The sequence below is a fragment of the Lissotriton vulgaris genome, chromosome 1_1 (assembly GCF_964263255.1).
Source record: "Lissotriton vulgaris chromosome 1_1, aLisVul1.2, whole genome shotgun sequence".
Lineage (NCBI taxonomy): Eukaryota > Metazoa > Chordata > Amphibia > Caudata > Salamandridae > Lissotriton > Lissotriton vulgaris.
The window spans coordinates 1,215,729,520-1,215,801,608 of record NC_141685.1 but is presented as its reverse complement, the minus strand read 5'-3'; positions in this window follow the sequence as shown (position 1 = coordinate 1,215,801,608).

Below are 72,089 nucleotides of genomic sequence, written 5' to 3'. Positions count from 1 at the left end.
TCAAAGGAAGTGGCCCAGAGAATCAATGTAATTCTCGATTCCTGGGGGAATCAAGTGGAGAATGAAGCTGGGATATTAGAGATATTTAAAGATTTTTATGAAGTATTGTACGCCGGAGATAAGTATGATTGTCAAAAGGGTGAGCTTTTGATACAGTGCTTCTGTGAAAAGGGCCTGGGTGAATCAGAGGCAGAGATCCTGGATGCCCCTATAACTTTGGGGGAGTTAGAGAGAGCTATAAATGAGTTGGCATCCGGAAAAGCAGCAGGGTCGGATAAACTCCCGCTTGAGATTTATAATACCTTTTTTGGAGTCCGGCAGGAGGATATGTTGGTCACATTCAGAAATGCTCAGATTGGTACCTCTCCTCCAGCTTGGGAAGAGGCCAGTATTGTAGTGTTTAAAAAAAAAGATAAGCCTGCTGATCATACGGTCTCATATCGCCCGATATCTCTTTTAAATGCAGATGGGAAAATATACTCAAAAATCCTGGCAACTAGGTTGACAGAAGTCATAACACCACTTGTATTGATTAGACAGCATGGATTTATTTCTAAACCGGGAACGACGAATCACGTCAATCGAGTAATAACGCTTCTTGAGTTTGCTAACTGTAGTGGGGAGCCGCTTAGCCTTATTTTATTAGATGCCGAGAAGGCTTTCCACCGCGTTACATGGGGGTTTTTGTGGGCGGTGATGCAAAAATATGGGTTTAGGCAAAAGTTTATAACTGCCATACAGACGTTATACCGCCACCCAGTTGCCAAGATTAGTATAATGGGGCTCGAATCTAAACCTGTGTCAATCACATGGGGAACTAGCCAGGGGAGCCCCTGCTCCCCATTATTGTTTTCTTTATACATAGATCCATATTTTAAAATGCTGGAAAATAGCTCTCGGATTGAGTCAGTAATTGTACAGCAAGATCAATATCGTGTTTTTGCATATGCAGATGATGTGGCCGTAGTAACAACTAAGCCAGTAACAGCGATGCCTGAGATAGAGCGATTGGCAGTACAGAATGGGGAAGTATCTGGCTATAAGTTGAACACATCAAAAACCCAAACCTAATGTGTTAACACAGGGGCATATGCGGATCCAAGAGTCGTCCGGTAGGTGATATATCTGGGGATTAGTATTCGGGCCTCTCTGAGCGCTTTGGTTGAGTCTAACTGGGGCGGCTAGTGGTGGGTGCTCGTAAACAATTGGATTGATGTGAATGTCTAAATCTTTCTATGGTGGGAAGACGCAACGTTCTTAAGATGCTGATCCTGCCGAAATGTTTATACTTTTTTAGATCTGTGCCTCTGGAGATACCACAAGCTAACCTTGCTACACTACAGTCTGTGTGTGCCAGATTTATATGGGCTCAGGGTAAAGCACGGAGAGCGATGCGATTTATGGTTTTGCCGAGGGATCAAGGGGGCTGGGCCGTCCCGGACTTCACATTATATTAATACGCGTGTATGTTGCAACACATGAATATACTGTTGACTGGGGTAGGACCAACTGATATGACTGAGATTCCCTCTATCTATCAGATGCTACTGGGTAGCGATGCAAAAAATTGTCTGTTCCTCAATGTGGAGTGGAGTTACTACAAGTGCAAGAGGTTCAAAGTCCTTATTTCTGCCTATAAAGTATGGAAAGCAGTTAAAAAGAAATTTGCGGTCGAAAGGGTGTCTTGCTATACTCCATTAACAGCTACCACCCTTCTTCCGGCAATATTCTGGGATCGGGTGGTAGATAATTGGCGGGCTAAAGGGGTGTGTACTGTTGGAGATCTATACGCGGATGGGGGTCTGAAGTCCTTTGATCAGCTAAGGGATCAATTCTACCTATCTCGGGCGGATTTCTTCAAATATCTACAAATTTGTGATTATTTGATGAAAGTCGGATGGAAAGTCCAAGATAATCCCCTTATTGAGGCAGTGAGGAAAGATGCCCGGATAGGAAATCTTTATAGCTTAATGCTTAGCACAATAAATAACGATCTAGAAGACCAGAGTCGCAAATGGGATAACAGATTACGATGTCAGGGTATACAGCTTGAGACTTCCTTAGATCTGGAAGGACGACTGTTCATGTCTGCTAATCTCTACACCCAACATTATAAAACTATATTTAATTGTTATTACACACCAGACAAAATATCTAATTGGGGGGGAGACAAGGAGGGAAAGTGCTTCCGTTGTGGGACTGAAGCTGCTGATGTGGTGCATGTCTTTTATTCCTGCGGGCATTTAAGTACGTGGTTTGGGCATATGGAAAAGTTCTTAGCTGAAATCCTGAGGGAGCCTATACAATTGTCTGCCACTCAGATTTTGCTGGGGGTAGAGATGGGATTAGCATCGGATAAGCTAGCTAGCAAATTTATATATGTGATCTTTCTGGCTACAGCTGTAACTCAGCTTTGTATTGCATCAATGTGGTTACAAAAAGATGCCCCATCGTTTGAGGCATGGAGGGCAAGGTTTTTAGCAATGTTCAATGTGGAGTATAGTTTGGATGCTTTGAAAGGCAGACGGAAAATGAAACTTGGACGTCAAATTTGGGGGGCAGTCGAGACCTATTTGGATCTATAAAGCTATTAGCAGGGCCTGGTTTACTGCTTTGTCAGTATTTCCCTTCTTTATTTTGTTTCCTCTATTATTATGATTTGAATATCTGTATCAATTCTTAATCCATTTGGATTTGTGATTTTTTTCTACATTGTAATAAGTGTGCTCATTTTTGTACTCATGGACTATCAATATTTTTTTTAAAAAAACACGCATATATAAGTTGATGAGTACATTGACTGACTTTGCATTTACAAGAAGGAGACTCAATACTAAATTACCAGGCACACCATACCCCACCTTTTAAAGCTGGTAGAAGCTAAATATATTTCCTGTCTTTTTTCATTTTATTGAGCTCATTGAATCAAAAAAATGTATTGTCTTCTATATGGTGTCTTTGGTGTTACCCTGAAAACATAGTATGATTCTGCCCTCTGTTTTTGTTTCATAGCAAGCTTCTATCTGCCCAACTCTTGCACTAATTCACAAGACTAGAATTTGTCTTGCTTCGGCAATCATTTTCTATTTATGCTGCATACTTAAAATAAATATTTAAATTATGTTGGGCAAACAGATTGCCAACTAAAATCCTTATCTGGGAAGTAATAGACTCAAAGGAAGTTCAAGCAGTGAATGTATGGAATATTTATTTAAGCAATGCAATGAATAATTTGAATTTAAGTCACATGTGGATGTCAGAAATACAATGTCCAAATTTGAAGGTAATGGTAAAGTAACGCATAGAAGAAAGGTTCCAAATTCAATAATGTATACTATAAAATTAGCTTAAATTAAACCTAAACATGTATTGGACACTCTCTGACCACTTATTTGACTACCGCATCTGGTTAACTTCCAGGAGTGCCATTAGGACAAACATATATTAAGATTAGGATTTTACTAGTGCCAGAATAAATCTAAAAAGGAACAAATATAGTGGTGTCTACCAAAATGCACATTTGTCAAAGAACTACACTCAACGTACTTGATTTACCCCAAAAAGCACAGATTCCAACTTTCAGGGTTGGTTAATGCAGTAGAGCTTGCAGGCAAAGGAAGAGTGATGATTTCCATCCAAAATGATCAAGGACAAGACAAAACACAAGGGGAAGGCTTCAGGACAGGAAGAGGAACTTGATACAATTTGCACAGTAAACGCACTTTCTATGGCAATTCCTCTGTGTAGCCCAAAATGAAGAGAGAAAACAATATTAATTTTGTGCTCAAAGTTAGCCCAAAGGGTCTGCTTGTGTAAAAAAGTTGATGAAAAATGGTTTTAAGTTGTTTTGTCAGTGCCTGCTTTTAAGCATTGCTGCTCGCATTCAGGTTGCTCACACTGATTCAGCGCATTGATTGTTTCTGTGCTCCTGGGAGAAATCTTTTGCCCGAATGGAGATTTTGCTTATACAAGGCAGCATAATGGCACAATCTCTGGCATTACGTACAATATATCTGACATGAAATTTATGAAATGATGTTAAATTACTCCAGCGTGATGAAAATTACACCCAGGCCTAGTTCCCAAATTACAAAGAGATTTAGTCATTGAATTGATGCATTGCAATAATAAAAATCTGTTACACAAATTGGGGTTTAGGCATTCATTGTACTGTTTATGCAATATTTTACAGAATGGCTTGATGAAAGAAAGCAGTGAACGTTTGTGTTTTGCAAAGACATGGATGTATTTCCACAATTACTTTTACACACATGCTATCAATAGCCTGCTATGTCATTAATAAAAAATCATGCCATTTTTCCAATATAAGAAGTTACCTTTCAAAAACATTTGCATGTATATAGTTTTATATATCTTTTAGAAATTTGGGGAGGTCAAGAATGAATCTGGCCGCTGAATTCTCTATGGTTTGTAGTCTCTTTAGCAGGTGAGTAATGATTTCTGCATAGAGTGTGTTGCCATAGTCCAGCCGGCTGGTGATCAGAGCTTGAGTGACAGTACATCTGGTTTTGACAGGGAGTCATTTGAAGATGTTACAGAGCATGCAAAGTGTGAGCAAGCAGGTGGGGATACTGCGTTGTCTGGTTTTTCATGGTAAGCTTGCTGTCCAAGATGATGCCAAGGTGCATACGTGGACTGTAAGAGTAGGTGCTGGTCCTAGTTCAGAAGGCCACCAAGTCATCCCACAGGGAGTTGTTGTTCCCGAAGATAAGTACTTCCATTTTGTCTGTTTTGAGTTTTAAGCAGTTGTCTTTCATCCAGTTGGAGATGCTATTCATGCAATTGTGGAAGTTGGCCTTCATGGAGAAGGGGTTAAGTGAGTAATTCTAATGTAATACAAACCATAACACAACGTTCACATTTTAAACATTCCCACGAGGCACAATAAATCTCTCCATGAGGCAAGACAAAACAAATCAAACTGACAACTTCAAAAATACATAATGTGTTTTGATAGTTGTACAAATATTGATTAATCTACCTACTCAATATATTCTTGTACACGTAATCCGTTTGGCCACAAATCCATCCATCATTCTAAGTATTCATGTATTCATTGATCTGTTTGTGTATGTGTGTTTATTTGGATATTAGCAGTGACTTTATGTCACCTGCTTAAAAAGATATGCACCTCTGTGTGTCTTATGTGTGCTTTGGGGCCTCTATGTGTACTGCAAACTGGTGCAGATATGGCTTTACATGTACAAAGTAAAAGTCAAACACAGTCACAGTGTAAACACTGAGGGGCATATTACCAACAACTAGCGATAATTATCGCTATGTTGGTTTAGCGGCGATATTTTTATCGCTGAGCTGAGGCGATTTTTATTGCTTAGGAACCTTGCTATTATCAAGGTTTATCTCCTAAGCGATAAAAATCGGCCGAAATGCATGAATATCGCTGAAAAGTCAGCGATATTCATGCATTACCAAGCTAATGCTCTTAGCCATGTTATCCACCTACCATTGGATAACATGGCTAAGAACTGCTCAGGGACAGGTGTTAGCTTTTGGAGATATTCGCGCTTAGCGCGAATATCTCCAAAAGTTGGTAATAGGGGATAGCGATGTTAGCGACTGTTTCCAGTCGCTAACATCTTGGCACGCCCACTTTGCATGTCATTAGTTATAAATATCACTGACATGCAAAGCGGGGCCCAAAATGGTCGCTTTCTCCTACTAGCTGTCGCTAACTGGTGTTAGCGACAGCTAGGTAATAGGGAGATAATTTTATCTCCGCTTTCTTGGCTTTTAAAGCCAAAAAAGCGGAGGTAAACCCCCTTGATAATATGCCCCTGAGTTTTATATACCATAATACTTCTAATATCACACGGGAGATTGTAGTGGCACCTAGTAATAGCACAAAGAATTTTAGGGCACGTTTTAATGTCATGTGATTTTTACTGCAAGGTTCACATTTGGTTTCCTTCTGAATGTTGATTGTGGGAGGCCATCTAGAGTTTTTGAAGCGGATAGCAGCCATAAATTTTCAGTTCACCCACTTCATGTTAATTATTTTTCCCCAGCTCATATTGAGTTGTGTATCTGCCGCACCAATAAATACTAATATCACATGGAGAAGTATTTATTGTAGGAAGTAATAACTTTGCATTCTGAGTTTGACACTTCAGAATTAGGCATAACTTCCAGATTCTCTAAATACCGCAAATAGGCAGACAACCTTAAAAAATAATCGACAGGAAGGTGGCACAGGGTAATATAGTGGCTCAGATGAATTTAGGCTTCCCGACATTGACTTTTTAAGATTAATTTATTTTTCATTTTACAAGACCTAAAAGTGTTGGCCATAGGTAACTGTTCTAGTTCACGTTTGAAAGTGTTGGTCCAGGATTTGAGACTTTACGTCTCCCTGCACTTTTTAGTAACAGACCTGACACCATGACGTTTGCTACATCCAACACATCAAATCATGATTTCCTGAAACCTATACACAAAACATATTTTTGAGAATATGTACCTTGGTGAGCCATTGGAGCTTTTATAGGCTGCAATGGCCACATTTTTCAATTGTCAAAATTATGATGTGGCTCAGAATCAACCACTAAAACCTATGCATTTCACTGGAATTGTAAAAGATTTGAATAGTAGGTTTTTAAGACTCTGTATTGGCGGGGCTTTGGTAGTTTTAGCGTTAATCTCTGTGTGTACCCTTTTGGAAAATGTTCATTTCCCAGTTTACCTATTTCTCCAGGAGAAAATACTTCCCCATGTTCAGAAAAACATTCTCCTACATCTAATACAAATGTAAGCTTTTTGTGCGGTTGTTAATGTACAGTTCACATAGTTACACAAACAATTTTTGTACTGAATTTATCAGAAGAAGTTGGGCATGAGAACAATTGGTAATGTCTCTAAATGTCCACAAAGTTAAAACTTTGTGAGTTGTCAGCTCATTTCCACTAGACTCTTCCTTGACATTGCTAAACTTTATGCTTACGACTAAAGAGAATCTGCTATACAAGCGGTAATACAAATGAATTTTCAGTCAGATGAATCTGGAAAGCCTGCTTTTGTGAATCTGTATTTGTGAAGTCTCATATCAAATCAACATTTTGAAGACACAATTTTTTTTTTCCAAATCAGTCCTTGTAAAGGACTTCTCTTAAACCTCCGTGCCTTCTTAGGGTGAAGTATGATGCACTTTCTTTGAGTTGAAGTATCTTGTAAAATAAGATATAAAATTATGGTAATTGTGTGTGCTACTGTAGAAAAGAAGTAGAGACTTTTGAACCAAGCATTTTGAGATTTTCAATCCTAGAAAAAACCTGGAAAATATCAGCAGAGACTTCATTATTTGAGATTCAAGATAGATGTACATCCTAAATATCTCTGTTCCATGCTCAATTGCTCAATTAAAGAAGGTAAACTCCCTAAAGAATTGAAAGCTGCTCAGATTATACCCATCCGGAAAAACCTCAAACTGTCATAACCAACTACCGACCCATTTCACTGCTCCCCCTATATAGTAAATTGTTGGAAAAACACACACATCAACACACATCTTTCTGCTTTTATCGAATTTTCTAACTGTCTGCACCATTCTCAGTAAGGATCTCATCCCAGGCACAGCACCGAATTGGCCCTGGTTAATGTAACAGATGACATTTGAATGCTGGCGGACGCTGGCCAAACAACAATTATCATACTGCTTGACCTGTCCGCCGCATTCGATACCATCTCACACCAGATCCTGCTGGATAGACTGCACTCTATAGGCATTCAGAACACAGCTTTAGACTGGTTGCGGGACTTCCTCAAAGGCAGAACTCAAACGGTGAACCTCGGACACTTCAAATCCAAGACCACCTCAGTAACTAAAGGGGTACCACAGGGCTCCTGTCTAAGCCCCTCCCTATTTAATGTGTACATCGCCCCTTTTGCAGCACTCCTTAGGAATATCGTGTTCACCCCAATTTCCTATGCCGACGACACACAACTCCTTCTTTCCAACAACAAAGACACCCCTAACATCAAAAATATATTCGCGGAAGGCATGAAGCTATAACATCTTGGATGCGCAGTAATTTCCTGCAGTTAAACTCAGGAAAAACAGAAATAATGCTCTTCAAGGATGCAGTCACCAGCTGGTCCCCTAGCTGGTGGCCAGAGGAACTAGGCCCGGTACCATCTCCTAAGCCAGTAGTAAAAAATCTAGGGGTCCTAATAGACAACGACTTGAATTTGGATGAACACATAGCAGTAACCAAAAGAGCTTGCTTTCATGCCCTCAGCCTGCTCCGTAAGGTCTTCCATTTCCTCCCTTCTTCAACACGCGAAACCCTGATTCCTGCCCTAGTACTCAGCCGTCTGGATTTCAGCACTGCTTTGCTGATATCTGCTAAGGAATCTGCCTTGCATAGTCTTCATGTGGTACAGAACACAGCTGCCCGCTTGGTAACAAGTGCACCCTACTGTGTCTCCGCACTTCCCCTACTACACAAACTCCACTGGCTACCTTTACCAACAGAATTAATTTTTAAATTTTCTGCATAGTGTTCAAAGGCCTAAACCAGATGGGTCCTGCTTATCTGGCCAACAAACGTGTTAAATACACACCGTCACACACCCTTCGCTGTGAAGGGAAAGGCCTTCTTGTCATCCCCTGTATCAAGCAAACCAGACTGGGAGGAAAATCGTTTTCTTACCTGGCCCCTAAACTATGGAACCAACTACCCCTGGATATCCACCTCACCACTAACTATCTAGGCTTTAGGAAAAAACTTAAAACCTTGCTTTTCTAACACTGCATCCCTTACCTCTATATGTCCTCAGCGCAGAGATACCCCATTTGGGGTGATTCAGGTCCTTTACAAATTATAAAAATAAAAATAAAAAAAATAAAAATGTTGATCAAGAATGCAAGGTAAATAGAGGTGCTTTAAACAAAGAAATATTGTGAAAGTCTAGGCCACAAGAATTGGGCAGTCAAGCAATCTCTAAAAATAGAAACAGCCACTTAGCAGGTAAACTGAGGAGAGTCAAGTAGGCGGCTAGATGGTGGCTGTGTGATCACTGAGGGAGCCACTCACTCACCCCAGTCGATGTTATAGTATCATGGCGTAAATCCTGGCAAGCAATTGTGTGCCTTGATGAAATTCTACCAAAGAATCGGATGACTCTGGGCAGCTAGTACGAGGCAGATACTGTGAGGGTCCATTAGAGCCAGGCAACTTACTTTCTTGCTGATCCGCACTGTGCTTAAGGTGCTTGGTGGTTGTGGACAAGGCTGGCAACAGCTTCAGTGGTTCAGGATGCCTCCCAAACAGACCAAGCCTCCCAAGTGTGGATGGGATATAAGTAAAAACTAAAATGAGCATGTTATCCAAGTTCAGAAATGGAAGATTGGTCTAACTGTGAATGCCCAGAAGGTAGTCCATACAGTAAACCCAGTTCCCATAAGTACAATATTGACTCACCTCTGCACACTTGTTCTGGGAGCCAAGGCAATCTTGTGCGAAAGTAAATGTAATTGCTTTATTTAATTATACAACCCCTAAAACAATGCAATACAAAATAAAGAACTTTAATTGCTACACCCAAATTAAGTATAAATCACAATTTTATTAGAAAGCAAACATGAAGACAAATGTATAAGGCAACTAAGGATATTGAAATGGGAACAAACCACCACTAAAATCAATGGAAAGATTGGTCAATTTAAAAAGCAGTGTACAACGGATCGTGTAAAAAGAATTTCATCCAGAGAGACGACTCCTAATAGGGGTGTGTCCAACTGAAGGATTCTATCTTTCGCCAAGACAAAGTGCAGATGCTAAATTGTCACTAACCATGATACTGCATCTGATCTGACTTCCAGGATGTTGCACACCTTAAGTATTAAGCATTTATTAAAACCAGAGTGTGTGTCATAAGGCTCAGAGGAGAAAAGTTTACAAATGAGCGCAGTCATTTCGGAATGCACTTTACCCTTTTATTCTTTGATCATCTCATTCGGTTCGTTTATGTGGATGCATTTTACAGAGCTCTAAATCCTTCACACAGACCAACCTGATGGTGACAAACAATGTGGGCTCAGATTTGCATGCATAATATATTGAGCTCCGTGAGATATAAAGATTTTTGACAACTGCCACCTAAAGTGGCGCTGCTAGCCTAGATGCTGTGATGAATGCTGGTTTCAAATTATGGCTTTTGGTTAGAAATTTGCAATTAGGTGCGAACAGTTCACACCAATGGTTTACTGAGTTGTGGATGATGCAAAACACAGAGTGAGCAAACTGTTTTTCTTCAGTGCAACATTCAATTTTTAAATTTCACAAAGTCTCACAGCATGAGTTTGTTAGTGGAGTAGAAATAAAAGAAACAACCCTGAGATCTTAAGCGTTTTTCTTCATAGACTGTTTTCTCTGTACTAGACCATCATACTTTACATGGTGGTCTTGAGTGGGCAACCCAAGTAGCTGTAGCCCCATTCTTAATGGTAGGGTGAAGATACCTTCAAGGGATTTTAGTAAAACAAGAATTTTAGAAACACTTAAGGAATGAAATTGTGTGGGCTTAGTGATTTGAGCCCACTGGTGCTGGTTATGCAACAGCAGAGATTTACATATATTCCAAACTGTCACTTATGAGTGATCAGAAAAAGAAGAGAGCAAAAAGGGATTGAAAGACGGGTGTATATTTAAAAAAAGTATTTAATCTTTTGTCAAATCAAGTTAAAATGTTGGGTACAAGATGAAAAACAATGACGCAGAAGGGAAAATACATTAATCAACACAGCCCTTGCTACATCAATTGCTCAAGCTTTTCTACCTATCACAAAATTAATTAAACATTCAATGGTAGATAAAGCCACAGTCGACGTTTCGGTCTCTATTCTTTCGTGTGAGAGACCATCCTCAGGACATGGATTTCATATCTTGAGTACCCTAGAAACGATAACAGATTAACCCTTTCGATGCTCATGACGAGCTGAGCTCGTCATGATGCACAGTTGAGCTGTGCTGATGACGAGCTGAGCTCGTCATGACACCAGCAAAATGGCAATTTCCAGCACAGGAGGGGGAAAACACCTAGCAGCCAAGGTGTTAATAATTAAAATACTTTCTCTATCCATTGACGGGATAGTCTACATAGTATATATAACACCCAAAGAAGCTCTCAATTATTGAAAGTGAACATTATATTTGAAAAAACCTATTAATGGAGACACAATCATAGCTGTTGTGAAATAACAGATTCAATCCATTTTATGAGCTTTCAAATTTAAGCTAATATTGACACCATATATGGCATTCAAAGGATACATTCTACAAATAGAATCATCATGTTTATTGAATGCTTCAATCTCGCGCAATGCATATCCTAGTCACTCTTAAGTTATCCATACAATTTATGAGCTTTCAGATTTCAGTAAATATTTACACGATGACTGACATTTGAAGGATACATTCTGTAAATCAAATAGAGCAGAGAATCCTCATATTAAAAAAAATGCTTCAATCTTGTGCCCTGCATATCCTAGTCAGTGAAAATTCAATTTCATCACAGTATCTTACGTATCACATCTATCGTCATTTGTTTTGACATAAAGAAGTATGTTTTCACACAGGTAATCTGTTAGGCTGACACCAAGTGTTAACCCACTATGCTTGATTAAAATTGTATCATGCAGCGATCGGCAAAATAGAACAAGGGAATATTTCTCGAGTTGTTTCAAAATTAAACTAATCCCAAGATAGTCAGGGCTAGTTGAAAAAACTACCCCTATTTGTAACATATTTTTATACCTTGTTCATATAAGTGCACGGATCAGAGACTCAATTTGTCTAGCGCTGCTGTCGGCTGAATGATTAGTGTTTTGCAGTGAAGTACCCTGTGTTAAAATGATCAAACAGAGCAGAGGTGCTCTGAATTTATAATTGAATGTGTACGAATATCGTTATGTGAAAATGTCTTTCTCTATGAGACCAACTTCTACCAACAACTCAATGGAGTTGCTATGGGGGCAGTGTATGCCCCAGATATAGCTAATATATATGTCTCCCATTTCGAAAATCTATTTGTTCACGATGTATCCAACCCTTTCTTGAGTAACATCCGAAAGTGGTTGCGATACATCGATGATGTATTCCTGGTTTGGCATGGTTCAGACACAGAACTACAAAACTTTCATGTTTGGTTAAATAACCAAAAGCCCAATTTAAAATTCACCATGGAATACAATTCATTTGAAATGAATTTCTTGGATATATATATATATTAAGAGTGATATGACCAATCATTTGTATACAAGTTTATACACTAAGCCAACATCTCGCAACACGCTTCTGAAATATCAAAGTCATCATCCCCAAGCCCTTAAAGATGGGCTACCATTTGGGCAATTTCTGCGCTTGCGCAGAAATTGTACCCTAAGATCGGATTACTTTACTGAAGCAAAAATTCTAAAGGAGAAATTGAAGACGAGGGGTTATCCCTCCAAGCTCCTAAAAAGATCTCTCAAAAGAGCTTGGTATAACCCAAGAGATGAGCTTTTGAAAATCAAAGACCGCCCTAAGAAGGATAATCTTGTATGTGTATCCACCTTTGGCACTCATGCCAATGCTATTAAGAAAATCATACTAAAACATTCGACTTTGTTAATGTCAATCCCCGTGCTGATCCAAAAGCCGCTTTTTGCCTTTAAAAGGGGAACTAATCGTCAGGACCGGCTAGTCCATGCTTAAGACAATGACAAGGAGCAGCATGTAGTTAATAACATGAGACAATTGGCACCTATTATTGGTCACTTCAAGTGTTGTAGTTGCCAAGCATGTCACACAACACAAACAGTTAAAACCTGCAACATCAATGGCATTAATCTGACTATGAAGTCCTTTTCTAACTGCAATACTGCTAACGTAGTATATTGCATTAAATACCCGTGTGAACTACATTATATCTGCAAGACTATTCAACCTGTTAAGAAGCGGATACTCCAGCATCAGTCTCGAATCCGATGCAAGGTAGAATCTGCTCCAATTGTTGAGCACTGTCTTCGATCAAGCCACACTTTTGACCAAATGACTTGGTGGGTCATTAAGGTAGTCAAACCGACGAAACGGCAGCAAAATGTTGACCGTATTCTAACACTCAGGAAAGGTAAAAACATTTGCAATGCCAACAATGTTGAGAAAGGGCTTAACAGCGCCACTGAATGGCATTCACTTGCGTGTCTGTAAATTCCCATGTTCAATCTGTATCTTTGTTCAACATTTTAGGTGTAAACTGGTTGTGAGCTAGGAGGGACTCCCTTTAGACATTTAGGCTAGTTGTAAACTGGCTCACAACTAGGAGGGCCCCTTAAGAATATCCACTACATATGAAATCATTGATATATCGATAAATGAAAACAAAAAATAATATAACTTTATTAAATGTGTTACACTTATCCTTTTCTAGATGTTAACTCAATGTGTATGAGCTTTAATGCAGATTGTTTCTATACTTTCAACATTATTTCCCAAATTTCTTGACTGATAGGCTCCCAGAATGTATGTCTCTAACTACTTTATCTTTGATACTTATCTTAGTATTGGCATATATGAATGCACACTTGGTCATGAATCGAATTATGACACCTCTCCTTCACTTTCGTAGCTGCATGTATCAGAAATCATGCATATGTATTAGATCCACTAAAGACCTCAGTCTTACTCCTTTTGATTGATGGTCGTAACGACCGCGCAAACAAGCATCATAAATCCAATAAGTTGGTTTCGTAAAAAATCTATTGGTCAGTAAGGAACATATATCTATGTTCTACACTGCAAATTCATTGAATCTGGATTAATGTTTAAAATGACAGTGACATACGGCTACCAAGTACTTTTTCCGGTAGATAGATCCGTTACTTATTGAACAATGTGCCACTACAAAATGGCCGCCTACTTGCTGATTAAATATTTAGACTTACTAGCCTCTCAGTCCTCTGTCGAAATCCAAACGACAGCAGTATAAATTTGTGTGATCCGATGGTCACACTCCTTGAATCTACTGCTGAAGCAATTACAGAGTGAGGACGGACTCTGACTCATTTAATCCAGGTATTTATTCTATGAGAGCCAGGACACATTTTGCCACTTATTAAACTATATAGATTGACTCCTATACATTAATACTAAATCGGGTGGTGGCCTCTTTTATATTTTTTTAGAGTATACTCCCTTACTGAGAAATTCTGGCAGGAAGACACTATTATACCTTCTAATGTGTAAGGTATGTATTGACCCGTTTAGTTTAACTAGACACTAACATATTTGAACTTTATGTTAACCACGGTAGACCTCCTATGGGTCTAATCCAACGTCTGTTCTTCTTTTGTACCGTAACTAGGGAACCTTTTAAAATTATTGAGGATTCCATTTCGTTCCAAATCTGTGGCTTCTGGAAGTGACTGACTAGACAGGTATTTAGCGATTATTAAGCTATTATTCACCTTTGCCTTATAATTCTGACACCCTCTGTCAGCTGAATTTGTGTTATAAAGAATATATAGTTGAACTTGATATCACTATATCAGCTTTATACATATTGGTACCAACAATCTATCCTTTGGTACCGGCCAATTAGTTTGTTTACCAGCTGCACAAATAATAGAGTGTTTAGATATTTAGGCTGGTTTCTGGCCGAAGAATATATAGGCGAAAGATCAGATAAAGGGCAAACCTTAAGTTTAAAGTTTGAAATTATAGTTGTGAATGTTGGATACCATCAGCCTTACTGCAACGTTTATCGCCTTTATAATCACCCGCAAATACAGGCTTCCTTACGGCAATTCTTAGCCTTCGCGGTGCAAATCACCCTGCCTGCCCAGGACACCTGCTGGCTCCCATAAGGTAAAAAGCAAGGATTTACTGATTTGAAAGAAACCCAATTTAATATAAGGATTTGTAATGTGACCAAAATCTGTTCGGTTTGATCATTTTAACACAGGGTACTTCACCGCAAAACACTAATCATTCAACCGACAGCAGCGCTAGACAAATTGAGTCTCTGATCCGTGCACTTATATGAACAAGGTATAAAAATATGTTACAAATAGGGGTAGTTTTTTCAACTAGCCCTGACTATCTGGGGATTAGTTCAATTTTGAAACAACTCGAGAAATATACCCTTGTTCTATTTTGCCGATCGCTGCATGATACGATTTTAATCAAGCATAGTGGGTTAACACTTGGTGTTAGCCTAACAGATTACCTGTGTGAAAACATACTTCTTTATGTCAAAACAAATGACGATAGATGTGATACATAAGATACTGTGATGAAATTGAATTTTCACTGACTAGGATATGCAGTGCACAAGATTGAAGCATTTTTTTTAAATATGAGGATTCTCTGCTCTATTTGATTTACAGAATGTATCCTTCAAATATCAGTCATAGTGCAAATATTGTCTGAAATCTGAAAGCTCATAAATTGTATCGATAACTTTGTATTCCACAACTGCTATGTCTGTGTCTCCATTAAGAGTGACTAGGATATGCATTGCGCGAGAGTGAAGCATTCCTTAAACACAATGATTCTATTTGTGGAATGTATCCTTTGAATGCCATATATGGTATAAATATTAGCTGAAATTTGAAAGCTCATAAAATGGATTGAATCTGTTATCTCACATTTGCTATGATTGTGTCTCCATTAATAGGTAATGTAATATAATATTTCACTTTCAATAATTGAGAGCTTCTTTGGGTGTTATATATACTATGTAGACTATCCCGTCAATGGATAGAGACAGTATTTTAATTATTAATCTGTTACGTTTCTAGGGTACTCAAGATATGAAATCCATGTCCTGAGGATGGTCTCTCACACGAAAGAATAGAGACCGAAACGTCGACTGTGGCTTTATCTACCATTGAATGTTTAATTATATTTGTGATAGGTAGAAAAGCTTGAGCAATTGATGTAGCAAGGGCTGTGTTGATTAATGTATTTTCCCTTCTGCGTCATTGTTTTTCATCTTGTACCCACCATTTTAACTTGATTTGACAAAAGATGAAATACTTTTTTTAAATATACACCCGTCTTTCAATCCCTTTTTGCTCTCTTCTTTTTCTGATCACTCATAAGTGACAGTTTTGAATATATGTAAATCTCTGTTGTTGCATAACCAGCACCAGTGGGCTCAAATCACTAAGCCCACACAATTTAATTCCTTAAGTGATTCTAAAATTCTTGTTTTACTAAAATCCCTTGAAAGTATCTTCACCCTATCATACTTTTGCCCAAACCCTCAAGGGTAAACTGGGTTGACCACTTTCAATTTCCATTCTTAATGGAGCATGGCTAGTGTCCCTCTTGTCCAGCAGTTTTATGACAGACACACCACTTGGTCAATGGTTTCTACCAGTGGTCCTTGGGTTCCTTCAATTCTAGTAGGGAGGAGGAGTTCCAAAGCTGGCAGATGGGTTGTCCAATGTTTTTCGTTAGATGCCCAGTATCAGCTACTCTCTGTTCGGAATTTACTGGATGTGATAATTTTCATATTTTTCGAGTTTTTGTGGGATAACATGAAGATTTGGTTGCCTACCCCTGAAAATCCATGTAATGGTAAATATCAGGCACTTGTTCCCTTTTACATTATGTCATGATTGGCCTGCCAAAATTAAGGAAGGTTGAGGTCTTTATTGCACCAGTAAAGAAAAGGTATGTTCAATACTGCACAAGTTGGCATTCAGAGCCCTATTCAAACAGAGGTTTGCATGGGATTGGAAAACTGGCCCACTCATAATCAGCGCCTTACTCTTTTGGACTGTGTTTTAGTTATTGTGCTATGAGTACTGCATGATTTGATTTTTCCATAGACCATACCTAAAATTATCAAAACCATTACATATACAAATTATTGTATCTAAAACAACACATAGCTTAAAGTTAAATAAATGCAAGTTATGTTAATCAGCAGAAAATGCCTGGCTGTACTTAATGGAACCTCACTTAGTTAATGCACTGCAGAGGTGTGCTTGTAACCAGACAGCCACAACATTGAATCCTGATTGGAGCAGTGGAGAATAGTTAGGGACTAACACAAGCCTCTGCAGCCCCTGTGGTGCAGGAACCTGTGTTACACCCCTCACAAAAGAACACACTTCACAGCTTGGCTGGTAACTCCTTTCCAATACCACTCAAAGGAATAAAAATGTCATCAGGAAGCATCTAGTGATTCCATTAATCAAAGCCAATTCCGGTTTCCAGGCACTCTTTATGTTTGCAGATTAACCAGCTGTGCACATTTAAGGTTGGTTTAGCTGTCTGCCCCTCCATTGTTCTCACAGCACAGGAAAACCGCTGTCTTACACTGCCGCTGAAGCCTTTCAGCTCTTGGAATTAACTTTCTCAGGAGGGTTATCTTTTCACAGAAAGTAAGGGAACTGTTTCCCTTAAATTAAAAAAGTACAGGTGCATTGTGCCCCTACAATCCCAGTCACTTTAATCACTGGTCTCTAGTATATAATAGGGCAGGAAAGTTGAGAGGCTCAGTAGAATTTGAGTACACGTAATTGTGGTGCCTGCTGTTCTTTTAAAAACTAGCCTTGTCCTGCATTTGAAATTATTTTCAAATTCAACTTTGCATTTAAGGGTAATTCTGAAGTCTAAAGCTACCTTATTTTTACATATAAGTCACCCCTAAGGTCTCCCATGAATGCCACTGGGGTAGGGTGCAAGTACAAGCAGGGACATTATAAAATATGCTTTATAAGCCCTGGTGTGTGAAAAACTTCCAATAGCTCCATAGGCTAATATTGTAATAATGTATTGAAATATAAATAATGTTAGGAGGCATCTAACAATATACTTCATGGTATCAAAGTAGCATTTAGATACACCCAGCTGCTTGCCACTGTTAGATTTATAACAACTGTTACAGAAAACAAGTTAATAAATGTTCTTTTCTGTGAGCCAGAATCCAGCTCTCTGGTGCCCTCCCCTGCTTGGCCAGCCTTTCCTAGACTGAGCCAGTGCTGCTTGATGAGGTGGGAGGTATCCTGTCAGAGGACACAATAGGCATTGAGTGGGCGGAGAAGTACAGGCTGCATAGAAGATCGCAGGAAGTGGGTGAAGGGTAGCCAAACTGGTCTTCATAGGGAGACTGTCACTTTAGGACAGCACAGGCCCACACCCACATCCTGATTTTTCAGGCACACACGAGGCTTGGCAATTAGATTAGGGAGAAGGTGGAAAGGGAGTTTAACTAGTGGTAAGTCACTACTTAAAACTACTAATAATCAATTTTTAGACATATTGAGTTTTGGTGCTTTGTGAGTGTTTGCATGATCGGGCCCTCGCTCTTTTCAAGCTTAACAGCAATGTGCTGATGTGTAAAAAGTGATTAAGAAGTGCAAGCAAAGTGGCTAATAATATATTTAAAGCACTTCAGAGCGGTACACCATAGTGTGCGCACATCGGGACATTCCCTCCTCCTAAAATGTCCTCACCTTACTGCCCGCTGCGCCCAAGACCTCTCGGAATCAGGATATGTTGTCCACGGCGTAGCCTTTTTTGATCACATCAATCCAATTGAATCATCAAAGACCATTACCAAGGAAAAGTAACCTTCTTGGATATATAAGAACTATTCGGCCATCACACTTTATCTGCATCAACATTTCAACAGCAGTAAGGGAATTAGGTACGACATTACATTTTAACATTTAACTTGGCCGTACACTAGAACAACTTGGCTCTACATTTCGAACTTACACTTTAACTTTTAACTCGGCCTTACACAGGAACTTGGCCATACATTTGAACTTGACTGTCTAGGTCACCAATTTCCCACTGTGCTGCGCACATGCTGCCGCAAGGCCCCAACGCACTACAGCCAACAGTTGCATTACTTGACATCAAGGGCTTCGCATATCGCACCAGCCCTCCGAGGTACCTGAACACAGGCATCCTCCCCAAGATTGTACTCAGTCCGTACGTGGTGGGTTAGGGCAGTAGACTCCGGGAATACCGTCAGGTCAGTACCTCCTCCCCACCCATCTACTGCACTCGTGGAATCTGCCCCTTCCAGAGGCCTCTCGAATGGCTGCACCTCCATTGTTGTGCATCCCCCTTGTTGTAAACTGTCAGCTCTCTGCCTTCATTAAGCCTTGGCATTCTACCGGGTGGGTGGGTGGTCAACGACTCGCCTGTAGCCAGGCTATGGTCCAAGGGGACAAACAGAACGAAACCCCTAGAGCACAGCCTTAAATACCTCTGGTAAGTTTCTTTCTGATAAGTTTGTTTTTCCACACCGCCAGCCTTTCATTATCCGGCCAACCCCACCTCCGTCTCTGGTCCCTGGAGGAGGCTCAGCCCTGTGGCGGAACTAAAGGCGCCCCTCCCCTAGTTGTGGGGGGGCGCCTGTTCATTCTGCACATTCTGGCAAGCTCTAAAACTCACTCCAAAAGTGCCACCTTGCTTAAAGTAGTGTTTGCTGCTCTAATGTCTGCACAAATAAGAATCTCCATATCTTCAGGTGTGCTATAGGCCCCACACCTTATTCCCTCCCATCAGTTAAGGTATGGTGGGACTGGAACTTTTCTGTAAGAGTATTATGCGGAAGGTAAAATTTTTACCTAATTGCATTTTCAAAGCGTACGTGCTGCACTAGATTAAAAGTTGTGCAGTAATTGTGCAGGCTATTTACCCTACAGTGATATTTACCACATACAATAACTACACCATCCGTTAAGTTTTCCCCTTATAGATTACACCCGAAAAAAAACACATTTCGAACCTAATAGGGGGAAAAGCCAGAAAAAAGGCAAAATATGTGTACCTTGTACAGTAAATAACAATTGCACATGCTCTAGTAATTACCCATTTGCAATTCTTTGAATAGGTTGTATTTCCTGCAAGTAGAAAATGTCCCACCCAGGGGTAATGCTATGTACGAATTGCGATAAATGCTACCTGTCACTTCAACCGATTCCTATTCAGTGCCTATGAAGCGTATGTAGTTGTGAAACTGAGCTAAGTATGTGCAGTTCCTTCTGTTTATCATTTTTCAGGGTCTCTACAACCTAAAAAAATTGATTACTTCCTAAACAGTTTGAAACTAAAGTGCTCCTCCTTGTTGAAATCTTTCCCAAACTGCCCTCACATAGCAAGTTGAGTTGCCCAGTGAGCGCAAATGAGGGATACATAAAAGAGGATTTCCAGGTGAAAGACGGAAATGGTGCAGAACCTTGATCAACTGTGTGGAAAATAAAGGATCATTCATTTGAACCGAATGTTTGGAAACAAAATGGTGGAAATTAATAACCCCCCTCAAGCACTTCATTTAGTCATCAAATACACAGAGCGACTTTGTTAAGGAGGCAAACATTATGATTATTTTCTTTCTTACTATGCCCTGTGAAAAAGTATCAGAGTAATTATTGATGCAGGGTGAACTGTACCCTCCTGCTGGAAAGTTTCCATGATTCTTCTTGCAAATCATATCACCATGGGGCATATTATCAAGAAAGGGCGTTCCATTATTGCCGCTTTTATCGGCAGGAAACTGCCGATAAAGCAGCAATAATGGGCTTGATAATATGCTCTATGAATTCGAATTGAAGCCCATGTTAGATGTGAAGACATCTAACATGGGCTTCGATTGGAATTCCACAGAGCATATTATCAAGCCCATTATCAGCACTTTATCTGCAGTTTCCTGCTGATAAAAGCGGCGATAATGGAACGCCCTTTCTTGATAATATGCCCCCATATTTCTTAGAAAAGAGGGGTGTTCGATTTCTAGAGTTTCTTACTTTTGAGTAGTGTTTAATACTCTCATGCTAAGTCTACTTTCTCAATTTGTGCCGTATTGACAGAAAGCCCAGCACTTTGCTGTGAATCGGCAGAGTTTAACCAAACTATGAGTAACTTTAGCATGTAGAACACCCATCCATAATTTTTAATTTTCAACAGGACATTTAAGATTTCACCTGGTATCTAGACTGTCTATGCTCTACATGCTCTCAATGACAGACCCTCACTCTGCCAGTGGGCCAATTATGGCTCATCTGTATCTCTTCCAACCAATTTTTTCTTAGTTCTTTTTGCCATCTAAAAGGCAACCTTTTCATTTGTAGGTGTCCAGAAATCCCACCGGCACACAGTATCATTAGACAATGCTCTACTCGCAAACTTTTTGTCTGGTGCGTCTTATGTTCCTGCATAGCCACTGCAGATATGCTTTCCATCTCACTGGGTCCTTGGGTCTTTCAACTCTTTGTCTGCCTTCACATCCTTCTCTAGTGCTTGACCCTGTGCTTCCACCATCAAACAACTTCCACACATACACCATCACCCTCTATGATAGGGCCCCAATCTGTGAGCTGACCTCCTGGTCCCACGTCTATGACAACGAGACACGCAAGGTTATGAACTCCATCCACTCAGGATCTCCGTCAGACCCCTGCCCACACCACGTGTTCAACAAAGCAGACGCAACCATCGCACCCCAACTGCGGAAGGTCATCAACATCTCCTTCGACACAGCTACATTCCCGGAAAGCTGGAAGCACGCCAAAATCAACGCCCTCCTCAAAAAGCCCAAGGATCTCCCTGCTCCCCTTGCCAACATACAGCTGACCCGCCACCTCGAGGACAACAAAATCCTAGACCATTCTCAGTATGGATTCAGACAAAACCACAGCACCAAAACAGCCCTCATCGCCGCCACAGACGACATCAGACACCAACTAGACAACAGCGAAACTTCAGCCCTCATCCTCCTGGACCTGTCAACCGCCTTCGACATGGTCAGCCACTGCACACTAAGAACACCCCTCCAAGAAGCCGGAATCCAGAAGAAGGCCCTGGGCTGGACCACGTCCTTCCTCTCCAGCAGAACCCAACGAGTCCGCCTCCCACCCTTCCGCTCCGCAGCCACGGACATCATCTGCGGCGTGCCCCAGGGCTCATCTCTCAGCCCGACCCTGTTCAACGTCTACATGGCCCCCCTCGCACAAGTAGCCCACCAACACGACCTGAACATCATCTCCTATGCCGACAACACCCAGCTCATCCTCTCCCTCACCAACGACCCACACACTGCCAAAACCAACCTCCAAGAGGAAATGAAGGCCGTCGCCGAATGGATGAGGAAAAGCTGCCTAAAGCTGAACTCAGACAAGACGGAAGTCCTCATCCTCGGCCCCACCCCCTCTAGGTAGGACGACTCCAGGTGGCCAACCACACTGGAACAGCTGCGACACCCACGGACCACGCACGCAACCTAGGATTCATCACCATCTCCTCATCCTGCTAAAACACCCTCTGCATGCTTCGCAGGATCTACAAGTGGATCCCGACCGAAACCAGAAGAACGGTGACCCAAGCCCTCGTCAGCAGCAGGCTGGACTACGGCAACGCATTCTATGCAGGAATCCCAGCCAAACACCTGCAACGACTACAACGCATTCAAAACGCCTCCGCCCGACTGATCCTCAACTTCCCCCGCCGCAGCCACATCACCTCCCACCTATGAGACCTGCACTGGCTTCCTGTCAACAAGAGGATCACCTTCAAGCTCCTCACCCCCACACACAAAGCACCCCACAACACCGGACCAACTTACCTGAACAACAGACTCAACATCTACACCCCCGCCTGCCAGCTCCGCTCTACCAACCTCGCCCTTGCCGCCGTCCCTCACATCCAACGAACAACCTCCGGTGGCAGATCTTTCTCCTACCTTGCCGCCAAAACCTGGAACACCCTCCCCACCCATCTGAGGCAGACCCAAGACCTGCTCACCTTCAGACGGTTCCTCAAGACCTGCCCCCCCATCAGCGCTTTGAGACCCTCAGGGGTAAGTAGTGCGCTTTACAAGTTCACTGATTGATTGATTGATTGATTGATTGATTGATTGATTGATTGATTGAGGGAATTTCCCTTAGTAATAGTAGCATGCCTTTCCTACACATGAAGAAGGACACACCACCTGTCTTTAAGAAGACCTGTTCTTGACACTACCCGCCAAGAGGAATGACCACATGTGTCCCCTCTTACAGTTGTTGCACCTGGGTATTGAGAATATTGTTTCACCCAAAACTGCAATATTCCCAGTAGACGCCACTTACCTCCTCAGCCTTTCCACTTACACACCCATGTTACAACCTATATAACACTGTACTTACTAAGAATGAAAAACACCACATTAGCCAAATGTCTACAGTCTTAGGTGAGAGTTAAGGAAAAAATAAATTGGAAACCCTGCTTTTGAAAATTGAAATTGAAGAATGGTAACCCTAAATCCGATATTTGTTGTCTTAAGTGTGACTTGTGAAGTAAGAAATGTGTGAATCCTTGTGTATAAATAACAAGAGTAGACGGTTCTTGCATACAAGGCATTCAGTTTATACAATTCTTTTCTATGTAAAGAAGCCCTTAGACCAGTCGCCATGTTATAGCTCGAAGTGCCTTGTGCCCTTAGTGTGGTTGTGAAGGGCACCATGCGTAACCCGACATTTATGATGGATATGGTGTACACCGTGAGCAAATTGGGATATTAGATTTGCAGTGCCTTCAACATCACCTTTCCCAAACCCATACATTCAAAGCAAATTACCGTGTGAAAGCAATTCTGAAAATCTACTGAGGTCATTATAAATTCGCTTTAAATTGAAGCTTGCGATCTCACGAGTAAAGATTATCTCTTGGGCATGCATTATTCTGCGCATTCATCAAAGCATATTTTGCCAATAATTGGCCACTGCTCAGCAACATGTATTGATTTGCGATCATAAATAATGCATGTTGTGCTATGTTTAACTACTTTGTTAATGTGCACATGTGTGGGCATATTTTATTTTAATTAAAAAGAGAACGCTGTCAATAGAAGCGCTAGTGCTAGAACATTTTGAAAAATAACATGGCTGTGAATCTTTTTGCTTATATTAATATAGGGCGGCTCTGTAAACCCCAGGACGTTGGAACAAACACCATAATTATAGAAAGTTAGACAAGTAGAGTTTTAAATGACCATGAATCAACAATTAAAATACATTTAATAAACAATCCTGTGGAATCAACTTTCTATAGTTGTGTTTTTTTACACCAACGAAACCACCCCGATTTCAAATATATTTTAAATATAATGAAACGAATATGCTTATGCTAATGTTGATTTACCTGCATTCACTTATATGTTACTAGAGTGCAAAATCCAAATTTACTGTTATTGGTATTGTACGACCTAAGCAAAACTATCTTCAGATAATATTTGTTTCCATACTCACAAGACCTATTTAATTACATTTTAGATAATCACTGTTCTTCCTGCTTTGGTTCTGTTTATTTGCATTTTGATAAATTCCATCATTGAAACGACATGATAGCATAAATAATGTATACAGATGCGCCATGAATATTATGCTATTTATTACTGTGACTCAAGAGTGTTCATTGTGCACCTGTTCTCCCTCAACACTGGTTCTAAATAGGGAATTTATCACGTTAGTTATGCTATACTATCGTACTAAAGTGGAAAAGCATTTAATAAATAAACGTGCTTGCGCACGTTTGTTAGTACAGTTGTTCCACATCAAGTGTTTTTTGGGAGCCTGGTTTTAAGGGTGGGCATGCTTGTGTATGCACACACACTAAGCAAAATGCATCCGTTTTGCACTGTGAACGAGGAACATATCAATAAGTGTAGTAGAAGGAAAGGTGGCAGCGTGTCCAAACACGTAAGACTATCGAGGCAAAAGCATGTTCCTTTAAATGTGAATTTCTTAGGGCATAAGATACCCCCTCCTGCCCATTATTCAAGGGCACTTATCCTTGCCTAACGCCTCTCAATATCTCGCGCGTCGCCTTACCAAGTGTTCGATGTCGGTAGCTCAGCAGTTATACCGCGTTAGGTGGGACATTTCAAAGGCCCTACACACCACCTTGATCCGGGGTCTCTATTATTGTTCACTATGACTTTACCCGGATCTGCATAATTGTTTCCGATGTGTTTCACTGATCAAATTGCCAATACACAGCAGAGTCCTTCTGTTTTTGAGTCAATCAATCAATCAATCGATCAATCATGATCACTTTATTTCGCCAATAGTAAAATGGCATAAAAAGTATACTATTTACGAAGAATGAAAAATCGATCATGCAGCTACATAAAAAGGTATTCAAAGTTTAAAAAAAGCATCAGTTTACAGTATCGCATAAAAGAACATATACATTGAAATATGGCATTTTGACATAGAAGAGGAACTGTAATCTTGCTCACACTGACACACATTATGGTTTCGGTGTTCTCTTTACTGAAGCATGCTGAAAAAAGGAAGCCAGACAATAGAAAATAAAAGGATCGGTTAGGGACTTTAAAAAAATATAGGGTTGGGCGGTATTGTTGAATTTAAAAGTGCGCATTAGCGGAATGATGTGAGACCTCATTTTCTCATTATACAAACTACAGAAAAATAGGATGTGAAGATCACATTGAGGGGACCGAGAATCACGTGGGCATGGCGTAAGGGCTTCCAAAGAATATGTATAAAATGGGTAACCCAGCATAAGGGGGATATATTTCAACCAAAATCTTGTTAGTAAAAGTCTGTGCTTAGGATGCGTTACAATTGTTAGGCACGAAAAAGCCATATAATCGAGTCTAGATGTTTAACAAGTATATCTTAACACTCGGCTTAATATGACTTTACTCCCATCTATCTCTCCTCAGCTTTTCTAACAGTAATGCTTTTAGTTCTGACCTTGAGATGGACTTACATGAGGTTCGATCATCAAATAATTTGGCCTGACCGATGCTTTGGAGGCTTTTCTTAACAAATTGAAGCCACTTTACTTTAAAAATGCCATCAACATTTAGCATATCTCTAACTTGGCAGCATGTCTAAAATGTGTGAGAATTTCTAGGCAAAAGGATGTGACTTTAAATTTGAAATTCCCCCTCCTGCCAACTATTAAAGGGCACTTATCCTTGCCTAACGCCTCTGAATATCTAGTGCATCACCTTACCAAGTGTTCGATGTAGGTAGCTCAGTAATTATACCACAGAAGGTGTGAAATGTCAGAGCCCTACACACCACCTTGTGCAGTAGAATCCATTCTTGTTCACTATGAGGTATATTCACAAGAACGTGTGCTAAACATCACCAAAAAAAAACTAAGGCACTTTTACACATCGCAGCCAATCGTGGGAAAATAACCCCATGCTAACGTGGAATTCACAAGGCGGTAGCATGAGATAGTCTGCCAAAATCACCTCAACAGAGATAAAAACACAAACCTGAACGCAAAAAAATGTGATGTGCCAAAGCGCGATGAGGAAATCAGCGATAAGCAGCGCCATGCCTGCAATACACACATGGCAGGTGGGAAAAATCACTATTAAAGTAGGAAAAAACACCCAAACACAAACTGACCAACACCTAAGCACAATGGAGGTAGCCGGAGCCGGAGCAGGTGCAGAGGACGAGCGTAACCCCAAAAGCACCACGGACGCCCAGCCTGGGACCTCGGGACAGGGAAGGGCAAGGACAAGAAGAAGAGGAAGACGAAGTTCAGTCCGCAGGAAAACAGGATCCTGATTACGGAGGTGATGGAACACCATCAATGACTGTTCATCACCTCCAACGTGACATTGGGAACCAAAAATGGGATATGGCGGAACATCGTAGACAAGGTGAATGCCGTCAGAGAGCCCAGGAGGTCAATGGACAAGGCCAAGAGGTGATGGATTGACATCAAGTGAAAGACCAAGGAGAAACTTGCTGCCGACCAGAAGGCTGCAATGCAGACTGGAGGTGGGAGCCCAGTGCCATAGCTCGTGCTGGATGACATGGAGGAGCTGGTGTCAAAAGTCATCAGTGTGGAGACTGTGGCCGGAGTTGGGTGACCAGATACTGCTCTACAGGACAAAACACAACCACAACAAGGTGAGTGCCTACCAGGTACTGGGGGGATGGGTAGAGAGGGTGACAATCGCACACATGCACAATCAAGCAAAGCACAGTGCACACCCACAATGACTCTGGGTCATGGCCCTGATCCACAAACTGTTACCATGTACAATGCCATGCTGTCTAAATGTCAACATGTACCATGTGGCTTCATACATGTGGACACATTAAAATACATCATTTCACCTTCACATTGCAGGGGCACCGTCAGCACCCCCTGCAGAGCAGTCCCAGCCACTCTTCACTTATGACAAGGAGGACACCACCAGCATTGATACCCAAACCCTGCAAAACATCATGGACATCATCCGCAACTCACCTCCATGATCAGGGCAGCCCAGCTACATCGAGGAGACCCCACCCACTACCCAAAGCACTTGCCAGGAGGTACTCACAGCCCTGGCACTCTCCCAAGACCCCCAAGAACAAACCATGGCCTTCCAACGCCTTGTGCTGGAGGGCCAGAGGGAGACCACTGAGCAGGTGCGGGTAAGGTTCGGCATCATGGCAGCCAAAATGGATGCCATCCATGGGTGTCTAGGTCCCATCAGGGACCAGCTCCAGGCCCTAACGGACACCCACGGCCTGCTCCATGGTCTCTAAGGAGCCTTGACTGACATCGCTGGAGTCATGACGCAGAGGGAAGAACATCTGTCCACTCAGACTGGCTCCAGCAATTCGGAGGCTCATGGAGGACATGGTGTGGATGGAGGCGGAAAGGATGGCAGCCACCGCTGCACATCAGCAAAATATAGCTGGGATCTACCATGCCCTGCAGATCCTCATCAAGGCATTGCTGCCACAAGGCATGGCGCTCATGAATGCTGCTGCACCCACACCGTCCATATTGCCGCGCCCTGGTGTGTCAGTGCCTCATACTGCGTCAGGCTTATCCACTCCGGCACTGATGTGCCACTGCCACACAGTGCGGCCGACAATCCACCTCCGGGCCTTGATGTGTCAGTGGCACTCAGTGCCGCAGCCAGTACTGCAAGACCCACAGTTGGGGGGGAGCACACATATGGGGACAAGGATGTAGATGGGATTATTGTCCGAGGGAGGCAGTAGCATAAATCTCCGCCACCTGGCCTGTTTCTGCTTGGTGTCGCACATGGCCTCATGACCTCCCACTGACCCCCGATACACTCCACTGTACTCACCTTGGACCTCGACATGGACTGCCATATCCTGTTTGATGACCAATGACACAGTGACCAGACTGCGGACTGTTCCCTTTCTCTTCCACAGTACCTGTCATCCCCGGATGAACTCTGGTTGGCCCTCTATTGGACCATATTGTGTGGTGTGCTTGGCAGGGCCCTGTACCCCTCCAGCTGCACTCCACTGGATGTGCAATAAACATCCAGTAACGCACTGCTGTGTCAAGTCTTTCATCATTCCTAAATGAATGTGTGGATTGAAGTAGGGACAGTGATTTGCCTTACGTCAATGATGCTCATGTAGTGGGATGCCTGTCACCATGTGCTACATTGTCTAATGTGTGACGGGTGCCGTGGATACTACAACAGGGACACATTAGTCACTTCCTTTTCCAGACATGGACTGAACCATGCCCAGAGCCCCTGAGTCATTGTTGCAAGCCCTGTGCTGGTCCGGTGTATGCCAGGCCAGACCACTCCGCTGATGCTCTGAGGGGGGAACCCACACCTGTTGCAGGCGTACTCGCAGGTGCTGTGCAGGTCAGTGGTCTAGTTGTCAGCATGTCACGGCCACTCCCTGAGTGCAGGTCTGCACACACACCACACCCATCGGGCACAGGCGTCACAGGCCATGTGACCCTGCAAATATAAGGGGCCAACAACATCACATTTCCCTCTGCCGGTGGTGACTGCATGACGGAAGCTCCACGGTGCTCAGTCATAAAGGCCCCATGATTTGCTGCGCACAGGTTTGGTGGCACCCGAGGCCTTACGGCCGACACGACCTACCACCACGTGGCGCTGACTGGCATAGCACAGGGTTAGCACAGGGTTAGTTTCATGCTGCAGGTAGTCGTCCTGCTTAACACCAGCAAAAGGTAGGTGTTAATACCCTGCTGCTTCCGCAGCTTATCGCTTGTTTTTGTTTCACTTCACAGATCTGCCAGTTTGTTGTGAATGTGGTGTTGTGGTTTTTTCGTGCGTTTTTGCACAGTAACGCCCACTCTGCATCTCATTAGGGTTAGTTGGTGGTGTCCACCATGGAGATAAATTTGGGAGCAGTTGTCGCAGGAATACTGGTGATGTCTGCAGTTAGTACCAGCTTGCGAATGGGATGTCAAATCTATCTCTGCATTTGTTGGGTTACAGTAGGGATAATTCAAAGTCGTGTCCTTGTGAATATCCCCCTATGACTTTACACAGATCTGCATGATTGTTTCTGATGGTTTTCACTGAACAAATTGCCAAATTCAGAGCAGTGAGTCCTTGTGCATTTGAGTCACGTTAAGGGTTTTTAGTAAAGATTTTTACTTATGTCCCTATCGAGATAAGACACAAGACTTCATCGGAATGCTAGAAGCAACATGAGTTTGATAACAAAGTTGAGCTGCACCTAAATGGTCAAAGTAAGCTGGATCTGCGGGACATGATGTGACTCTGACTTTTTAAATTTACTCTACACTTTACTCTACTTTATTCTACTTTTTCTGAAAAGACAACCTTCCAGGGGCAGTTAATTCTGACATTTGAAATACTGCAGATGAATTGTAAGGCAGTGCTGTCAAACCACAGGAGGGGGCATACAGCAAACAAGCCTTGTTGCCAGGGTGCCTGCTCTTCTGAAAGAAATGTAAATGTTCGCAACTGGTTAATCTTTATATGTAAAGGCTGCTTGGAAGATAGTTTTGGCTTTTATTGATGGAATCACTTGAAGCTTCCTGATGCCACAGATGTATTCTTTTTGAGTATTTCTGGAAGGGAGTTACCAGCTGAGCTGTGAGGTTTGTGCTTTTATAGGACAGTTATAAAATAAATTGCACTACATACAGTTTGAGTATCCTATCTTATACTGTTTATAATGCAAGTTTAAATAATGACTTAAATATTCACAATGCTTTCTGTTACAGAATGGGATCTCGTAGCACTAAAAATCACAAGTAACTATTCTCCACTGAACGGAGCAAGATACACTTTTGTGATTCTCTAGTTGCACACAGAAACCTCTGCAGTGTAATTATTAATGGAGGTGTCATATGTACGATTTTCCCACTGATTAACTTAACTTGCATTTATTTTTCATTTAAGCTGCACATTATTTTATATCTATTTACTTGAAGGTAAAAGACTGAAAACAGTTACAGAATATTTTGGGTTTTTTAGCCACACCTTGGACCCCGTCCTCACATTCACTTCTCCTGTCCCCATTATGCACAGCATCTCAGTTCCCATATTTATTTTTTGAATGCACTTTGATGGCTGCCACACCCAAGCCAAAGTGCTGTTAAAATGCAAAGCAGTTAATTAGTCCCTTTTTACCAGTTTGCCAGATCACCATCCTCAAAGGAGGATGCCCTGGTCAATTCAGAGTGCCCCAATGTTGCCACAGCTGAGTGCTTCAGGTGCATCAATACCAGGCCTGGGACAGCTGGTTTCTAAAAGCATAGCTGTTAAAATCGAGGCAATCCCGGCCATGAAGAGTAAAGACTCTGGTCAGCATTCACCCAACACTCTCCCACCCACAGCACAAGAGTTCATTCAACACTCCCAGGGGCATATTCACAAGGAGCGAATTAACGGCACTTTATCGCAGCCAAAGTTGTGATAAATGTACCCCTAACAACCCACAGCACCCTTTTTCCCTCAATAGCAGCCGCAAAAAACATCACCACAGAAGACCCCTGCAACTATCGCTAATGAGATGCAGACTAGGCGTTTAAGTGACAAAACCCACAACAACACCACACCTCAACATTCACAATGACCAGCCAGACCGGCGATAAGAACACAAAACACGCGATAAGGCGCGTTAGCAGCAGGATATTTACACCTGCCCTGACCTGGTGTAAAGTCGTAACACAGCCTGCACAACAAAAAGGAGCACTTCCCACATCCACACCTGAAGACAAACAGAAAGCATAGAGAGACTGAACATGAAGCACGGACACCCAAGAGGGCCACAACACCCACCAACACCACATCCAGGACCACCGCTCACTGGCACCCCCTGACCAAAGACATGCCACATCAGCTACACTGAAAAATGTACGAAATATTCCGCCTGATGTCACACAATCACAACTGGTGGCATGCATGTGTCATCACAGAAATGAGCATCACACGTTCACTTTCTGAAGCAAACAATTAAACTTTATTGAAAACAACACAGAAATCAAATGAAGACACATGGTGGCCCCCCTCGACGAGTCCGTAGGTCACAGCCTGCAAGACAAAAAACATGATGAGAAGGTGTGTCCTGACACATCAAAGGACAGTGAGAGAGTGAAGGAGAGAGAGAGAGAGAAGAGAGAGGGAGTGAGAGAGAGAGAGTACGTAGAGAGGAGGAGTGAGAAAGAGAGAGAGAAGAGGAGAGGGGGAAGAGAGAGAGAGAGAGAGACGACCTTGCGCACCCAGGACACACTGCTCACCTGCTGCCACCAGTGTGTCTCCAACCACATGTTGGTACGTATAGCAGTACACCAGGTCACACATCTGAGACAGAGCTGTCATCTAAAACATAGTCCAGAGACATGACTGGCACAGTACACCCACTTGCACAAGATACCATCACCCGCCCGCCCATGTACACCCAGGAAGAGGCATCCCAGCCCCTCCCGCCACCCAGGCTGCACACCCGCTCAGCAGCTCAAGGTGCCAATGACTCAGTGCACCCTAAGTCACTGTCCCGTGGCGGGGTGCCTGTGTCAGCTGCAATGCAGCATGTGCCACAAACCCTGTTCAATACCAGTCAGCACCACGTGGCGGGATGGTAGGCCAGTGCAAGCCGCAATACAGTGTGTGCCACAAATCCTGTTCAACCCCAGTCAATGCCATGTGGTGGTAGACCTGTGCCGGGCTCAAGGCCTCGGGTCCGTCACCCTGTCACCAGCGGCAGAGGGGTATGTGAAGTCATCGGCCCCTTATATTTGTGTGGTCACATGGCCTGTGACGCCTGTGCCGGTTGGGTGTGGTGTGCGTGCAAACCTGCCCCCAGGGAGTGGCAGTGACATGCTGACAACTAGACCAGTGACCTGCACAACACCAGCGAGTATGCCTGTGACGGGTAACAATGAGGCCCCCCGGGAGCGTGAGCGGAGTGATCTGGCCTGCTGTACACCGGAACAGTGCAGGGCTTGCAATAATTACTCCTGGGCACTGGGCGTGGTTCAGTCCATGTCCGGACAAGAAAGTGGCTGGTGCGTGTTTCCCTGTTGTGGTGTCCACGGACCCCGTGCACACATCGCTATGTAGCACCCTCAGGCTAGCATCCCACAGGATGAGCATCATTGACGCAAGGGGAATCACTGTCCGTTCATTCATCCACACATACATGCATGAATGATGAAAGACATGACACAACAGTGCGTCACTGGATGGTTATTGCACATCCAGTTCAGTTATGCAGCTGGAGTGTTACAGGGCACTGCCGAATACACCACACCATTAGGCCCGTGGAGGGCCAGCCAGAGTCCAACCGTGGAAGACAAGTACTGCGGAAGAGGAGGAGTGCAGTCTACAGTCTGGTTGCTGTGTCATTGGTCATCAAAGAGGCGGTCCATGTCGCTGTCCAAGGTGAGTGAATTTGAGTGAATCGGGGGTCAGTGTAAGGTCATGAGGCCATATGCCGGACCAACCAGGAACAGGCCAGGTGGTGGAAATGAATGCTTCTGAGCCCTTCTCATCACAATCCAATCCCAGCCCCAACTGGGGGTGTTGCTGTTCTGGCTGCGGCACTGTGTGCCAATGACACCTCAGGTGCCGGAGGTGGATTGTTGGCTGCACTGTGTGCCAATGACACCTCAGGTGCCGGAGGTGGATTGTCAGCAGCACTGTGTGGCACTGTAACATCAGGTGTCGGAGTGGTTAGGACTGCCACACAGGGAGGCATGGACACACCAGGGGGGATAGATGTGCATGGTGTGGGGGCAGCAGCATTCAACATCGCCATGCCTTGTGACAGCAATGCCATGATGAGAATGTGTAGGGCATGGTAGATCCCAGCTACATTCCACTGATGTGCAGTGGTGGCTGCCATCCTTTCCGCCTCAATCCGCACCCTGTCCTCAATGAGCCTCCGAATGTGTGCCAGCTCACAGCTGGTATCGCTGGAGCCACTCTGAGCAGACAGTTGTTCTTCTCTCCGCTTCATGACTCCAACGATGTCAGTCTGGGCTCATTGAAGACCATGGAGCGGAGCTACACATCCAAGGATGGCGTCAAGTTTGGTTGGCATGTTGCCGAAGCCCAACCGCACCTGCTCTGCGGTCTCTCTCTGGCACTTCAGCACACGGCGTTGGAAGTCCATATGTTGTTCCTGGGGTTCTTGGGGGAGTGCCGGGACTGTGTTTGCCTCCTGCTGGGTGCTTTGGGTAGTGGGCAGGGTATCCTCGATGTAGCTGGCCTGCCCTGTTCCTGTCGGTGAGTGGCGGATGAGGTCAATGAGGTCTTGGATGGCTTGGGTGTCAATGCTGATGTTGTACTCCTCGTCATCAGTGAAGAGTGTCTGGGACTCCTCTGAAGGAGGTGTTGACGGTGCCCCTGTGATGTGAAGGGTAGATGGTGTATTACAATGTGTCCACATGTAAGTAGCCAATTGGTACATGTTGGCGTTAAGACAACATGGCATTGTACATTGTTACAGTTGGTAGATCTGGGCGAGGACCCAGAGTCATTGTGGGTGTGCACTGTGCTCTGCTTGATTGTGCATGTGTGCCATTGTGCCTATCTCCACCCATCCCCCCAGTACCTGGTGGTCACTCACCCTGTTGCGGTTGTGTTGTGTCCTGTGGAGCTATGTCCAATCCCCCAACACCGGCCACAGTCTCAATACTGATGACTGCCGACACCAGCTCCTCCATATCATCCAGCTCGAGCTGTGGCACTAGGCCCCCACCTCCAGTCTGCGTTACTGCCTTCCGGTTGGCGGAGAGTTTCTCCTTGGTCCGCGCTTGATGTCATTCCATCGCCTCTTGACCTCGTCCATTGTCCTCTTGTGCTCCCCAATGGCACTCACCTTGTCCACGATGTACCGCCATATTCCATTTTTGGTGCTCAATGACACGGTAGAGGTGACGAACAGTTGTTGGTGGTGTTCCATCACCTCTGTGATCCTGTTTGGCTGTGGACTGAACTTCGTCTTCCTCTTCTTCCTGTCCTTGCTCTTCCCTGTCCACGAGGTCCCGGGATGGTCTTCCGGGATGCTTGTAGGGTTGCGTTCATCCTCTGCACCTGCTCCGCCTGCCTCAATGGTGCTTGGGTGTTAGTCAGTTTGTGTTTAGGTGTTTTTTCTACTTTTATGTTGATTTTTCCCGCCTGCTAGGTGTGTGTTTCAGGCCTGGCGCTGCTTATCGCTGGTTTTCTCATCGCACTTTGGCCCATCACATGTTTTTTGGTGTTGTGGTTTGTTTTTTGTCTCCATCGAGGTGGTTGTATCGCTGACATTGTCCGCGGTTTCAGCAGACTATCGCATGCTACTGCAATCCCCCCAACAATAACAGACCATCGCAAAAAATACAAATATGGTATGATGTGCGCCCAAATGTTAGCCGAAATCGGACTGATTACTTTGAACGGCCGATTCTCGCAGGACCAGCCGGCATCCTCGACCGGAATTGTCAAAAAGGCTCAATCAATTCTGGATAACTCTAAGGTGGACTTTGAGGTATTCCAAATAGTAGACAACTATAGAATAATCCATAAACTGGAGAGCGATCACAGTCTACAAGTAATAGAGATCAGATCACAACACTCAAAGGCTCCAGCAACCAAAGATCTAACTGTAACCCCGGCCCTTTACAATCTTAACCGGTTAGCTTGGAACGGAAAGAATGAAGGTGAAATCATGGTTCTTGTGAAAACCATGTCGGCAGAAGACAAAGAAAAAAACCCTCTAGCATACCAGGATAGCTGGGAAAAAATGACCGAGAATCTAACTGACAAATTTGGTCAACAAAATCAGACTTACAAAAGAAAACCCTATAAGGTACACCAAGTGAACCTGGGAGCAATAGAGAGTAAAAAAAGGATTTTCAATCAGGAAGTCAGAAAACTTAAAGGGATAGACACAAAGAGGGGTGATGACATCAAGAGACAAATATATAACCTAAGGCAAACATACAAAAAAGTAGTATGGACTGTAAAGAAAAAACATGAAACAGAAATCTGCTACAAATATTAGAAGCCAGTAAGTCCAATAACAACAGGAAATTCTGGGCAGAAGTCAACAAAGTAGCCAATGGAGTAGCCCTCGATGTTAATGTAAATATACTACAGGAAGACTGGATCCACCATCTAGAGCAAACACAAATGACCCATGCGCATGTAAGGAACCAACATCTCCTCATCCACTCGCTGAATGAAAAGCATGAAGAAGATCAAATCTTTGGTGCAAAATTTGATTACGCAATGCCAAGTCCAAATGGTCTTGAAAAAATTGAGGTCAAAAGGTGCGCCAGGTCCGAACGGCCTGCCTAATGGGCATTTCAAACATGATCAATTGTTTTGGGCAGAACACCTCACCCCACTGTACAATCACGCATTTCAATCATGAAGTATTCCCTCTTCATGGAGAGGGAGCATTCTGCACCCAATCTTCAAAGCAGGCGCGCACAGATCCAGCGAATTATAAACTGATTGCGCTTATTGACGTAGAGGCCAAGGCATATGCATCAAATCTCCTGAAAGCATTGGAAGATTTGGTTAGCCGCAACAACATTCTCCCAATCACCCAGACAGGGTTCAGGCCTGGAACCAACACGTCATGTAACTTGACAGCGCTGAATCTTCTTGTCGACAAAGTAACGGCCAAACCCACAAAACTGTACACCTGTTTTGTCGATCTAAAAGCGGCGTTTGACATAGTACCAAGGGAGATCCTATGGGAAAAAATGGCCAGCTGGGGCATACCTCCGAAGTTGCTACGGGCCATTATAAATCTGTACTCATCCACCTGGGTTAAGATAAAACTTGGCAATGGGGACAGAACAACATCAAAAATCCCCACCCACATCGGACTCAAGCAGGGATGTGTATTGGCCCCCACCCTTTTCAACATCTTCACTACGGACTTCGACAAGAGCAGCTCAGAGATTCAAAGTGACCGGCCAAATTTAGCCCAATACAAAATAAGGAGCATTCAGTATGCTGACGATATAGTCCTTTGCAGCCAAACTCCGCTGGGTCTCCAACGTGCTATAACAAGGCTGCATAAATACGCCTGTACGCATGGGCTGCATTTCAACTACAAAAAAACGAAAGTGGTCTGCTTTGCGTCTCAGCCAGGGCAGCAAACATTCAGATGGCACATCGCTGGAAACAACATAGAGCAAAGTGCCACCTATAAGTATCTGGGAGTACTGGTTGATTCAAGATGGTCATTAAGAGAGCACACCCTGTACAGAAAAGCCCAGGCAAATAAATTGTGGTTTGCCTTAAACATACTAAAAACAAAAATAAAATGTCCATCTAATGAATACCTGCTGAAAGTGATTTCTGCCAAATTTTTACCTTCCCTCACGTACGGCTCCGACCTATATAGAGGCAAAGACGCAAATTTCCAGAACCTCCAACAGTCAGCGTTGTTTAAACACCTTTACCAAATCCTGCAGTTTGCATCACAGGTGCAGGTACGCCTCGAATTCGGGTTACTAAATCAGCACCAAGCCAGACAAGCCGCCATAATAAAAATGTGCTGGAAACTAAGAGCAGCTCAAGAGGACACGCTGATGGGTCACTGTTGGTCTGAAATTAACAATCAAGCAAAAGGAAAAAAGGCATGGAAAACAACACTGGAAGAAGCATTGAAAAACTTAGACTTGCAAGAGACGTGGAACACCAAACATACCTTCGCGGCCTTTAAAAAAAGTAGCCAATGGTGCTGCAAAACATAAATCCTGGATTGCTGACAAAGCAGCATTGGCTAAGAAAAAACACGGCTGGGTGGTACTGGCTACGTATGAGAGATGCGTCCCGCAACCGTATCTAGTTAACTACATAACACCATCTACGCAACAAATGCTACTACGACTGCGGCTGGGAACCTATACCTCAAAAGATCAGATCCCGGCATGGCGGCAAACACGGCCAACAGCACTGTGCAGACTTTGTGGTCTCTCTGAAGAAACTTTGATTCACGTCCTGTGCATCTGTCCCTCTCTGAGCAACTTGAGACAGTATTATCTCCTTCAAATATTCCGCCTTTTCCAAATCAGAACTTGTCGGTCGGCAGTCATGTTAGTACTGAACAGCCAACAGCTGCAGATAGCCTGCAGGGCCACCAGATTTTTTCAGAAAGCGAGCCTCCTACTGCTGAAAAACGAAAAAGAGGTGATCAATGGGACAAAACCCAAAGTCTTAGTGAAACAAATGACTTTGAAGTTAGATAATGAAAGATAGACTTTATTACTCCAAAATGGACATCAGTCTGTAGATGCATTTTTATTTATTTATTTTATGGAATAAGCTCTTTTGAAATTTTCTCTTTTGTAAAGGTTTTAACTAACCATACACAATAAAATGTTACTTACTTACTTACTTACTTACTGCCTTGTTGTGAATTCCACGTTGACACAGGATTATTTTCCCGCGATGTTGAAAGTTGTGTTACGTTACTCTTGCGGCAGTTATCATACCTTCTTGTGAATATACCCCCCCAGTGTCACAGCAGAGACAGTTGGTACATCTGAGTGTAGCCGGTTACCTCTCGAATCAGTGTCAACCTTCGGAAGAGGCACGAGGCAAACTAGGGCAGCATGATTATTATTGTTACATAGGTGTGTATGTTATTGTGTTTTGTTCTTTTGTGTACATTAGAAATGTCGAAACTTGCTGCTATATTTCCAGGTAAAAAGCAGCACATTCCCTGAAATTTCCCATCACAAGCAATGATTTAAAGCTGTCTAAAGTAGTGAAATAGAGCTGCTCCACTCAACTCAACTACTGGCAGAGACTAGGGGCCAGATGTAGGTAAATTTTATTTTCCGACCTCTTAAATACCGAGTCATACCGACTCGGTATTTCAGAGGTCGGAAAATAAAAGTACCGAGATGTAGGTAAATGCAGATGTGCAATTACCGATTCGGAAACAGTCGGTATTTTCCGATGCGGGAAATACCGACCAGATAATGCCCATTCATTCCTATGGGCTTTGAAGCCCATAGGATTGATTGGGCATTTACCGGTCGGTATTTACCACATCGGAAAATACCGACTGTCACAAGGGTGCAGGGGGTGTCACTTTGACACCCTCTGGCACCCCCAAAAGAGGCTCGGGTGCCATGTGGCAGGCATACCTGCCCTAAGGGCAGGTCTGCCTGTCATATGGCATAGGTGTGCATGCACACATGTGCATGCACACCAGAAACGGTATTTTACCATCAAGTAGTATTTGATGGTAAAATACCGATTTTGTACTGCTTGTGGGACTCAGAAGAGTCCCACCTACATACCAATTTACCGGAATCCGTAATGATACCGACTCGGTATTTTACATACTCGGTAAATTTACTTATCGGTAAATTTACCGAGTCTGTAAAATACAGGGACCTACATGTCAAATTGCTCTTACCGGATCGGTAACGGCCGAATTCGGCCGTTACCACCCGGTAAACGCCTACCTACATCTGGCCCTAGGTCTTAACTTAGTGGTGCCAGTATTTACTTTATGTGATACGGCTCCAGCTCATCAACTGTTTTAGTCACTAGGCAGTCCAAAATTGTGGCCGATAAGTTGTATTAAATTAGCACTTTCCGTGCTCATTTTATGATATACGGGCTAGAGTATAGTTTTAAACTCAATTGACTTAGTTTCATCTGGGCTAAAGTGAAATAAAGCTGCGACAGCAATGAAAAAATATTACCTTTAAAGAAAAAAGTATCATTTGATAAACCGTATGAATCAAAATATATTCTCGTTTTCAGACTGCATTTTGAGTTCGTATTTTTAGAAAGGACAGGCACGTTTGCCTTCCAAACATCTTCAATCCTTTTGTGCATGCAGGTTGTGATATCATTTGTCTCAATAACGGATACTGCCTGGAGCAAACAAACGGTGTGATATCATATTGATCACTAGCTTAATTTGGATCAAATAGTGCAAGGGATAGCTCTGCACCCAGAGCTCCGGGTCATGGCAAGCAATAATAGAATTTGAAAGTGCGGCTGATCAAATACTGCCATTTTCTCTTCATGCATTATTTCAACCAATTGAATAAAAGGGATATTGCAATATTTGATTTAGTTGAGAATGACTTTGCACAGCACCAATGACAACCCGGGTAAAAACCTGCATCGGCCAATTTCCAATTCTCGCGTTGCTGTTTTGTCTCTCACAATATTTTGTTCAGGTCAATTTCAAATTTTCAAAAATAAGAAAATCAGTGCAGGAATGTTACAGAACATTGATTGCCTCATTCAGAATTAGCCATAATCGGTATTAATGCATTTAAGCGGTAACAACTGTTCAGTTCAGTATCATGGGGCAGGTTATAATGATGTGCTACTCTTCTTTTTGTATTCCTGCATCTGACACTACAGATACTGGAGGAATGCAGTAATGCTGGCCATTGTGGGTGTTGCCTTCAAAGGTTGGCAATAACAAGGGGAAATGCACCGATTTCTAGATGTTTTTCCACCATCAATAACGAAGTGAGTGATAGAAAGGGGTGGATTGTCCAACAATGTTATTCTTACATATATTACTCTCATGACTTTATTTCGAATACCTATGGTAAAATTGAAATAACTACAACAGGGTAAATTGTACCCTCAATTAGCCCCATTGTGAATATTGTAATATTACCATAGGCAACTACAATAAAGTTCCTTTGCATTATCTGTAGGTAATTTATTCTTTTTGTGTGGGTAACTAGACTACTTAAAAAGATCTCTATTCAAGAGCTCCTTTACTAGGGAGACCATTGATTCCACCAGACTGGTGTGAAGATGAGGAGCCGCCAATTGATGAAGCACACCACCTAGGTTGGTGGGTGAGGATTTGAATCATTTCAGAAATATGCTTGGGGTCTTATTTACAAGCCCCTTGCGCTGCCGGTCTGTCTGATTTTATGACGATCTGGTGGCGCAGAGTACAAACACATATCTACGAGGTCAAGCAAAACCACTTTGCGTGGCTTTTCATGGCCTTGTAAATATGGAGTAAGGCAACACAGCGCAAGTTGCCGTGTTGCCTTACACTGCATCAGTGAGGCATTTCATGGGTGTTGCTGTGGGTGTGCCCATGGGTTTTGATGCATTCCCGGACTCACAAGGGTCTGTAAACCTGGGAATGCATCAACAACTGTACACCTCCTCAGGGTAGGAGAAATGAGAAGAAATATGTTTATTTCTCCTTGTTCTTTCCTTTTCTATGTGTGCTGCATTCTGCCGTACACATAGAAAGAGGAAAATGCCTCCATGGATTGTTTTTGTGCAGGAAAGTGTCCCTTCCTGCACAAAAACAATCCTGCCAACAATGCAGACACCCTTGCACCATGGTGCAAGAATGCTTGCATTGGCGATCAGCACCATATTGTGCACCGGCGCTGACTGAAAGGACAGGAATGCACTGTATCCCATAAATAAGGTGCATTCCTGCCCTTTTGATTTGGCAAGGGAAGCTCTGCAAAAACACTTGCAGCACTGCCCTACGCCAAATCATCGTAAATGACACCCTTGGACAATAGAGTTTGCCTGTCCCTTCAGAAGTAATACCTACTTATGGGACTAAGGGGCTTATTTACAAGCACCATGGCCTGCGGTGTGTCACTTTTTACGATGCTTCGGCAGCACAGAGTGAAGACCCATACCTACGATGCTACGCAAAGCCACTTTGTGTGGCTTTTCATGGGCTTGTAGTTATGGTGTAAAACCATGCAGTGCAAGTCGCTGTATTGACTTACAGCTTCATGGAGCCATTCCCTGGGTGTTCCCACACAACACTCATGTGTTTTAACTCATTTCCAGATTCACAAGGATCTGTAAATATGGGAATGGTTCAAAAGTGTGCACCTCCCCAGGGCAGGCGTAACAAGGAGAACTATGTTTATTGCTCCTGGTTATTTCCTCTTTCTATGTGTGATGCCCACTGTGCGCCTTATGGGAACACTGATTGATGTACTTCAGTAGAGCACATTGTGCAGTGCATAGGCTGAGTTGAACACTGAGTTGTGTGCTTCAAATGACGAAGGGATAGTATGGGGTTCAAAAGCTATGGGTACACATATAAATATGCTACGTGGTTGACAAAAGGAAGGAAAATATGAAGAATACATCAATGTGGCTCATGTCCTACATGACATCGTAATTCATGTTTTTTTTTGCTCAACAGTATCTTCCTTGCTGCAATATTTAATCCTAAAGTAAAAGGAAAAGTGTCAAACACAAAATGCAAATAAAGTGCCAGAACTGGTTGGAAGTGTCACAGATGACATGGTCTGCTTGCATCTATTCACATTGAGGAGGAATAAAAAAATACATACAAAAATACATTTACTCTCTTAGATGCAGGTTGGCGTTTATTTTGCTCTTTTGAAGTGGTCTCTATTTTCTGATCTTGTACATTCAGAAAAAACATGTGTATGACCTAAAAGTTGAAATTTCCCTTCATCTCTGAAATAATCTTATTAGCCTTAGCAAACAACTGAGAGAAGCAGGCACGTATGACATGACCATGAATTAGAGTAGACAGCATCCCTTAATTGGCGCATGCACTCACACACAAACACACATACACACACACACCTACCCACCCCCAATAGTGACATAAGTAAACGTGGCATGCCCTCACAGTACCATTCATTAGATATGTGGATACTAGCCACCGTTGCACTACATACGTAAATGATGAGAGAGTTTAGTATTTATGTGTGCCACATTTTTCCATCATCATGCCACATATAAGTGCATAAAAAATAACACGTTTAAAAGAAACAATACACATGAATTAAGACAGGAAAACTCCTCACGTCATGCCTCATAGAAATATCAGGGGCGTAACACAGGCCCCCACAGCCCCCCGCGTTGCGGAGGGGGCCCGAGCTCCAGGGGTCCCCTCGGCACACAGTACATTTATTGCCTACAGCAGGATCCGTCCGGTGCTTTTAAAGTAACTTCCTCCGCTCGCTCCCCATAAATAACCCGGCGTGTACATGATGAAATGTTGCGCAACATGCAGCTACGTATTTTTCAGCCTCAGGGTGAGGCTTAGGGTGGGGCAAGGCAGGGTCAATATTCTCATGCGCAGCCGCAGCATAACCTGCACGTGAGGCAGCCGGTGGGTGGTCCCAGTAATTCCAGGACTGGCAAACTTTCTATTCAACCACAAGCTGCAGGATTCAAGGCAATACTTATGAGGAAATTCTAGCTAAATACGCACGTGCTAGGGCGGGGGTCTCCAGGTGAAGAGAACACTGCTGCAGGAAGTTACACATGAGGGGAACCGCAGAGTTGGGCTTGGCATGTCTTAAGGGGAGTGACAAACTAAAGAGAACAATACAGCATCAACCATAAGGTGAGAACAGTGCGAAGGAGCACTGGGTGAGGAAGAAAATCCTGCAGGAACCTCCATAGGAAGAGAACTCGAGCAGAGATGACCATTTGTAGGTGTGACCACTGCAGGAACTCCAGTGGTGTCAGGTAGAAGCCGATATCAAAAACACGAACAATTCTGTCAGCGCACCCTGCTTTTTGAGCACAGAAACTCACTAAAAGTTCTCCAAGTAAACCTCTACCTTAAACAGGTACACCGTTTGCTAATCCAGCTGTGTGCCCTACATACAGCTCCTTCAATGCTCCTCAGTCCTGGCCTGGAGTGACCCTGATAACGCATTACGAGCACATAACCCTCCTAATGCACCTCAGCCCTGCAGCTTCCCATCATTCCCGCACTGCACACCGCAATCAGCTCCGTCAATGCTCCTCAGTCCAGGCCTGGAGCACCCCTGACAACACAGCACTGATGCAAGACTAAAGCTCTCCTAATGCACCTCAGCCCTGCAGCATCCCATCATTCTCGCATGGCATACCACAATCAGCTTTGTCAATGCTTCTCAGTCCTGGCCTGTAGCACCCCTGACAACGCAGCACTGATACAAACACATAGCTCTCCTAATGCACCTCAGCCCTGCAGCATCCCATCAGTGCTGCATTGCATACCACAATCCGCTCTGACAATGCTTCTCAGTCATGGCCTGGAGCACCCCTGACAACGCAGCACTGATACAAATACATAGCTCTCCTAATGCGCCTCAGACCTGCAGCATCCCATCAGTGCCGTACTGCATACCACAATCCGCTCTGACAATGCTTCTCAGTCCTGGACTGGAGCACCCCTGACAACGCAGCACTGATACAAATACATAGCTTTCGTAATGCACCTCAGCCCTGCAGCATCCCATCAGTCCCACAATGCATACCACAATCAGCTTTGTCAATTCTCCTCAGTCCTTGACTGGAGCACCCCTGACAACTCAGCACTGATACAAATACATAGCTCTCCTAATGCACCTCAGCCCTGCAGCATCCCATCAGTCCCACAATGCATACCACAATCAGCTTTGTCAATTCTCCTCAGTCCTGGCCTGGAGCACCCCTGACAACTCAGCACTGATACAAATACATAGCTCTCCTAATGCACCTCAGTCCTGCTGCATCTCTTCATTTCCGGACTGCATGCCACGCATTGCTCCGTCAATGCACTCCATTATATTCTGCAGTGCCCAAGCTAATTCAATATAACAATCGCACACAAACACGCTGATCTGTCAATGTACTTCTTTCCCGCATTTTAACCTCACTCCTTCCGGCAACGCTGATCATGCAAAACACAGACATCTCACAGTGCAGGTCAAAGCTGCCCTTCAGTACCCCTTCTATCCAAGTACTTGACCTGACATGCCACACTGGCAATGCATTTCAATACTGACCCGCAGCAGCCCCTGCTGTTCCCTTAGGTGTCCCATAACTTTGCCTAAATACCTCAGTCTTAAACTGTCAGGTGACGGTGGTCCCTGAAAGGACGCAGTGCGCATGCTCTGTAGTCATAAGAACTTTTGCCAGCTTGTGTGAGTGAACTTCTCAAAGTTCTGCTTCACCCGAAGTGGCTCCTGCTCTCCCGCCTTTCTCTCTTCCCTTTCTATGTGTTGAGGTGTGGATGAGGTGACAGTTCTGTACTCTCTCCAACTCCCCGGGAGGCTGGTGCATGAGAAACATAGCAGGAATGTGGACTATGCTGATACGTCTGTGTGCCAAGAGTATGGTGACGGTCTTGGGGCTGGAAATCATGTGAGTGTTCGGCTGCGTCACTTCTAACGAAATAGTTCAGTTCAGTACGTTAATGACGACTCCCATGATCCGCGAGCAAGTGTCCATTAGGCCAAGGCATATGTGTCTTTAAGGCCACCCTGAGGATCAGCACTGGCCAACTAGTCAGCTCTCCTTAGTCAGTTCATCATGCTGAGGTGACGAACATCTCAGGCATCAGCGGGAGTCTTAATGATGAAAGGCACTGAGTGAACCAGTGAGTGAGTGAAATCACCTGAGGCAAAAGCTTGCACATTGCACATGTCTGTTGTGATGTACTTAGGCTGTCTCAGCTAAGGCTCCGACTACATATCTTTATGATGTACTTTGGTTCCATTGTGATGTCTCGATGCTTAGGGGATGGTTTGGCAGTTGATCCAGCTGTGTCTGGCGAAGCTGTGGGTTTCATCTCTGCTGAATAAACCTACTTCAATTGAAAAGCTGCATCTGTGACGTGCTATTCAACATAACAGTGTCCTTCCCATTGATTATTAAAATATTTCTTTTTTAGGGCTTATTCCCAGGTAGGGTGTGTCACGTCCACCCTAGTTCTGAAGCATGCAAATGACCACGCCACACACAAAGCTCTGTAAAACGTTTTTATTCTTCAACATGCAATGTTTAACTGGTGCACTACATCATAAACTTTATTGACCACACCCAGACACACTCAATTACTTTCCAACATATGATATATGTCAGATTTTGGGGGTCTCTAGTTGGCACAGGTAGGTACTTGTGACAAATAGGGACCCTCTCCTAAAGTCAGGATGAGGGGATTACACTCTAAAATAACCCCTGCTCACCCTCTAGGCTGTGCGGCGCGGGCAGTCAAGGCTTATTTCAGAGTCGATGTAAGTTAAACAGTTGTGACCACACTCAATAACCCACTGACAACACTACAAATGGACACCACACAGGTTTTATTTAGAAAATAAGTAGACTTTATATAGAGTTACCACAAGACCATAAACAACAAAAATACACACTATGATTACTTTAAGATGGTAGGTTTAAGCTTAGTTCAGTTCAGTTCTTAAATGTGACACTCTGCATCAATGTACCTTAAGTTGTGTTGCGCTTCCACGACAAGCAATGTCGCAGCGATGGGAAATGCGGAAAATTCAGGTGCAAAGAAATAAAGACGCGGAGATCTTCCAGATGCGGCACGCTTCTCAGGGATGCGAGAAGTTCTCGGTTCGATGCGTGGACTGCAGCGGCGATACCCTTATGATACGACGGCAGCAGCTCCGGCGGCGATGCTCTTCTCCCACAATGCGTGAAGCTTCCGCTCGATGAGACAACTACAGCAGTGACATCCACGATGCGACGGCAGCAGCTCCAACGGCGGCGCACTTCTCAGGGATGCGAGGTGCTCTTGGTCGATGCGGTGCAATGCAGCAGCTCCGACGGCGGCGCACTTCTCGGGGATGCGAGGTGCTCTTGGTCGATGCGGTGCAATGCGACAGTTCCAGCGGCGACACCCTCCTGCTTCGGAGTTGCAACGACAGGCACAGCGACGGGGACACGCTCTGACCTTGTTGCGAGATTCTTCTTCTGATGTGGTGCAGTGCGACAGCTCCAGCAGCGACACCCTCCTTCTTTGGAGTTGCGACGGCAGCAGCAGCGACGGCGACACGCTTCCTCTTCATTGCGGCATGCTTCTCTCCAATGCGGTGCAGTGTGACAGTTCCATTGGTGACACCCTCCTTCGGAGTGGCGACAGCAGGCACAGCGACGGCAACACGCTTCTTCTCGTTGAGTCGTGCTTCCAGCCCCTTGCGACACGCAGTTCCTCAGAAGGCCCAAAACAGCAGCAGGCACTTCCAAAAGAACTCTGGGGAGCTGGGGGGTGAAGTCTGTTGTCCCTGAGACTTCAACAGGAGGCAGGCTCTTTTCCAAGCCCACAAGTTGAAAGCAAAGTACACAGAGTTCCTTTCTCCTTCCATTGGCAGTAAGGCAACCACTGCAGGCCAATCCCCCAAGCAGCACTTCAGCTTGGGAATAGTCTCTCTTCAGTTTCTTCAGATTCCTCTCCTCAGTAAAGGTTTTTTCTTGTAGTCCAAAGTGATCTAATTTTTCTTGGGATCAGGGTCCCAATATTTATACCCCAAAATCCTTTGTTCTCTGAGGGGAGAGGGGCCTTTGCCCAGTCCAAACCAGTTCTGAAGAACTCTATTTACCAGACTTCTCCTTTCCTTTCACAGTGCCGGGCATGCACATTAGACGCCCCAAAGGAGGTAGAGCCAGCATTGTGAAAGGCAAGTACAGTCCTGGAGCACTTTGTTTACAGGACTCCGCCTCTTCTTTCAGTGTGCAGGGCAGAGACATCAGCCACTCTCCAGGGGGTGGAGCCAACATTGTGGAAGGCAGGCAAAGCCATATTCAAGGTTCAGGTGCATGCCTCCCTCCCATCTAGTTGCAGATCTCTCTATTCACCACTGGGTGACTCAGCCTATCTTCTGGGATTCCCCAGCCCTATCACTCACAAAACCAGACATAGGAATACACAAACTAGCAGAGGCAGGTTTGAATGGTTAGACAAGCAAATACCCGCTTTCTAAAAGTGGTATTTGCAAACACAGAATATTAAAATAAACTTCACTAAAAGATGTATTTTATTTTTCTCAGTTCAGACATACTAAACTCGAATTTCTACCATGTTCTCTGAGACAGTTAGGATTATAAAATGTAATAACTCTAACAGCCCATTCTGGCCTATGGAGAACAGGCAGCCTTGCAATAGTGAAAAACGACAATGGCTGTAATTCACTATTAGGACATGCCACACATGACCTCTGTCCCTCTGGGCCGGTCACCCCCATGCACCTCGCACACTCCTCGTGAGTGCGACCAGGCTGCCCCTTGCTCCCGCCTACTGCCGCTGCCCGCAGCTGTGACCTGTGACACCGCTGATTGCTGTTCCTGCCCCGCCTGCGCCGCGTTGATTTTACGTGTGCATTTGTCTCCCCCCTGTGTTCTCTGCTCCGTGTAACGCTGTACCTCTGTGACTCCGTTTGTTGTATCCCCCAGTGTATTTGCAGGCCCCTGTTTATTTTTTGTATCCCCATTTTGTTTAATATTGTACCCCTTTGATTTTGGCGCCCCCGGCCCCTGCCGCGCTTCCCGCCACCTCCCCGCTCCCCGCCCCTCACCTCTGCAGCCCTCCCATTCGCCGCCCCGCTCCCCGCCTCCCAGCTGCCCCTCCCTTTCTCCGCCCCCCCGCTCTCCACATATGGCAGAGTGACCTACGCGCAGCGTGCACGCGCAGCGGGCGCGCCCTAAGCGCGCCGAAGGTGCGCCAAAGGTAAGCCCGTCTGCGCCCGTCCACGCCTGGACCGCGCCCAGTGCCAGGACCCCTGGCCCCCGCAGACACCAGCCTGCCCGCCGGACGTACGACGCCGCCACCCTCAACGCACTCAACGCCGGCCAAGTCCCGGGCTGCTACCGAGCCACCCCGAGACGCACCCACGGACCCTTCTGCTGCAACTCCTGCAAGTTCACCTGCATCCGGCCCTGCACTACTCCAGCACCTGCCAAGGCCAAGACCAAGACGAGCAACAGCAGCAGCCACCTGAAATGCATCCTGCTCAACACCCGCTCCGTCCACAGGCACGCCATGGAGATCTGGAACCTGCTCGACACCACAGCCCCTGACGTCACCTTCTTCACGGAAACCTGGATGAACGCCTCCTCAGCACCCGACATCGCCATCGCCATCCCAGATGGCTACAAGATCATCCGAAGGGACCGCATCAACCACACCGGAGGAGGCATCGCCATCGTCCACAGGAACACCATCCGCATCACGACCAACACCGACGACACCCTCGCAACCACCGAGCACCTGCACTTTCAGGTCCACCTCAACCCCAAGACCACCCTCAGAGGCACCCTCATCTACAGACCCCCGGGACAACGCACACAATTCAGCAAAGACATCGCCGACCACATCAGCCCGCACGCCCTCTGCTCCGCTGACTACATCCTCCTAGGGGACCTCAACTTCCACCTGGAGAACAACAACAACCGCAACACCACCACCCTGCTGGACAACCTCGCCAACCTGGGACTCAAGCAGCTGGTGACCACCCCCACCCACTACGCCGGACACACATTCGACCCCGTCTTCTCATCCAGCAAGGACATCGCCTTCAGCCACGCCACCGGACTCCACTGGACGGACCACAGCTGTGTCCACTTCAGCTTCGGAAGGACCACGATCCACCACCACCAGCAACAGGTTGCACGCAGGAGCTGGAACAAGATCACAGCCAACCAGCTCGCGACCTCCCTGAGCATGAACCCTCCCACCAGCACAACGAACCCAAGCCAGGCGGCTACCAACCTCACGAAGTGGATCAGCGACTGCGCAGACGAGCTCGCCCCCCTGAGGACCCCGCCTAGCAGACTCGGTAGCAAGAAAGCCCCATGGTTCACCTACGAACTCAAGAGCTCCAAGAAGAACTGCTGAGCCCTCGAGAGAACCTGGCGCAGAGACCCAACACCGGACAACATGACTGCCCTCAAGCTTGCCACCCGAAAACACCACCAACTCATCCACACCACCAAGAAAACTGCATTCAAGGAACGACTGGACAACAACGCACACAACAGCAAGGAACTCTTCAACATCGTCAAAGAGCTCTCCAACCCCAACGCCGGAAACAATGACATCACCCCTTCGCAAGACCTCTGCAACTCCCTCGCCTCCTACTTCCACAACAAGATCGTGGACATACACAACAGCTTCAGAACTCAACCGACGCACGCCATGACCGAACCACCACCCCCCACCACCACCATCCGCGGTTGGACACCAATCAGCACCGAAGACACCATCCGCACGATGAACTCCATCCACTCCGGATCGCCGACCGACCCCTGCCCTCACCACGTCTTCAACAAGGCCGACGCTATCATCGCACCCCACCTGCGGGACATCATCAACACCTCCTTCGTCACCGCTTTCTTCCCAGAGAGCTGGAAGCACGCCGAACTCAGCGCCCTACTCAAGAAGCCTTCGGCAGACCCCACCGACCTCAAGAACTACCGCCCCATCTCGCTGCTCCCGTTTCCCACAAAAGTCATCGAGAAGACCATCAACAAGCAGCTGGCTGCCTTCCTCGAGACGAACGGATCCCTCAACCCCTCGCAGTCTGGCTTCCGGGCCAACCACAGCACCGAGACCGCCCTGATCGCAGCCACCGATGACATCCGAGCGCTGCTCGACAAAGGAGAAACAGCGGCCCTCATCCTCCTCGCCCTCTCCGCGGCCTAAGACACTGTCCGCCACCGTACCCTAGTACAACGCCTCAGCAACGTCAAAGTCCAGGAGATGGCACTGGAGTGGATCATCTCCTTCCTCGCCGGAAGGACACAGAGAGTCCGCCTCCCTCCGTTCAGATCTGAAGCCACCGAAGTCATCTGCGGCGTTCCTCAAGGCTCCTCGCTCAGTCAAACCCTCTTCAACGTCTACATGAGCCCCCTCGAAGACATCGCACGCCAGCACAACCTCAACATCATCTCCTACGCTGACGACACCCAGCTGATCCTCTCCCTCACCAACGACCCCGCCACCGCCAGAGCCAACCTTCACGAAGGGATGAAAGAGGTAGCCGAATGGATGAAGAACAGCCGCCTGAAACTGAACTCGGACAAGACGGAAGTCCTCATCCTGGGATCCTAACCCGCCGCCTGGGACGACTCCTGGTGGCCCCCCGCCCTAGGCAGCGCACCCAAACCAACAGACCACGCACGCAACCTGGGCTTCATCCTGGACTCCTCCCTCTCCATGACCAGACAAGCCAACGCCGTCTCCTCGTCGTGCTTCAACATCCTGCGCATGCTACGTAAGATCTTCCGGTGGATCCCCACCGAGACCAGGAAGACGGTCACCCAGGCCCTCGTCACCAGTCGTCTGGACTACGGCAACTCCCTCTATGCCGGAACCACCGCCAAACTCCAGAAGAGACTCCAGCGGATCCAGAACGCCTCAGCACGACTCATCCTGGACATCCCCCGTCGCAGCCACATCTCTGGACACCTGAGAGACCTGCACTGGCTCCCGGTCAACAAGAGAATCACCTTCCGACTCCTCACCCACACACACAAAGCCCTACATAACCAAGGCCCACGATACCTCAACAGCCGCCTCAACTTCTACGCTCCCAAACGCCAGCTTCGATCAACCGGCCACGCCCTCACCGCAGTCCCCCGCACCCGAAGAGCCACCACAGGGGGACGGTCCTTCTCCTACCTCGCCGCCAAGACACGGAACTCCCTCCCCACCCACCTCCGCCTGACCCAGGACCACCTCGCCTTCAGGAAGCAACTCAAGACCTGGCTGTTCGAGCAGTAGCGGACCCCCCTCCCCCAGCGCCTTGAGACCCTCTGGGTGAGTAGTGCGCTATATAAATGCGATGATTGATTGATTGATTGACATCAGGGCTTGGCCTACTTTATCCTCACAATGCACCCAGCCCTTGGGCCTAACATAGGGGTGACTGATATGAAGAAAAGGGAAGGTTTAGGGACTGGCAAGTGGGGGTACTTTCCCAGTCAGCAACCAACACCTGGATGACCATTCTCTGAACGGTGGCAGGGGCATTCTTCATCCCAAAGGGCATAACACGGAACAGGAAATGCCCATCTGGTGTTAAGATTGCTGACCTCTCCTTTGCCCCATCAGTCAAGGCAATCTGCCAGTACCCAGATGTCAAGTCAAACGTGCTGAGGTACCGTGCAGCCCCTAGCCGATCAATGAGCTCATCAGCTCTGGGGATGGGTTGCGCATCAGTCTTCGTGACTGAATTGAGCCCTCTGTAGTCCACACAGAACTAGAGTTTGGGTGTGGCCTCCGGAACTGCACCCTTCGGGACCAAGACCATTGGGCAGGCCCAAGAACTGCAAGATGACTCAATCACCCAAAGTGCAAGCATCTTGGAGACCTCACCTTTAATGCAAGCCCTTACCTTGTCAGTTACCCTGTAAGACTTGTACTTCACAGGTAAGCTGTCTCCTATGTCCACATCATGGACGCACCAATCTGTGACACTAGGAACCAGGGAAAACAGATCAGAAAACTGTCCCAGCAACTGGTGGAAGTCATTCTGATGCTCAGGGGTCAGGGTGGAAGAGAGGTTAACACCATCCACTAACCCATCTTGCTCTGAGGCTGACAGGAGGTCAGGAAGAGGCTCAGTCCCCTCCTCCATCCCAGCATCTGTTGCCAAGAGCATGCCCGCTTCAGACCTCTTAAAGTGGGGCTTAAGGCGGTTGACATGTAGGACCCTCAAGGGGTTCCCAGGAGACCGCAAGTCCGCCAAATAGGTACCTGGACTCTTGCGCTCCACAACCTCAAAAGTTCTGATCCACTTATCTTGGAGCGCACACTTTCTGGCCATGTTAAAGCTCTACCAGAGTGGCATTCTGGTCATACCAGCGCTTCATCTCCTCCTGGCTGGCTTCCAGATTCGCCTCAGCGAGTTGCCTGAAACAACTACTTTGGTTTCTGAAGGCCAGCATGTAGCTATATACATTCTGGGGAGGTTTTCTGGGAGATTGCTCCCAGCATTCCTTAACCAAACTAAGAGGTCCTCGGACTGGGTGTCCACAGAGAAGCTCAAAGGGTCTGAACCCTAGAGATTTCTGTGGCACCTCACGGTATGCAAAGAGTAGGCGCGGTAAGAGGACGCCCCACTTACTCCTCATGGGTTCCTTAAGACCCATTATCATGCCCTTCGGGGTCCAGTTGAACCTTTCAGCCAGCCCATTTCCTTGGGGGTGGTGAACTTGTAGCTTGCACCACACTCCTGCCCCAGGGACTTTATACACTTGGAAATGAAGTTGGTCCCCTGGTCAGACACTACCTTGTGAGGGAATCCCACTCAGGAGAAAATTCCCATCAGTGCTCGTCCTACCACGGGGGCCGTCACTGTCCTCAGAGGTATGGCTTCCGGGTACCGGGTGGCATGGTCCACCAAGACCAGTAAGAACCTGTTGCCCATGGCTGTCTTGGGGTTTAAACCCGAGAGTGCGGACAGCTGGTCCGAGTGCGTGAAGACTGCGGACATTGAACCCTAATTATAAGAGGGCTGTTTGCGAGTAAATATCTTTGCCCAATTTATTACAAAACGCCATATAGGGATCTATCGAGATTCGAGGCTGCAATTGAATGACAAGTACATTCTCTCAGCTAAAGATAAACTTTCTTAAAACGGATACATCTATCTCCTATACAAGATTGGATTTTACTCACCGTGTTTTCTGTCACATTAAATTGCAAGTTTTTATACACAGGTCTTTGACTATAGTGTTCCCCGCAACGCACAGATGATTAAGGGTGCTAGCAGGGAGGTCTCGCTGACTTAAGCAGGTGACTGCATGAAAACATTGAATAAAAAGACAGAGTGAATACTATACAGGTCTTGATAAAGATGGACTTATAAGATAAAATCCCATCGAAACACGTCAACGCTATATTTTGGTACACAATCCGGTCATCGGGCACTGATGAAAAAAGGCTAACTTTATATGGCATATTTCCGTGCTTGTAATATTATGTCATGACGGATGTGTAAAGTGTTAAGATCAATTCTTTCTGTCTAGCTTTTGGTTTTCACTCTCTTGATGTTTTCATGCTTATGGAGATTAATTATTTTTATTGTGTTTTATTGAAATCTTTGTGCAATTAATTATATGGATTTATGCACTTCTTTTAATGTGATTTTTTGTATAAAAACAGATAATAAATTATTATTATTATTATTATTTTTTTATATTTAGTGTTCATGGTGCCTTCCCTGTTATAGATGTTCCAATTGTAATATGTGTGAAAGAGGAGACAAAATATATAGGGATGTGTGATGTGTGAACTCTGAGTCTACTCCAGAATATTTTCTACCCAAAGGGAATTTCCTTTTTTTCATTGGGGTCCAGTGGCCCCACAATGTCAATCCCCACCCAATCAAAGGGGGAACTGACCACAGGGAATGGCTGGAGAGGAGCCTTGCACTTCCTCCCACTCTTTCTACTTGCCTGGCAAGTCTGACAAGTCCTGCAATGAGTATCAGAACTCTTGTGGATTTGGGGCCAATGAAAGTGGGTGGCAAGCCTTTCAAAGGTCTTGTCCTGCCCCAAAGGTCCTGCTAACGGCACATCATGAGCCAGCCCCAGTAGGAAGGCTCTGAACTTCTGGGGTACCACCAGCACACGGGCTGACCCAGGTTCATCAACCTTAGGCTCTCTATACAGGAGACCATTCTCCCAGTAAATCAAGTGTGACGCTGACCGATCACCTGCTGCCTGGCTTACAGCCTGTTGCCGCAAGCCCACAAGAGAAGGGCACTCTCTCTGTTCCTCGCAAAACTCGTCACTGGAGGGGCCTCCTTCTTGCTGCCAATGGGTCAGTTCAGGCAGGTCCCCCAGTTCAGCTACTTGTTCCCCGGTAGGCTCCAGGGCATCCCCCTCAGGGTCTACCTCCTCCTGGGCCGTGGGAACTTTAGGGGCCGGTTTCCGTGCCCCCGCCACTTCTCTCTTCTGCAGGGTCCTGGGCCTCCCTCTCAGTCTCCGGGTCCTCTTGAGAACCCCTACTGACTGACATTGACCGGGTGGTCACGCACGCCCAGTCAGGCAGTCCAAACATCTTCAAGTGAGTTGTCTTCTCCACCTTTTCCCAAGGGGAGCTCTCCAAATCATTTCCCAACAAACAGTCAATAGGCATGGCAGGCCTCACAGCTACCTGAAGAGTACCAGCGACCCCCCCCCCACTCAAAGGGAACCTGAGCCATTGGACAATGACTCTCTGTGTTGTCGGCGTTAACAACTCAGCAACATGCTTGAGGGACAATCTGCTCTTGAGTCACCCGGGGACAACTGACAGCTGTCACACTGGCTCCTGTGTCTCTAAGAGCCTCCACTTTTTGGCCATTGACGGTCACTCTTGGCCTATATTTCTTAGTGTTCCTGGGTAGCTGAGCTTCTGAGACCATCTCACAGTCTCCTAAGGAGATAAGGGTCATCTGTGCTGAACCCCCCCCCCCACCTTTGACATCAATCTCCACCCACAAGGCTACACTAGTCATCTGCCGGGGTGGAGCACCATTGGGTGATGGTTTACCAAACAGGTGGCACCTGGGATAATTCGCCTTATGACCCAGGTCACCACACTTGTAACATTAATAGGGCCCCTGGGGAACAGAACTACTTGTCGGGCCCCTTGCTTTCTCTTTGGGGGAGGCTGGGAACCTTTCACAGGGTTCTCTTGGGGACTACTTTGGGGCCCTTTGCGGAACTCTTTCTGTTTACCATTGTAGCAGGGATTCTGCTTATACACAGAACTGTGCATAGAGACTTGGAACCTCAGTGAATAAGGGTGTACCAAAACTCACCTTAGTAGCCAAAATCCCCTTCCAGACTAGCAATCAGTGGCTCAGGAAATGAAAGACAGGCTGGACGCATGTGAAAAAGGAAAATCGAAACGATAATCCGTATGCTGCACTCAAAGTAGCAAGAGGCAGCGCTCCATAATATTCAAGCATTCGTCTGCGGAGCAGCAGCAGTCGCGACAGATCTTCTCGCAATACAGGACATCCATCCATTTTGAAATAAACAAAACAGCAGAAGTACACCTGCAACCAGAGCCAATATTAAGGGAAATCCACCAAACAGGCTGGAAGAAATCAAATGAAAACCTGCCAGGAGCACACCAAATATTGTTTGAAAAGAAGACACAAGGCCACTGTTAACTTTAAAAAAGTGAGCCAGCCCTGTGGTGGAGGATGCATTAAAGATAGTGTGAATTAATTCACCGAAATGCAAGGGCAAATCTATATTTAATAAAGCATGCACTTCTGTGTGGGTGTTTGCCACGTGAAGGACAAATGTTTCATGAGTAGATGTGAGGGCGACTTCATTCTGGGACAATAGAGCTCTTATACGACTCATCTTGCTGAACTCTGCTTTCAAGGTCGGAATCGTCGGCCAGATGGAAACATCAAGCTTCCCATGTGGAGGAGGAAACATTACATTTTTACAGCAAACCACACGCTCACTGACGGTAACCACGTAAGGAATTCCTGCTACCATCCCACAACAATCTTCGTTATTTAAAAGTAAATAACTCCTGTTTGCCAGTAATGTGAATGTTGGTATGATAGCAGGTGCAGGTGTATCTTTCAAAATACAGGCTAAATTTGGCTCATTCTGGTTACAAGAGCCAAGTAATTGGATATTCCTACACATTAATGAGTGATCTGGTGTTGTAGTGCAATCTTCACCATTCAAGTAAACCTCTTTTCCCTCCCTAAGGCATCTATAGGTAAATGGTAGCGACCATGCTTCATGGAGATAAGCGGTGCCCAGAGGTTCATATCTGCCAATTGCATAATACTTCTCATAGACCTCGAATTTAAAAAGGGGAAAAGGTAGAGTTATTAACCTGTGGATAAGCCACATTGCCGAATTGGTCTCAGCCACAAAAAATGGTAACAGTTCTAACTTTTCAATGTGTAACGTAGAAAAAGTAGCATCTTTCATTGAAATAAAACCTTGCTTTTCAGTCAAATTAAACGAGGGAAAGTAACAATGACGTATTTATGTAGTGCCATGGCACTTTTCCAGCTTTCAGAGTTTGCAAGGTCCATGCAAACTGCATAATAGGAAGCAATTGATTTTGACCATGGTACAAAACAGACACCTCATCTTGCACAATATGAGAAACAGATGAGACAATGTTATCTAACGTGTAAATGCGGGAAGAAAGCGTTTTAATGCTGTTATCTACAACTGCTAGCAATTTTTCTAAATTTGCTTGATCTATAGCTTTAATGCGGGAAGCCACCTCAATTTGGGACAGTTTCCAAACTTTGTTGTAAATAGCTTATATCCATCTTTTAAATCTGCCGGAATCAGGGCCTTTCACAAAATCATTCAGATCAACATTGTCAGTCAATTTGGATAAATGCATCTTAACTGACGCCAAAGTGGAATGTTTTAGCCAACTCTGACATAATTTGACCACAGAATAGGAAGTCACAGATTGGCCACTTTCAAAATGGGGATCCACCCTGACCTGTGTGTAGCCTGGAGCTAAACCCAGAAAACGATGCTGGCAAGAATCAGCACTTCTGTGCCACAGCAACAAACCCTTAGGATCCAAACTGGATATGTTAAAGGAAGAATTCAGTAACAGAGTCTGTAATTCTCTGATGGAAAATGTGTTATTATCATTCCAACTGTAATATTCCTTTAATTCAGGAAAAGAAGGAGCATTTAATTTTTTGTGGTAGCCAATCCAAAGCAAGTTGGTTGTGAAAACAACATAGGGTTTGGGATGAGGCATCCACAATGCAAAGACTCAGTGCCTTGCACTTGCCAACTTTTAGAATCCCAAACAGATTTAAGGTCAATAGCATCTTTCCAGCTAGTAGACCCCAACAGCCAATTGGTCTAAAAAGGACTTTGAATACAATATTTTTGTGTGGGTAAGTCTAACCTTGGAAGTGGACTTTTCAGTCATTTTAAAATAAAATGCATTGGGATTTGACTGATTAAAATCAGTAAAATAAATGAACCTCTTTAAAAAAGAAATGGAACTGCCTTGTACAGGAGTGGGACAATGTTCCCACTGTGTATAATTAACAGTATTCCTCCTGGTATTTTCTTTATGCAGGTAGTGATTGTCAAAATGTTGATAACAAAACAAATCACCATAATTTGCAGAATCTAGATACAAATCTTCAGCATCAAAGGCAGCATAATACTTCAAATCAGAAAACAAAGCTTCTACGGCCTGAACATCCCAATCATCAGAACGTATATTTTGTTTAATTACATCCCCCATAGAAACCCTTAGGACATTTGGGATATTTATAACATCAGTGGGCCCATGGATTTGAAATCTAATAGCATCCCACACAATCCCATCTAAGATGGGCCAAGCAGTGATATTAACAAAAGACAGGACCCTCTTCAATCTGTGTGATGAGGAATGGGGAGCCATTGATATGTCGAATGCATGTTCTTTCTTCAACATAGTGTCCGTTGACAAGGCGGAAAAAATACACCACAAATCCAATAGACACGAACAGGTAAATCGAAAAAAGCACCAACCTAATGTAGGTCCAAGGAGGAATCAAAAAATGTTTTTGAAACAGCGTTGCAAGAACAGAAATCTTGGAAGGGGTTTTAGATGTGTGAGAGTCAGTGTCAAAAGAAAATCTGGATTCTGTAGCCAAACAAGTTTGCAAATCAGGCATTGATAAGTCAGTGGGGTAAGGATAGTCAGTCTCATCAAGGTGAGCACCAAGTAGTGAACTCAATAAAGGACTTGAAACTGCGGGCATCTCGAGGGCAACATCAGGCCTTGGATTAGGAGCCGGGCCAAAACAGAATTTCTCAAAATCGATGGACATGAGACTGCCGGAGTCATACTAAGAAGAATGGGCCGCTCTGTGTAGTTTGACATTGTCAATAGAGATATACCTTTTATCTTTACGACCTGGAAGTGGTGGTAAAATGACTGTTCTTGGGCCCTTCACGCCAAGCACTGGAACCGGAGCCCAATATGAGGGACCAAACTCCTTCTTGTTTTCGATCTTCTCTCGAACCAGTTCTCCAACTTGGGGTAGCCAGCTAACTACCGGAATCTGCAACGTAGCCTCAGATGTGAAGGGCAAGTGATCCTTTGCAAGAATGTCTCTCGTCTTTTGTAGATCCTTCAAAACACGCAAGTTTCAATTACACCTTGTTATTCCAATTGTTCAAGGATTTCCGCAACGGAAGCCTTAGCTTCACGTTGTATGGGATATTGAGGTTCAGGCTGCGGCATAGACCATAAGGGAATGTCGTGGTGTGGGGAAAATGCATCCCAACCACAGTGAGTATGGTACAGAGCCGGCACAAGGGCTTTAGCCCACTGTTCTGCAAATTTCAGCGCATGCTCCTTCGAGAACGTGTGCGCGAAACTAGGGAGGATCACCTCCTCCCCTCTCGGCGCTGCGAGAACAAAAGGTGGGGGCCAGTCAGCCTCTGCTAACAAAATGTCATAGGTAGATGTAAGATTTTCCCAAAATATCACTTTTATGGTACGTTGTATGTCACCTTCAATTAAAAGGACTATTTCATAAAGTCTATCAGGGGGAGCTACTCTGGTATCATAACATAACATATCGGTCAGCCGCTGTCACCTTCAGCAGTGGACGTAGTGCCTCTCGCAATATGGTAATCTCCACTGCGCTGTCCAACAACGTCAGGGCCCATGTCGAATTTCAGAGCTGCGTTCTCACTATCTGTGACATATCTCGCTGTTAAAGTAGAAATAGATCACATCATTTTCTACACCAGCTCTCTGCATGCAAATGTTCTCCAAGTGTGTTTGCATGCCTGCGCAGTGCAATATTAAACGCGCCAAAATCAGAGGTGGCCAAAGCTGCATATATGTTATGTCTCGAACGTGCGCTGATCAACCGAACAACAACCACTGTGTTGAAATAACCTTGAAGGCCTCGACACTCACTGTTCAGACAAAGCTTACCAAGCAAAGCTGCTACTATAGGAAAACATATTATTCTTATGTGAAGCAAAACAGTCTGCTAGACTCTAAACATTTATAATAATGTGTGCCGTGTGCAAAGGCAGCAGAAAGGAACAATGGAGTTTAAACTTCTAATAAGCTCATTCTAACTTAACACAGTGTAAATGCAAGGCTCATCCGGAAACCAATTAATATCCAGTGTTGAGCACCGGAAACCACCCTCTCAAAATAAGCACTGGTTGTGTGGGGACGTGATATATTTCAATTCAAGGAGGTAAATTGAAAAGGTAATTCAATCATAAGTTTTTTAAATGTATTACACAAATCAGCAATTACCTATGGCTGCGTGGACTACCACAGACATTTGCACTATTTTCTCAATGCATTTTTTATTGTATTTATTGTTTAGAATATCACTGGTAGAACTATCTGTAGTGACGTTTGAAGCAAATTTTAGGGGGGCATACATTATCCATAGTTAAACTGATGCTGTACATTATGAGATAAAGTAGTCCCTGCAACACATTATAAGGATATTAGAACTCACTTAGGAGTCCCATGACCACATAGCGGAACAAGGCCGAAGGTGTTTTATAATATCAGTCAGAGTTAAAAACCATAAAAGCATACTATACAATACATGAAATTGGATTAAAAACAGTGAATCACAATAGAAATTTCAGACATTAACCCGTTAACCGGGGCGGTAATTCCGCGGCAGTGCGGGCGTTTCCGTGCGCGGGTGGGGCGTCGTCGGCCAATGGCCGACGGCAGCACTGGGCAGGTAGTGTTGCCGTCAGCCATTGGCCGACGGCAGCAATTAAGGGGTTAAATAAATATCAAACAATTAATTACACCATGTTTTTTTTTAAAACCACAGGTCCATTTAAAGACATATTTAGATTTAGGTAATTCAAGCTAGTTCATAAAAATCGGTTACCTTTTTTTTTGTTTTCCTCCTTAATCTAACTGCTGCAGTAAGACAGCTAGCTATACTAAAAGTTTCCCAAACATTAGATAGCAGCTGCAAATACAAAAGTGCTGGTTTAACTTGCAAGAAACCTATATCTTTTAAAATTGGGAAAATAAAACGCTTCGGAATTTGCAAAAAGTGCTTACAAAAAAAGTAAAGTGCATTGTATCCTGGATAGAAAAATTGTCACAGGAACATACCCCAAATCCTCCACCCTCCTCCATCCCGGGGGGTCAGCAAGGAGGAAATGAAGTTGATTCAACCTGAATCTAACCAGGAGAAAGCGATGTTTGGGATTTGTAACAACATTCAGGTATGGTTCAATTGCACAAGATGTTTTTAACAATTGGTGACCTCTAATGGTTGGTTTTACCATCTCCCTTTCTTCTCTATCCATAGAAGCCATCAACAAATATGATTCTTTCGCCCATTTCATATCACCTTTTACTAACTTGTCCGGCGAGTTAAATATCTCTGGCTGTCCTAATTTCACTGCCAGGCTATGGACTTAACTCAGCCAGGGGATACGATTTGCTTGATATAGGGCCAGGCAATCTCTCAATACTTCGCAGTTCAACTCTAGTCCAGGATTTAATCAAGTTGAAATCCACTTCAGGAGGGGTGCAATAACAATTAAATCTTCCTGAAAACCAGCTCCAATCTCCTGATGGACAATATAGCCAGACGTGTTTTGTGAGACAGATAAAAGGCTTCTTAAAAACTAATTCTTCACAACTTGGATTTCCCTTGCGTTTATAAAAACCCAAATATCTGCGCCATACATCGCAAGAGTAATACATTTTGCTCCATATATTCTTAACAGAGCTTGCATTGGTCTGGCCCCTAGTCTGCGTGCAAAACCCAGGACAGCTGATGTAGATCTGGCCGGAAAATTTCTTTTGCCACGTATTTGCAGGGTCCAAGTACCTTGATCGTCAAATGTAATACCTAAATAAGGAAAGGTAGAGACCCTGGTAAGCACATTGTCCTCGCAATGAAGAGTTTTAACCCTTTTCGGTTTGAGGCCAGTTATCATGATAAGAGATTTAGAAAAGTTGACAATTAGGTCCAAGGATTTCATAAAAGCAGCAAATGAGTTTAAAATAAGTTGTAACCATACCGCCGTTTGTGCTAGGAGGGCAGCATCATCCGTGTAGAGGAGTGCCGGGATCAGGCGTTCCCCTACACGCGGAATATCTTTGCATACTTCACCTGAAGCTTGATCCAAATTATTAATGTAAAGGGTGAAAAGTAAAGGGGCTAAAATGCACCCCTGCCTAACATCACTGGCAATACGTATTCCCTGGGTGCAATTGACCCTTTGATCATATCTCACGGTGGCAGTTAAATCCCTATGAAAATCAGCGAGGAAATGCACAATATTTCTATCTACACCTAGTTTGAGAAGCATAACCTATAATTTGAACCTATTCACTCGGTCAAAGGAAGGGGAAAGGTCCATAAGTTCCAGATAGAGTGTACCCTTCTTGGCCATGGTATACTTACCAATTAAAAGGTGTAAATTGAGGCATTGATCGGTGGTGCCTCTGCCTTTCCTAAATGCATATTGCAGATCTGATAAGGTATTAGTTTCAGATAGCCAACCTGTCATTTACTGAGTACCACCATACCAAGCATCTTTACTGCAGAATCAATAAGTGAAATAGGTCGGTAACAACTAGGGTCCCCTCTGTTACCCTTTTTGAAGATAGGCATTATCACTGACTCAGACCACAAACTAGGTAGGCCTGATTTACATGCCTTATTAAAAACGTTGACCACTATTTTGGACCATGTCTTTATATCAGATATAAAAAGATCAGCTGGGACACCGTCTGGTCCAGGGGCATTATTGCTTGTCATTTGGCTTATGACCTCTACTACATCTGACTCTGTCAAGGTCAGAGTGTATGCCTCAATCACGAAAATGGTGCCAGTGTGATCTTGGGTAACCTCATCAACATGCACAGATTTTAAATGATTATACCAGGCTTGCTCCTGTATATTACAATCAAGGGGAATGTCCATGGAATCTTGGAAAAACTTCCCAAAATTTGGCCCTATTTTTAATAACATCGATAGATAATAACTCGTTCCATGCCTCATTTTTAATCTTTTTCCATTTTGTTAGAGCCATTTTATAGCTTTTTCTTAGGTCTACTATGGCACATTTATCCAATGGATTAGATTTTAGAGCTGCTAACAGCTTACGATGAGCTACTGAACAAGTTTGATCAAACCATCTGTCCCCTTTTGTTGGCTGCTCTTTACAGGGCCGCATAAAATCGGAGGCTATCTGGGTACAAATTGTGGTATAGGCCGTAAGGACATCAACATCCCTTGAGCTTTCATTTAAACAGAGGTGCATCTCGCTTCCGGCCTCAACCAATAAATTGGCCTGAAAATCCTGAGGCACTACCGAGTACCATTTGATTCTATGGGCCTGGTCTGTGGGCCGTATATCTAAAAAACTGGCAGATCTATTAGGTTTATTGTGCTTCTTAAGTTCATCCACCAATGTCAAGATGACAAAATTATGGTCACTAAACTGGGACCAAATAGTGGTGTGGCCAATAACCCTGGAGATCAGGGTTGCACTAATAAAAAATATAATCAATAGTTGAGTGCATACCCTTACCCTTAAAAATTGAAACAGCTATGCCATCATCAAATTTATTGGGTTAAGTTAGACCATTGTCCACCACCAGATCCTCCAAAAAACCTCCCTGTGGTGAGTGTTCAAAGTGTGTCGCTACTTGGTCTGCAGGATCTAGACTGTCCCACACATAAGTATTTTGGTTGCAACAATGTACATTAAAATCACCAAAAACAATAACCAAATAAGAAATTGTTTGTTTCTCGTTATACAATTCAAGAAAATGATACAGACTAACCAAATGTTCATTTGTAAAAGCCTTATCAAAGGATTTATAAAAATTAACAATAAGCAGGGTTCGCGCATTAGTGAGGGCAATCTGTACGGCCAGACCATTAGGTGAGCCAGTTTCCAATTTACTATGGATACCTGCAATTTTCAAAGAAATCAGGGTCAATAACCCACCCTTTACCCTCCCCATTGAAGAGGCTTTCACTGGTATCGAGTAGGTGGTGTAGCCATCCAACCAGAAGAGATTATTATTATCCCAGGTTTCCTGTAGCCCAATGATATCAAAATCACTTAGATAATCCTTCCACCCGACATCATCTGATTTATTTTTCAGCCCCATAATGTTTCAACTCAATATCTTCGCACGTTCTTCCAGATTGCTCCTAGGCCCCTGAATAATATTATTGAGACAAACTGTATTGTTTACTCCACCTTCAAGCCCCCCTTCCGGACAAAGAGCTAGTCAATCGTTATTGTTCAGTGCACTTAAAGGGGCAAATCTATTAGATGTTGTGAACCTACTTTTGCAATACATTTCATCTGCAGGGAAAATCCCTCTATACTGATCTCGAGTTCGATCAACAGTACCAACCCTGGAGAATGTGAGGGGGTTGTATGCTGTTTCCCCCACTAGAATAAATGGCCTATTACCTGTCCTATGTCCTTGTGGCCCCTGGCTATCTCTTTCCCAATTACCTACGACAGGGGGATAAAAAAGCCCAAAGGTAGAGCAGTAAATTCTCCTGATGCCCAATTGACACACCCATGGAGAAGCCACCCCGCCACATCCTTCCGGTCAAAGTTGACCACTTTACAATCTCTGGCTATCGTTTTCGGGCAACTTCCCACCCAACCCACCTGCCTAGCCATCAAGATATGTGTAGATGCCCTTAGACCCCCTTCAGAAGCCCTACTGCACCAGAATCTGACTTTACGGATAAGCTCCTCCGTGGTCTCAACACAGTTACTCTTAATAGGTGGTGCCCCCACTAGGACCGCCACTAAGGGGCTTGCTGCTGGAGGCAGATCCAGCCCTACCTGTTCAGCTCTAAGATTATTTGGATGCAGCTCTGGCCTAGGTGGTATGCTAAACTTCTGCTGACTAGGATTGACAGGCCACTTAACAATCCCTCCCATTGGGCCATTGCTTACGTTATGTTTATTGAGAGGCCCTGGAGGAACTAAAGTGGGTACCCTATCCTCAACATCACACGCCCCAGCACAAAGCGTTTGGGAATTCCTACTCTCTTCAACAACACCAAGACTACTTACAGCATGAGCCTAACCCCCTCCAACGCTGTGCTCATCAAGTTTAGATTCAATTCTCATTAACCTGTCCAACATCCAATCAAGACCAGATTGAATATATTTAAATAAATCCTCCTTTAGGAAACCAATGAGCAAATTAATATGTGAAATAACAGAGTCCGAGTCCACATAAGTCAAATGAGGGCGTGCCAATTCCGCCGTTGTCCTTTGAGTGGTGCCTCCCTTGCGCATTGGTAGCATCTTTGTGGCGGTGTTGCCAGGTTTTGAGCTTTTTTTCCTCACTTTTTTCCCAAGGGCTACAGTCCCACTACTTAAAGAGTCCAAGCTCCCCTTTTCCTTCGCTTGAGCTGCCGGACAAGATGAGGGAACACTGTCACTGTTGACAACAATGTCCGCAGTATGACTGGAGATAGGATTTAATCTAGAACCTCTTCTGGAGGAATGGTGATCACTTCATCAGACTCCCCAAACCCAGCTGAGCCTCCACATCCTGAATCTCATTAGATATAGCCCCTATAGCAGAAGTCAGGTAAGAAATGATGGAGACACAATTGCGTGTAATTTTAGCTTAGAGATGTTAGAGTCAGCGGAGAAAAGGTCTTTACGCTTACCCATATTGAGGCCTCCATGAAAGAGGGTAAGCCTAGGCCGGTCTCAGTCGGTCACTGATGGGTGCGGACCGGCCTACCATTGGCCCGGGCAGCGCCCCAGCACGCCCGCATGCGTCCAGTGCTCGGGAGGGCCGTGCTGTTTTTGTGGGCCTCTGGCGCCTTCTACTGACGCCCTCTGTTTGCGCCGCTCAATGCCTGCTGGGAGATGTAGTCACCAGCTTCCTGTGGCAGAGCAGCATGTAGGCGTATGGGCGTTGCAGTCAGCCGTTCTCCTCATGGCGGAGTGAGTGTCCAGGGGTGTCCAGAAGAGCAGTAGCAGTGGCGTTAGCAGCCGTTCCCCTCATGGCAAAGGTAGGTGCTTGTTTGCGGTGTCCTTACAATATCATTATCATCTACGGCAGCAGGTTTCTTTATCCAATGTAATACATGGTCACACCATCACCTTTTCCACAAGCCACTTAAATCCTTGGTGTGTAGCAAGTGGTGTAACAATATCCCAGTGCAGCACCCATGGCGCGGAGGGGACCCCAGGCTCCAGGGTGCCCCCTCCTGCACTCTGCATGGGCAGTGAGGACCCTGTCCTTAAATATTTAATATATATTTAATCTTATAAAATGCGAGAGTGAAAATTTTAAAAAGCTTAGACATTGTTTTCAGAATGAATAATAAAATTGCGTTAGACAATAATGTTACATTGAGTCTATGATAGATCAGTTTGACTCTTTCCATTTCAACAGTCAGACATAAAACAATCACATAAATAAGGTCCTGGACATGACAGACGCATGAAGGACATTTGGCCTTACTTAGAGTTTGGTGGATTGAATACTCATTACAAACATGGCGGATGTCCTGTCCGACGAAGTACAAGTGTCAGGACTTTTGATTTGGGCAGACGGGATATTGCCAAGTTCTGACAAAGACGCTCCCCTGCCAAACGCTAAATAATGTGCACATTGTTTGTCGTGTGAACGCTGATCAGTCGTACTTCAACAGCTATTCAAATATGTAAGCTACCCTTTTTCCAAAATTATAGAAAAAGTATCTTACCATAGTTTCTAAATTCGCACGCATGTACATAGTATCGAAGACCCCTGATCTACTTCACAGGTTAAGCTATGCACTTTTGATCTTACTGCAAAGATCATGATCATTGTCAGCGCTCTTTTTTATAGTGACTAGTAGTGTTAGGTTCGAATTACGCAGTGTGCTAGTTTGTAAAAGTAACACATCTAAGGGAGTTAAGCTTATCTTTAGTTAAAGAGTATTTCAAAAACTGATTGAAATTGAAGGTATTGGCCTTAACTGAAACCAATTCAAGTTCCCAGTATTCTTCGGTACTCCTTTAGGAGCATTCTCCATGGCAAAACAAAATGTATTGAAGCTCATTCTTCTTACAAATTGACACGTTCTAAACGTTTTCCTTCAATTGGATGGATTTGCTTTACAGTCAAATACTGTGCAGAGAGCTTACTTGCTATTTTACTAGTTAGAGCAGCAACATTTCGCCTGGAATAAAATGCCCCAAAAGGTTAACTTCTATTTATGACACCTGATAAAATTCAACACTGTGAGGCTCGGAATTTATCAGATGCCATTAATGGGAACAATTCTGAGTTTTGTGGGTAATAACCTGCTCATTGCATTGACTAACACACCAAAATCTGCACGCTGCAATACATTCTGTACTGTTTTCCCCTGTTAAAATCCTGCAGGGTTGATCTGCCAAAATGTATTAAAGGCTACATTATTTAACACATCTGGCAATTACCATGTGCAGTGAAATATTGTCCAGCCTAGACTCCAAACCTCTGTGTCGTAAAACAGAGGTCGTAAAACTCAGATTCACGCCCTTAGACGTTCTAAAGAATTTACAAGTGCCTTTGCATTTTAAACTCAACAGAAATAAGGAATACTATGACTCCTCAAGGGCCAGAAAGTACTGTATATAACCTGAACCCAGTTGACCTGAAAAACTGAATTTGCGATCTTACACGGCATGTGCAAGACAATTTACTGGAAAGCACTATATTAAATATGTATATTCTGTGACATTTTCAGGTTTGGGTCCATTCAGCAACCACTCCTTTACTCTTGGTTTCCCTTATGAGCTGAACATCATAGTTTTGGTCTTATTTACATTTTTGGTCTACAGCATTTTCACCCAGAAATACAATGTTCCTGCCAACTAAGCGGCTGATTTAGACCTTGGAGAGCTGGTTTTACTCCATCAGGGTGACAGAGTAAAAAACTCCATTGCCCTGACCATAATAAGGACAAAAAAGGTACTGGGTTGCCTTTGTCCTGGTTCAGGGAGGACCTGGCCTGGAAGTTGGACCTGAACTGTTCTCACTGGAAGATGGTCAAGGCTGATCTGCATATGACTGGGTCAAAACTGATGTTACATGGTGGGTAAAAAATTATCGATTGTGAGTGATTGCCAGTGGCTAAGATTAATTCAAGTATACCACCTCTCACTTTTTTGTGACCTTTATAGAGTTGGCATGATCTTTTCCTAACCACTTGGTGCCTGCAGCCTGTTTCCTGAGTCACATGACTAGGTGTAGTTGGCGGTTAGTGTTTGTGTATTTGTTAGATTTGGGGGTCTCTGGTTGGCACAGGTAATTATTTGTGACAAATAGGGACCCTTGCCTCTAGTCAGGGTGAGAGGGTACACTCCTAAAATAACCCCTGCTACCCCCTTGGAAGCTTGACACGAGCAGACAGGCTTATCTCAGAGGCAGTATGTAAAGCAATTGTGAACACACACAGTAATCAAGTGACAACACTACAGATGGACACCACACAAGTTGCATATTAAAAATAAGTACTTTTTAAATAGATTTCACACAAGACCATAAACGACAATAAATCCACAATACTGTACTTAACATGGTAGAATTAGCTTAGTTCTCTTAAGATGGTAAATATACCTTAAGATGTCTAACGTAAGACATTGAAAGTGTTGCAAGGACGGTGATGCGTTGAAGATCTGGTGCAAAGAAATAAAGATGGCACTTTAATCTTGATGGTACATGCTTCCCGTGTTGCGGCGGCATCTGATGCAATGTCGATCCTCTTCTCTGGCGATGAGACGTGACAGGCCCTGCAACACGCTTACCAGAGATGTTGCGGCATCTGATGCGACGTTGATCCTCGTCTCCGGCGATGAGCCGCAACAGGCCTTGCGATGCTCTTCCCAGTGATGTGGTGGCGTCTGCTGCGACGTCGTTCCTCTCTCCTGGCGATGCGAGGTGTTCAGTGGCCCTGAGTTGACTCAACGATTCTTCTGCAACACATTTCCCGGTGATGTGGCGACGTCTGATGCGACTTCGATCCTCTTTTCCGGCGAGGTGCTTCGTGTTGTGAAGCGGCAGCGGCTGTTCGGTGACATGCTTTCTGTTCTTGAGTCACGCTTCCAGCTCCTTGCGATATGCAGTTCCTCAGAAGGCCTAGTACAACAGCAGACACTTCAATTCCTAGCAAGGGAACTCACGGGGCAGCTGTTTGGTGAAGTCTTGTATCCCTGAGACATCAGGCAGGAGGCAAGCTCTAGTGCAAGCTCTTGGAGATTCTTCTGCAAGTTGATAGAAAGCACACTCAGTCCTTTTCTCCTTTCTTTGGCAAATGAAGCAACCACTGCAGGCCAACCCCCAAACACACAGCACAGGAGTAGTCTCCTCCTTCAGCGTCCTGGTTCTTCTCAGCAAAGGTTCATCTTGATTCCCAGAAGTGATCTAAAGTTCTTGGGTCTGGGTTCCAATATTTACACTACTTTTCTCCTTGTTCTCTGAAGGCAGAGAGACCTTTGTCTAGTCCAAACCGGTTCTGGTCAGTCCTGGAGCACTCCATTTACATGGCTTCTTCTTTCCTTTCACAGTGCAGGGCAGAGACATCAGACGTACCACAGGAGGTGAAGTCACCATTGTGGAGGGAAGGCACAGTCCTATTCAGGTCCCAGGTGCAACTCCTCCCTCCCATCTAGATGCAGATCTCTCTATTCACCACTGGGCTGATTCACCCTATCTCCTGGAATCCACCAGCCCCTGTCACTCAAACTCCAGACAAGGAATACACAACCTAGCAGAGGCAGGTTTGGATTATGTTATATTCTATTTACACTGTATTAGTTAGTTCCCATGGATGTTACACTGCATTACCTATCCCTCTCTGTGTCAGTCAGTCAGTCAGTCAAAATACTTTATTTTCGATAAATTAATATCATAAAAAGACATAGGCACAAATACAATTTTATACAATCAACATCACATAATTATACAAAATCAGATCTTAATTAATTTACATTCTATAACTTTTTACAAAACGAAAAAGATAAAAAACACATTATCATTTAACAGACTCAGATTTTTTTAAAAGTATTAAAAAGAGGTCAGTAAGTAAAAACCATATATACATATTGCATTTCAGGATATTAATTCATGAAGTAAACATTTTCCTATGACCAGTGTTTGAATTCATCTCTTATAGGATCATATTAGTTAGATTATCAGACAACATCCTTTTCTTAATCCTAACAGCCCCCACTAAAAAACTCGCAACATGGAACATAGTCCTGGGGGTCTGTAATAACTGTAAAAACAGGAGCGCTGGCTTGACCTGAATTAAACCTGCCTCCTTTAAGATAGGGATTAAATATTTCCTTCTTGGTGCCGTGTAGTGGTCACAGAACATTAGAAAACGTAAAGTGTTCTGGATTCAAAAGTTATCACAGGAACACGGCATAGCATTTTCAGGGGTACTCCAGGTTGGCAAATGTCCGAGCGTTAAATGTATCAAATTAAACCGAAAACGCATTAAAAGAAAGCGATGAAAAGGTTGATTTACAATAATTAGGTATGATTCAGGTCCTACATGAGTACTCAGAATAATGCTAGTCCGCACTGTTGGTTTTTCGAGCTCTACTTGTTCCCTTTCCAGACTTAACACTTCTCCCATCAGGCTTTTAATGAGCTCAATGTCTTTAACAGTTATAGAGGCCGGGGAAAAAAAGAGATCTGGTCTCCCCACTTTGACGAGACAGTTCTTGATGTAGGCAAGCCACTGGATTTTATTTACTCTGTCCAGCTGCAAGCAGTCTTTTAGGATAATATGGTTAAGGGGAATTTCTTGGTTCAGCCATATCTTTAACCAAGCCAGAACAGGGGCCACTTTAGTCAGGTCTGAAATATAACCTAAACCAAGTTCAGTATGAACAATATAAGTTGAGGTGGACTGTGGTACAGAGAGAACGGCTCTTAAAAATGTGTTCTCAGTAATCTGTAGACTTTCCATGGGACAATGTCCCCATAAAGCACTTCCATATGTAGCAACGGCAAGACATTTGGCTTTGTAAATTTTTAAAGGAGTTGCTACTGATCTTGCTCCCAATTTTTTTTGAAAAGCCCTGCAATGCAGAAGAAGATCTGGCAAGGGAGAAGTTCCTATTTTTAACTGGGGGCCCCAAGTGCCTCTATCATCAAAAGTGATACCTAGGTAAGGGAAGGTGGCAACCCTGCAAAGTTCTTGTTTGCCACAAGTAAATGTTTTTATGAGCTTATTTTTTGTACCCTTACCCAGTATCATTATTTGAGACTTTTTTACATTAATTTTTAGGTCCAACGACCCCATAAAGTCCTCGAAGGCATCTAATAGTCTTTGGAGACCAACACCAGTACGCGAAAGCAGGACGGCGTCATCCGCGTATAGGAGAACTGGAATTCCAAGTTCTCCTATGCGTGGAATATCAATGGATGCCTCTTTAAGTGCTGGTTCCTGGGCATTTATATAGACTGTAAATTTTAGGGGGGCCAAAATACACCCCTGCCTAACCCCCCTTTCAGATTTAAAGTGGCTCGTGCAGCGCCCCTCCTGGGTAACTCTGACCGAGGCTATTAGGTCAGTGTGTAAGTCTGCTAAAAGGCAAACAAGTGCCCTATCTAATCCTATCTCAAGCAGAATTTTCCATAATTTAGCACGGTTTACCAGGTCAAAAGCTGACGAGAGATCCATGAAACCTAAGTACATGGACCCCTCTTTGGCCCTAGTATACTTTTCTACCAACAAATGCAAATTAAGGCCTTGATCTATTGTGCTCCTTTTTTATCTAAAGCCATACTGAACGTTTGATAGGACCCTATTTTCTATTAACCAGTCATTCAGTTTTGATAAAATAACCCGGCCCAGTATTTTCACCGATGAGTCTATCAATGAAATGGGTCTGTAACAGGATAGGTCTTGCCTGTTACCTTTTTTGAAGACCAGTATAATGATGGATTTTTTCCAGGAATCCGGGATTTTATCAGTTGAAAGAGCATTAAAAACATTACATAAGACCTTGGACCAAAATTTCGGGGCACTTTTAAAAACATCCCCTGGTACCCCGTCAGGACCCGGTGCCTTATTTTTTAGAGTCAAATCTATCGCCTTTTCCACTTCTGTAGCCACAAAGATAACAGCATCCTCTGTGGTGCCCGGTACCATTTCCTCAGCTTCTGAGATAGGAATAGAGGTGGTGACACTACTAGCTTCCGAGTATATTTGACTAAAATGTTCAATCCAGCCCTCATCTGGGATATTTGCCTCTAGGGGGGTATTTTCGTCATCAGAAAAAAGTGGCTGGTTTATAATTTTCCAAAAAAGGCCACTATCTTTTAGAGTTTCTGGTTCAAGAATTTGGGCCAAAGCGTTGTCTTTCAGGACCCTCTTCCTTTCTAGGATAGTTTTTTATAAGCAATCCTAGCATTACCGATATCTGCACGGTTCTTAGGGATAGCTTTCAGAGTTTTTAATAGCACGCCATGCGCTTTTGAGCATTTCCTATCGAACCATATTTTACCCAGTAACGGGTGCTGCCTAGATTTTTTCTGCAGACTACGATTGATTTCTATACAGATATTATCAAATGCTACTATGACATACTTACATTCTATTCTATTCGCTAAGCATATTGCAACTTCATCCTCCACTTTAGACAAAACCTCTCGAAGAAAAGTTTCAGGGACTATTTTTGTCCATTTCAGCCTACGGTTTTGATCTTTTACCATAACATTTTGTCCCCCTCTAACTTGTACTGTTTTTAGAGAAATTAAATCCGTATGCTTTATTTCAATTAAAACAGGGTTATGATCGCTAAAAACTGACACCTCTGTGTAGTATTTTATCACATTATTTAACAAATCAGAAGACACAAAAATATAATCTATAATAGTACCCACGTCTTTACCCTTAAAGGTAGGGGACCTATCTTTTCCATCCCCACATCCTGACTCATGTAGATTCCATCTTGCAAGAAATGTTTCAAGGAGCTCACCTCGCCTGGTATGTTCCAGATGGACAGGTGAGGAGAGGGGAGGACCATCAACATCATGAATAATACATGGTAGTGTACATGGGTGAATGTTAAAGTCC